Source organism: Eubalaena glacialis, chromosome 3 (genome assembly GCF_028564815.1).
Source record: "Eubalaena glacialis isolate mEubGla1 chromosome 3, mEubGla1.1.hap2.+ XY, whole genome shotgun sequence".
Taxonomy (NCBI): Eukaryota; Metazoa; Chordata; class Mammalia; order Artiodactyla; family Balaenidae; genus Eubalaena; species Eubalaena glacialis.
This window is the reverse complement of record NC_083718.1, coordinates 2,248,457-2,302,800: the sequence shown is the minus strand read 5'-3', so window position 1 is coordinate 2,302,800 and position 54,344 is coordinate 2,248,457. Positions and strand designations below refer to the sequence as shown.

General features: G+C 44.2%; 1 protein-coding gene across 5 annotated transcripts; it reads right to left on the bottom strand.

Annotated features, from left to right (window-relative positions):
- Nucleotides 1-16,703: 16,703 nt before the first annotated feature.
- Nucleotides 16,704-36,065, bottom strand: DDX59 (DEAD-box helicase 59). 5 transcript variants are annotated; one of them, XM_061185253.1, is made up of 8 exons: nt 35,936-36,065; nt 33,938-34,755; nt 32,691-32,858; nt 29,728-29,817; nt 22,472-22,723; nt 21,094-21,246; nt 20,449-20,577; nt 16,704-17,095 (listed from the first exon to the last, which is right to left on the bottom strand). In XM_061185253.1, the coding sequence occupies exons 2-8, from the start codon at nt 34,742-34,744 to the stop codon at nt 16,832-16,834; spliced, it is 1,863 nt and encodes a 620-aa protein (XP_061041236.1). In that variant the 5' UTR covers nt 34,745-34,755; nt 35,936-36,065; the 3' UTR covers nt 16,704-16,831. The 5 variants fall into 5 exon arrangements, with proteins under 5 accessions (XP_061041236.1, XP_061041239.1, XP_061041237.1 ...); XM_061185256.1 differs by lacking the exon at nt 35,936-36,065 and adding an exon at nt 35,480-35,601; XM_061185254.1 differs by lacking the exon at nt 35,936-36,065 and adding an exon at nt 34,996-35,053.
- Nucleotides 36,066-54,344: the final 18,279 nt, after the last annotated feature.

Here is a 54,344-nt window from a genome sequence, read left to right as displayed (position 1 = left end):
CATTTAAAACAGAACTGGGGGATCTAAAGAGCAGCTCTCATGCTTTATCCCTTGCCATGTTTTACAGACTCTACAGGAAGAAGCTACTTCACATCCCAGAGCAAAGAGGAAGAAAGGTTTCCTCGTCGCCTATAGCAACCGCCCAGCCAATGAGAAAATGCGCAGCTCAGCCACTAGGAGGCGATCACCACCCGGACTGTCGTTCCATTCCCTCCTTCTCTTCACACAGGCAGACCTGTCTTAGGCGCTTGGCTGCCCCATACAGATACTGCGCTTTTTACAAACTAAAGGTTTGTGGCAACCCTGCATTAGCAAGTCAGAGCCATTTTCCCAACTGCATCGGCTCACTTCATGTCTGCGTCACGTTTTGGTAATTCTCACAATATTTCAAACTTTTTCATTAGCCCCCTACTTGTGATGGTGATCTGTGATCAGCGGTCTTTGATGTTACTAATAGGACGCACTGAAGGCTCTGATGATGGTTAGCATTTTTACCATTAAAGTGTTTTAAACGAAGGTATATACATTGTTTTTTTAGACACAATACTATTGCACACTTCATAGGCTACAGTATAGCACAAATATAACTTTTATATGAAACAAAACATTCCTGTGACTCCATGGGTGGTCTCACGGAGCCCACACTACCTGGGAGGTGCCGGGACAGACAAGCCCCTCTCCTCTGCTCTGGGCTGGTCCACTCTTTCTGCTCCAGCGAGCTCGCCCTGAGCTGCAGTTCTCTGCTGCTGCCACATAGACTCTTCCTGCTAATCCAGCAACTGGCTGTTGTATTTTTAAAGTCGACCCCAGAGATTACGGCTCTGGAGGAACAAAATAACAGAGGTTCATTTTCAAGTAAGCCTTTGAAAGTTCTAAATCACTAACAATCATTACCGGAAACTTCGCCAGGACCTAAGCATCTCCCGTCACCTTTTAACTAAAAGCAGGGAATCTTCCTGTTACGGAAGCAAATACAAAGGCAAAAAGAGATTGCGGACCTTCAACCGCAGCTGAAAACCTGCTGCTACTTACACGGAGCGAGATGGCTCTTTGTTTTGCGGGGGGGAACGGGGGGGGGGGTCGCTGTGAGACCGGCGGGAAGAGGGGCCCAGACCCCGGGACCGGTTCTCAGCGGTCACGCCGGGACCGGGACAGCGACGCGCCCCGAAGGCGGCCCCGGAGGGGGCAGCGGCGCGGAGGGCGAGGCCCGGTCCCGCCCCTGTCCCTCCTGGGGAACCCCCGCCCCGTCCCCGTGGGGGACCCCTGCCCCGCCCCGCCCGGACTCCCAAGCCGCTCGGCACCCCCCTCTGCCGCCCGCACCGACACGCCGCCCCCAGGCCGCAACCCCTACCTCGCGGACCCCACCTCGCAGGCCCCAGGCCTTCCCGCGCCGCTCACGCCTCCGCCGCGGGCCAGCGGTTTGAACGCGCGCCCCGCCCTCTGATTGGCTGCCGGGCGCCGCGCAAGCACGTCCTCCCGGAAGTGCGCGCCCGTAGCGCGGATCCGAGCTCGCATCTCCTAGGCAACGGGCCCGCCCCCCGGGCTGCGCGCACGGAGCTGGGCGCGGCCATAGCCGCGCAGGAAACGCGGGCTTTGGGCGGCCGGGGCGCCCTCGGGTGGGCTTGGACTAGGAAGCGGGCAGCGGCGCGCTTGTCCAGCCTCGGTGCAAGGTGAGCACAGTCCGTCCGCCTCACAGCAGGACTTCTCGGTGCAGAAATGGCTGTTTGCCCCCAAGTGAACCAGAATCATTCACACTTTTCTAGGATTTCCTGTGCAAAGCCTGGTGATGGGAAGTGCGCTAAATGTCTTTCGTGGAATTTTTTCAGTTAATCCTGAATATCTTACGAGGTAAATATTAATATGATTCCCCAGTTTACAGATGAGGGACTGAGGTTTAGAGTTAAACTTGTGAGAAGTCAGACAACTAGCAGGCGATGTAACTAGAATTCCAAAGCCCACGTCGTAAGATATAACACTTTCTATAAATATTACAGTAAGATTTTGAAGCATGAAAAAACAATAAAAAAATATGCTGAAAAATAACCAGATCTGTGAGAGGGACTCTAGTCCAGCAAATATTATAAAGCAACTATATTTTTTAAACAGCAAAAAGTGCAGATAATGGAAATGTATTCAGTAGGATAGAGAAACCGAAATGGACTCCCAACTATATAGAAAAATTGAGTGGATGATGAAGTACTCATTCTAAAGCTCACTTTAAAAATCATGCTAAAATTTATTAAAATTAAGTTATAGAGCAACTATCAGAAAAAAAGAATATTGTATTTATCAGATATATGGGAAAATGATCAAGTCTAGAAGCAAAAGAAGATATGGCAAAGGAAGACTGACAACTACATAAAAATTTTAAACTTACGTATAGTTCAAAATAACAAACAATGTAGTAAACTAGGAAAATACATTAAGTGTGACAAGATGTAAAGATCTCTTTCAATGTTATAAGGCAGATAAGTTTATAAATAGAAGAAGAAAATAAATAAAATGTAAAAATGGGCAAAGGGACTTCACGCAATGAAGAATTCATATACACACAAAAATAATTCAGATAGAAATAGAATGTAAAACCCAGCCATTAAATGCAAGTGTAAAAAAAAAAGAGGTACAATGAAGAAAATGTTTTTTAATTTTGGTGCTAGTGATTTTGCATCAGAATTAAAAGTACATATTTCTAGTGACAGCAGCTGGTAAGCTTCTGGAGGGCAAGGACCACACCCATTCACAGTGTATCCCTACTGCTTAGTTTAAGGCCTAATATATAAAAGACGCTTAATAAATATTTGTTGAGTAAATATCAAACCCCTCTAGAAAGCAATATGATAATGTATTGAAAGAACCGTAAAGAGATTCATATTCTTTGACCTAGTTACTGCACTACAAAACTTTATTCTTAGAAAATATTTCAGTGGCATCCAAAAAGTTTGTAGGCCCCAAACTGGAAAAGCTCTCAATGGCCAACCATGAGAGAATGCTTTAAATGGTTAAAAATGAGGAAAAAAAATAATAAATTCTATTACAACAATTAAGTGTCGTTAAAGTTACAATTACGAATTAACTAGAAGCAGACAGTGTGTGACCTAAAGACCAGACACCGCCCCAGACTGTGAGCCCAAGATGGAGAGGGGACTCATCTATGTCACCCTGTCTCCCGAGTGCCTGGCACAGAGGACCTTCACAGATCGCTAGCCACACTTCCCTCTTCTTCTTGCTGTGTACGAAGCTCCTGATTCAATTCCATCCACAGGGATAGTACTCCACAGAATCAAGGGCCACCTGTGAGCCACCTCCAGGTTACACAAGAGGGATTTGGGTCTTTTATATATTACACTGACATGGTGCTTCTCTCTTCAGATCCTGCCCACAGCTGACCAGCAGGGAAAGTCACTTCTGGGGACCTCAGCTTCCTCATCTGGGAATTGCAGATGTTAATGCCACCTACCCTAAAGAGTTGTCATGAGGATTAAATTAGATAGTGCATGCAAAGTGCTTAGCATCGAGCCGGGCACAGGATTATGCTCCATAAATGTAAGCTACTAAATTGCATCACCTAAAACCACTCTCCAAAACGCTGCAGAGCCCTGGCCAGTGTTGACAAACCGCGATCGTGCATTTACAGGCTCTCTGTAATGACACATCTTACTTTATGAAGGCTGAGGATTATGATTTAATCCCTAGAAATAACCACAAGATGAAACAGCGAGTCCTTTTGTACTGGACTCACTGGAGTCTATTAAAAATCAGGAGAAAGCAGTGACAAATGATCTCCGAGGGAGAGCAGAACTAATCTCCATTTTGCTTTGATATGATTAAAATTTTTTAGAACTTCAGATCGTCTATGCTTTTTGATGGAAGACAAGAAAAAGGAATCTATACACCTGAAACTAACGTGATATTGTAAATCAACTACACTTCAATTTAAAAGAATAAAAATAAAATACTATTGAACTAAAAAAAAAGAAAAAGGAATGTAGAAAGTTCAGATTCAGTCACACAAGATTCCAGGGCGAGCATCCTGAAGGAATCTCATTTCGTCTCAAATGAAATGAAATGAAATGAAATCTCGGGGCCTCTAGTCCTGGCCTGCTGCCCGACTTTGAGGACGTGCAGCCCTTCCAGCACCCACACGACACTGGTGGTGTCAGAGCTCTGCCCTCCAGTTCAGGCGGAGGGAATGCTTCCTTACTGGTGACACAGCAGCTGTTTAAAATGCCCTATAGTTCAAACCTGTTTTCAGATTTGACTCATTAAAATAACGCCTCCTTTGGGAATCTAAAGTCATACAATCTGCTTGCCACTCAGATTACTTTACCTCTCTGACCCTTGGCTTCTTGACCTGTAAAATGAGGGGATATCATCAACAATAGCTAGAAAAATCAAACTAGATAATGCACGCGAAACCACCTGAAACATGTGACACATTATTGCATATAAATTTCAATTGATGTATGTTTTGACTGTATATAGTTAACTTACATATTTGTGAGAATTAAAATAGATAATGTGGGGAATTCCCTGGTGGTCCAGTGGTTAGGACCCGGCGCTTTCACTGCCATGGGCCCAGGTTCGATCCCTGGTCAGAGAACTAAGATCCCACAAGCCACAAGGCCAAAAAAAAAAAAAAAAAGATAATGTGTATGAAAATTGAAAATTGCACACACATTGCATGGACGAAAGGCCTCCATAAATGGGAACTAAGAACCAACTGTGGCTTTCATCATCTAAGGTAGCTCTACTGGTAATATTTTTGTCTTAGTTTGTGATCTCATTTGCCACCAGCTGCAAACTTTTCTTCATTTAAGCCCTTGTTTAGGTCTGGCCTCAGAGAAACAGGTGTCCTTCCTGCTCCTTAGGGCCAGTGCCACACCTGTATCCTGGATGCAGCTTCCACATCTCCCCAGGGACCTCCCTGCAGCACATCCCTGACTTCCCTCTGCCTTCAGCATCTCTCTCATATGAAAAAGAAATTTTTAAAAGATGCCCCCAGCCCTCCTCCTGGAGGCCTCTGGCTGCTGTTCTATCTCTTCACGTCTAGGTTACCTTACAGGGGGGTGAGTAGGTGTTGGGCAGGGGGGATCCGCACATTGGGTTCATGTGATGGAGGCCGCATTGGTCAGGGCTGCCACGAGCTTCAACACTGAACAGGGCTCTGCTCTGCAAAACAAGTGCAAACACATCATCACCAAGGTCACCAGCCTCACTGGCACCTCTAATAAAAGTCAACCTGCAGAGCACGTGCAACTTGAGCTCTGTGCAGCATTTAGATGACTGGTCACTGCTCCCCTTTAAATCACTCTTCTGCTGTTTTCTGAACTCTCTCTCCTCAGCTTCAGAGTCTCCTGCACCTCCCTCTCAGCCTCATTTCACTGCTCTTTCCTCTAGTGAAATGGGAAGCTAAAGAATAAAACAGAAGAACTGGTTTGGGGGTAGGAATCAGCATATTTTCTGGGAAAGTTGAGATTGAAGTGCCAATGTAGATGTCCAATTGGATAAATGCAAATGACGGCTGGAGCTCTGGCAGCTATTTTGGACCATGAGGACAAAGGCCACACCCTAGGGATGGAGTAGGACTTTTTGGAAGGAGCCTGGATCCCTGATGACAGGGAGCTCTATATCAAACCCTGGACTGCCTACTTCCTGACTTCTTTTACACAGACAGAAATAACCCTTTTGTTTTAAAAGCTACTTATTTGGGCTTCCTGTTTTTGCAGCCTCATCCTAACTAATGCAACTCCCATTACCTACAAAATAAAATTCAAACATAACTTTAAAAGCCCAATGATTTGGTCCCTTCTCAACCTTCTACTTCATCTCTTACCATCGCCCTTCACCCCTAATCCCTTGTACTTTATTCTCAGCCATTCAAACCACACGTCATTCTCTGAATACACCTCTGTGTCTTTGCATGGGCTTCTTAATGTCAGGGAGCAGGTGCCCTCCCTGAATCTGAGCCTCTGCAGAGATTCCCATCCAGGAAAGATAGTTTTCTAGAAGTTCCACAACATGAACCAGGCTGACAACAGACAAACTCTTAACTTGAGCAAAACCTGTTCCAAAAAATCCATGGTTATTCTGAAAATGAAAGGAAGTATTTTTTTTAATCCACCAGAGGGAGACAAACCAAAAGAAAACATGTAGAAAGTGTTCAGAAGTGAAGCAAGCACATCTGAAGCCTTCTATTATGTTAAGATTTAAAGAAAAATTATTAACTCATGCTAATTAATGGTCTCTTAGGATACAAATCTATTACAATTTACCCAATTTCATAATTTTTAAATTATTAAAATGAGGATTATTTTCTGGGTGTGTAGGTGTTTGTATCTGGCTGCATTTTGGGGTCCATAACCAAACAGGACTCTGGGGATTAATTTTAAAGCCCAGACCGGAAGTGGAGGAGAAGTGATCAGAGCTGAGCTCTGTCGAGGCTCAGTGGAGGGAACTGAGGCGGGGTCTACGTGTGCAGTTTCCTCACCTGTGAAACTCAATGACTGGACTAAATTATCCAATAAACCAGCAATTCCTGAGTCTCTTCTTTATGTAAGATGCGTACATTATCTCATTTAATTTCCATAACCCTGTAAGGCAGGTACTATTATTGTGATTATTGCTGTTTTACAGATGAGGTAAACTGAGTTTCCAAGTTGTTAAATAACTTGCCTGATCTTATTAGCCTATTAAGTCACAGAGCCAAGTTCAGAACTCAGGAAATGGGGCGCGCCATTGCTGGTGCCCTGCATCACTACCCTGACCTGTTGTTTTTACTAAGATTGTTTCTAATTCTCACATTTCTGTGGCACTGTGATAAGCACAAGAGTTAAACAAACATAAGGGTAGTTTTAAATCTGTCATATTTTCTATTTTCTTTCTAAATTCTAGTGCATGTTAAACCAACAGTCTTGGAAGCAGGCATATAGCAGGCTTGTATGTTTTGATGAGGCTGATGAAAAGCTTTATGATCAGTTTCATAAGCTAAATACATTTAGCAACACTGCCAGGAATTTTAAAAGAAACAATGACATTAAGTGAGTAATCCTTCTTTTTTTTAATACAAAAAGAACTCAGGGATTAGTCCAGCAGCTCTTGTCTCTTTGAATCCTGCTGGTTTCATTCCAGAGGAGATTAGTAAAATTTAGAACCATTGTCAACCCCAAAGTCTACCGGGTAACCTATTTCTGCATAAAGGGAGCTCTGGGGCTCACTTAGGAAGAACATTTTTTTAAAAAACAGGCCAAGTTTGACCTTCGATCAGGTGTCTTCTCCCCTCTGCGCTTTGCCAACATGGCCCAAGGTCATTTTTGACATCCTGTTAAAAATGGTGCTGACTCTTCCAAGTAGAATTGGAGCTATTTTTCCAAAGTGGAGAATGAAAGGTTTTGTGTCACTTAACTTTCAACAAGTTTAAAAAGATGGTCTCAGGAAGGATGTTGAATGTGTATAAATCACTCAGTGGTCCATCTTAAGCCCAAAATGGTTTAGAATCGCATAGCTGTTATTGTTAAATTGTAATGCTGGGAGTATCTAGAATTATCTAAACTGATACAAATTTAGCTGTTTTTATAACCCCTTTTCAGTGTGTGTTCATATAAATGAGTGTTCTCATTTAAAAAACAGCATAAAAAAAGTTGTGCCGAGTGACTGCTTCTCTTATCTGTGGTTTTCAAAGGGCAGCTGTCAAATAAGAGGCCACCTGGATGGCAAGAATTATACATCACGCCAGGCTTTTCAGTGGGAGAAAAGGCGACTCGTCAGTCTCACAGCTTCATGAATCATTCCACACCCGTCCACATGCCTTTACCCGTTTGCAGAAGGCTTCATTTCTTTTTTCTGTTTTTTTTTTTTTTTTTTTTGGTTTAAACCACAGTCTGTTCTCTGACTCACTCAGGAAAAAAAGAAATCCGCCATCAGAAAGAGTTCTGCATTTTTTTTCTTTCTGGATCTAATGGTCTGGGGCTCAACAGAGAGTGCAGAGCTCTGCTTGGATTAATGTTTCTCAGTTCCCTGCAGCACAGAGATGACTAATGATGGCATTTTCTGTCCTCTGTGATAACAGGGTTTCCCCCAAGCCATGGTGAAGGTTTGTGTGCACTTTATGGGTTTAATTCGTATGAAATGATATGAAATAATGCCCACAGAATTAGTCTTCTCCACTGTGTCCTTTATTTCTCCCAGCTGCATGTCTTCAATATTATTAATTAAATTTCTGTACCACAGCTGTTCATTGGCCCCAAACGTCCACTCCAGCTGACGACAATCAGGCCTGAGCAGTTTGAGATCATTTTCCTGAAAAAAGAAAGTGAAAAAGAACTTCTGGCTGATCAGTTTGCACCCAGTCTCCGGAATTTAACAAGGGGGAGTGCAAACTGCAGCCCTAGGAATCTGTTCCACTATTTGAAAGTCTAGAGGAGGGCTGTCCAATATGTCAGCCACGTGAGAACTTTAAATCCTGTAGTAGCCATATTAAGAAAAGGAAAGGAAAAGGTTAATTCATTTTAATAATATATTTTGTGTAACCCAACATATCAGAAATATCATTTCAATACATAATCAACATAAATTTATTAAACTGAGGTATAGTTGATTTACCATATTATATACATTTCAGGTGTACAACATAGTGATTCACAGTTTTTAAAGATCACTCTCCATTTATTGTTGCTATAAAATATTGGCTATATTCCCTGTGCTGTCCAATACATCCTTGTAGCTTATTTATTTTATACGTAGTAGTTTGACCTCTTAATCCCCTACCTCTGTCTTGCCCCTGCCCCTTCCCTCTCTCCACTGGTAACCACTCGTTTGTTCTCTGTATCTGTGGCGTCTGTTTCTTTTTTGTTATATTCACTAGTTTGTTGTATTTTTTAGATTCCACATATAAGTGATATTATACACTATTTGTCTTTCTCTGTCTGACTTAGCATAATGCCCTCCAAGTCCATCCATGTTGCTGCAAAGGGCAAAATTTCATTCTTTTTTATGGTTGAGTAATATTCCATTGTGTATGTATATGTATATGTACCACATCTTCCTTATCCATTCATCTGTCGATGGACAACATAAAAATTATTAATAAGAGATTTTATGTTCTTTATTCAGAACCCAAGTGTGTATCTTACACTTCCAGGACCAACCGCGTTTTAAGTGCCTAAGAGCCATAATATTGGACAGTGCAGGTGTAGGGCATCTCCCTCCCTCTCCCTCTCCCTCTCCCTCTCCCTCTCCCTCTCCCTCTCCCTCTCCCTCTCCCTCTCCCTCTCCCCCTCCCCCTCCCCCTCCCCCTCCCCCTCCCCCTCCCCCTCCCCCTCCCCCTCCCCCTCCCCCTCCCCCTCCCCCTCCCCCTCCCCCTCCCCCTCCCCCTCCCCCTCCCCCTCCCCCTCCCCCTCCCCCTCCCCCTCCCCCTCCCCCTCCCCCTCTCCCTCTCCCTCTCCCTCTCCCTCTCTCATTGCACATAGGAATAACAGAGCAGGGTCTTAGGATGTGGGTTCAAAATGCATTTCGTCAATCACAGGGTAATGGCATTCTAGCTGGACGAAGGGGACAGAGTTCCACAGCTCCGATCTCCGGCCGCACACTCCATGGTCTCTCACCTCATCTGTCTGGGCTTTTGTTGGTCCTGCTCCCCGCAGGTCTGTAGTTTGAGGCTGTTTCAGATTTCATGAATTTGTATCAATAGCTTGCTCACAGCTCATAGGTACCTGACTCTGCTCAATTAATGCTAATTTCAAAATCATTTCATTTCCTTTTTCTTGGTTCAAATCCCCAGCTCTCTCCCTGCAATTGATTTAGAAGCTCTGCTGCAAAAACACACAACAGAGAGAAGAACCAAGTCAGCAAAAGAGTGAGGACAAAATCATGAAAAGAATTGGGGGAACCCCTCTCAGAAACTCGCGACACCTGAGCTAAAGGGTAAAGGTTCTGTGCTCAGCTCGGGAAGAGGGTGAAAATGCAGGTTCCTGCGCTGCAGGCCAGCCTTCCCTCTCGTTTCTCCTGTTCCCCTTTTCACACAAGGCTCCGCCTTATGTGAAGCCCTTTTCTGAGTAGCTGCAAGCCCAGGGTTGCCCCCCAGATTCTAAATGAGGCGTGAGAGGTGCCTTTATGGAGAGCCCCCAGTGCCTTGGCTGCTCTGGAAGGAAATCCCGTCGGCAGCTAGACTCTGGATGATATGATTTTGCCCTCGGGCTCTTTCCTCATTATTTTCAGCAGTTCTCCCCGTTAAGGCTCCATTTAAATGTATTATGGATTCTGCTTGAATGGCTGACCTTCCAGCTTTGCGAGACTGAATTTCATTAGCCTCGTTTCTGCCCGTTTCCCTAAACTGTTTGAATCTTTAGTAATCTGGCCCATTCCTGGAATGTGGCAACTGATACTCCTTCCTCGCTGGCTCAGCTGTAAACTCACCTTCTTACCTGAGGACACCATGAACTCAATTCTCCCTTTGTGCGACAGGTACCCAGCACGGGTCATCAGGATGGCACAGGGGCCTGCCTTGCCAGGGTGGTGGGCGCCAGTCTGAGTGTGGGCGCCTGGTCTGGACCCTCCGGGCTGTGCTCCTTTCTCTCCCGGCCCTGCACCTTGGGGGTGGAAGGAGGAGAGATGGATTCCACATTCATAGACAGAGTTTTCTCTCAATGCCAGGCTCCCTGCCCTGCTGCCACCCTCAGCTCCAGCGAAAGTTTCATTTCTGCTTCCATTTCTAGGAGGGGAGAGGTTTTTCCTCGAGAAATAAACTAGGCAGTGGAGGGGGGTTCCCTTTCTCTGCACTGTCCCCCCCAGCTCCCTGCAGGTGCCTCCCTCTACCCCACCCCAGCTTTAACGATCCGTCAGCACAGATTTTGACCCAGTGGGGCTGCCTGCCGGTCTGGGGGCCCTGGGCTGATGCTCTGCCCTACTCAGTGCCCTGCACTCAACTTTCACCACCTGCCGTCCCGCCCAAACCTGTTCCGTGTTTAACCACAGCAGCCTGGTCTGCTACTTACAAACACACAAACTCCACACTTCCCCTCCACCCCCAAATCTGAAAGAATTAAAAGGAAATTTAGTAACCATTTACCACAAATAAATATGAAATCTGTGCATTATTTTATTTATTTTTTTGAACACTATTTTTTTTAATTCAAGTATAGTTAACTTACAACATTACATTATCAATAGTTTCAGGTGTACAACATAGTGATTTGATATTTTATAGATTATACTCCATATAAAGTTACTATAAAATATTGGCTATATTCCATTTGCTGTACATTACTTCCTTGTAACTTATTTTATATCTAGTAGTTTGTATTCTTTTTAAAAAAATTTTTATTGGAGTATAGTTGATTTACAATGTTGTGTTACTTTCTGCTGTACAGCAAAGTGAAGCAGTTATACATATACATATATGCACTCTTTTTCAGATTCTTTTCCCATATTGTGCTTTTTTTTTTTTTTAATTTTTTTTTTTTGGCTGCACAGCATGGCATGTGGGATCTTAGTTCCCCCACCAGGGATTGAACCCATGCCCCCTGCAGTGGAATTGTGGAGTCTTAACCACTGGACCGCCAAGGAAGCCCTGTGCATTATATTATATTGTGCAGCTCTCTCCTCATAGGCTACACATTTCCCTTCTTACTATTCTTCCAAAGGTACTTTCCGTGTGTGTGTGTGTGTGTGTGTGTGCGCGCGTGCATGCACACACACACATATGTAAGATGCTACTTTCAGTTACAAATTTTCTGCATCTTTTATATTTTTGCATTCATAAAAGTCATAAACTACTCTGTGCAAAACATCTCAAAAATCGTAACAATTGTTTACAAACGTCTTAATTTCCTCCCCACAAAGCACCACATTTAATTAAATGCACTCAGTTGCCTAACTCAAATCATAGCAGCTTTGTCAGTTCTAAAATGCTGCCCTGGTTTCAGAATTCACTTTCTTATTATTTCCTGATTCCAAGCATTTACAGTTGTCTGTAATCCCAATGAAAATATCACCAGCATTCAAGGGAAAAAATGCGAAGACATTCCCTCCCTAATTAAGTTGCCCTTCTGTTAGCAGATTCTTGGCTTTCCTTTGCTTGTGCTGGGAGACGGACAGCACCACCAGTGACACATCGGTTGCTGACGGCCGGCTGCTAATTGTAGCTACTGTGACGTGTCCCCGTTTCATCTCCAGGCTGTGATGTTCGGTGCTGTCCCAGTGCAGAGCACAGATGGTTCGGGCTGGGGAGCAGTGGGGAGAATGCTGGACCGTGCACTCAGGTGCACGAGCGATCCGGACTCCGGCCAGAAGGACTCAGGTTGGCTGTCGCTGTCAAAAGCGTGCCCAAGTTTTCTGAGCAAGGAGAAACATCAGAGAAGTAGTGAAATTATCCTCTAAAAATATTCTCCTGCTCTGGATTGGAGAGCTCCTGAGTGACAGGGGTCCTAGAATTAACAAGCCAGTTTGGAAGCAGCTAGTAGAATTTGAGTTGATGTGATGGAGTTCCAGGCTTCCGTAGCAGCGTAAGAATGTGGACATTTTGAACGAAAAACAGAAGGACCTGGTGACTAAGCTGATAACGGAGACTAGGGAGAGAAATGGGCTGATGATGACTCCCTGATCTTTCTTTTTAATTGAAGTATCATTGATTTACAATGTTGTGTTAATTTCTGTTGTACAGCAAAGTGACTCAGTTATATATATATATTCTTTTTCAATATAGTTTATCCCAGGATATTGAACATAGTTCCATATGCTCTACAGTAGGACCTGTTGTCTATCCATTCTATATATAATAGTTTGCATCTGCTAACACCAAACTCCCGGTCCATCCCTCCCCCACCCCTGCCCCCTTGGCAACCACAAGGCAACAGGGAAATTGGAAAGAGGGAAACTGGCTCTTTGCAAGGAAGGTGGTCAGTTTGGCTCTAGACGGGTCCAATTTGAGCCAAAGGCTCAGTGGAGAATTGAAGATCTATAACTAGCGCACAAATAAAAGGATAGGATTGCAGATTATATATATACATATATGTATGCTTTTCTTATGGAATATAGTATTTCAGACACATCAGACGTAGACCAAATAATAATGAATTTCCACGCCCCCAGCACTGGCTTCAATAATGATCAATTCCTGGCCAAACTAGTTTCCTCCAGACTCCTCCACCCTGTGAGATTCTGAAGCATATTCCAGACAGGGAGAGATTTAAAAGCAGGAAGCACAGAACATGCAGATTTGGGAAGACCTCAGAGAAGTTTAAAGCAATCCTTTTCTCATCTTACAGATGAGAAAAGCTAAAGATTAGAGATGGAATTAATTTCCTCTAATGAAAAAAATTTGCAAAAGGCTTTGCCAAGTTTTCATCTTTCTGAGATGAAGTGAGAAAAAGAAGGATATGCAAACTTTTTGGAAAGCTAAAATTCAGAATTTAAAATCACTGTTTGTAAACATTTTACAAGTGACTGTCAACGCACCCAAAAAGTAAACATTTGTCTTATACTGACTTTATTTGTAATTCTGTCCAATAGCACCACATGTGCCGTTATAAAATAGGTCCTCCCATCCACAGCAGAACAAGAGAAGTGTGTTTCCTTAATTATCATTGGTTGGTTTTCACACTGTGGCCCTAGTGCCTCTGGGGTCACTCTGAGTGCGCCTGGGAGACACCGAAAGAGTCCTATCTGTCTGGAGTCGGTTTACATGTGGCTGCCAGGAAAGTCACCTTGAATGACCTGTCACCTCTGGATACCTACCTAGTTTATGGAGCGAAATTTGTGTTGACTGTGTTAAGCGGAAAATATAACAAGGCAATAAGGGCTGTGCTGATATTAATTCCAAAGAAGGGCACAACCCGAATGATACTCAGCCTGCCAACGGAAAATAGTATTGTTTTATCAGAAAAGATGACAGTTCATGGAGCCAACTTAGATTTATTAAATTCATCAGTGTGAGTCACAGTTGAAGTATGTGGCAATGTTCTTAGTAAAGATGTTATGAAACCACACACACACACAAACTTGGGCTTCTGGAAAAAAAATTCTGATTTGAAAAATGTGCTTGGTATTAACAATATGAATAGAATGCCATTGAAAGTATCTTATAAAATGGCACTGCATACTGCAGAGTCTAAAAGCCGCTTATAATTTCAGTAAGGTGTTTGACGTACAAAAGATGTCTGCTTCCATCTGGCAATAAAGCAATTAAAAAGTGAATTCTGTACCTCTGTCATGTAACACAATTAGCAGGAGAGCAAAACAAATGTCTGAGAGCATACATGACTAGTTCTTTCAGCTAATTAAAATTTCAAACTGTATAGTAATTCGTCACAAACATCTATTACTTAAAATTTTATCATATGGCTCTCGGTGTAAGGTTGCCACCTCTCCCTTCTTGGGAAGAAGTGGCTCTCATTCAGAGTATGTCCTTCCTTCTTGTTCTAGATCTCACGTTCTTTCATTCATGAAATGAGAGACGGTACCTTTTAAAAAAAATAACATCTTTAATTGGGAAAAAAATATTAGCAACACTGGGACCAATGAAAACAAGTTTTAATTTCTGGTCTGTAAATTATTGATACGTTAAGGGAGGAAACCACTGCCTTGCAGCCACCCAACAGGAGGGGAGATGGGAGAGGTGGAAGGTTTGCCAAGATCTCAAGGAGTGAGAGGCTGAGATATGGAGAAGCAGGAAGGACCAGAAAGAGGGGTGGGGGGTGGCGGGGGAGGAGGAAGAAGAGCAGGGCGCAGGTGCCTTCCCTCTTCCCTCTACCTGCCGTGCTCTGCACAGCGCTGATGTCTGGTCCGCATCACAAGCCTGTGAGTCAGGGCTCCCTCCCCACCGCTGTCTCCTCCACCTGCTGCCTTGAGAAGTGAGTCTCCAAGAGCGTGGTCCACATGCCCCACGCAAAGCAAAACCTGGAACTGAGAGCACGCGGCCCACGTGGCTGGAAGAAGGTGAACACAGACGCAGGGTCGTGTGACCAGCGGTGGGAGCAGAAACCAGGGTGCCCGCGCGTTAAGCTGGCCAGGGAGGTGATGTTACAGCCCGACAGTATTTGTTTTGGCTTAAATATGGTCCCCTGCAAATGCTGATTTGCAAAGCTTTCTTGCTTTTCTGGTCATACCGCTTTTATCTATAAACAAGTCTGAGTCTTGTGAAAAGCTGCCCTTTCCTTGGTGAGTATTACCAACACGCTGACAGCGCCTGGTACACGCACGGCCTTGCGCTCACTGCACCTCTGACAGCGCCCTGGGCCTGAAGGGTGCCGCAGCCTGGTCCCTTGAAATACCGCTCAACAGTTGGCAGACAGAAATGGGGCGAGAGGGAGTCCTGAGGGTTCGCGCACTCTGGGGAGACCCTGACCCCACTGTTCCCATTGGGTGGAGACCACAAACACCAGGGTTTAGTTACCCACGTTGGTCCCTCACCCCCGGGGAGGATGCTGAGGATATAATGCTTGTTTAAGTGTCAACATTTACGTCACATACCATCTAACTAAACCAGATAAACCAATACTAAAGGTTTTTAAAGAAATGAAAGTATTGCCATATCAAAGCAAAATGCCCATCCTTCCTCCCGGCGTTTAAAATCATCAGCTGAGAGGTTTGGAAGCCTGAGCCCAGACGGGCCAGCACCTGCCTGTGTTTCTCAGGCCGACCCTGGAGGCCACGTGTTTAAGCCGGTGCCACCAAGAGATGGAAGAACTCAGACCCAGAGGAGAGCTGCCAGTCCTGCCGTAAGTGAGAAATACATCTTGGTTTTGTTAAATTACCCAGACTTTAAAGGTGGTTTATTATGCAGTCTGTATGCTCTGAGGGCAGGCACAAGGTCCACTTGTGTCCTGAGCACTGAACAAATGTCAACATAGTGTGAGCTCAGGAAAGATGTGTGGAGCACACTAATACATTTTTTTTCAAATTTATTTATTTATTTATTTATTTATTTATTTATGGCTGTGTTGGGTCTTCGTTTCTGTGCGAGGGCTTTCTCCAGTTGCGGCAAGCGGGGGCCACTCTTCATCGCGGTGCGCGGGCCTCTCACTGTCGCGGCCTCTCTTGTTGGGAGCACAGGCTCCAGACGCGCAGGCTCAGTAGTTGTGGCTCACGGGCCTAGTTGCTCCGCGGCATGTGGGATCTTCCCAGACCAGGGCTCGAACCCGTGTCCCCTGCATTGGCAGGCGGATTCTCAACCACTGCGCCACCAGGGAAGCCCTAATACATTTTTTAAATTTATTTTTTAAATAAATCAACTGAATTAGCAAAGTGGCGTTAGCATAAAACTATGTATTGCAATGCAACATTCACATAACTCGACATTATTTGATGAGCAGCCCACATCAGATGTAAAATAAATTTACGTTTATCCAGCCGAAAGGAAGACGGAGAGAGAAAATAGATATTTAACATTTCTTTCAAAAGGAGCACTGACCATTTCTTCCATTTTTTATCATTTACTTTTCTCCTAATATTCATTGATTCAACAATAATCCAGGTGCCAACGTGCATGCAGCACAGTGGATATAAAACAGAAGAATCACCATCTGAGTCAGGCTGGGTGGGTTTCTGGTTCTGATGATAGCTATGAGGAATATTTATTGAAAAAAAAAAAAAGGACTTTTTCCAGAGAGAAGAAATTTTTATTTCATTTAGTAATTCACTTTCTGTTTTTAATTTATGAAAATTAAAAAGGAAAATAAATACAATATTGCTGTATAAATTTGATAGTCTATTAAAACTTTTTACATCATGTTAACTTTTTGTTTCATGTGCATGTCACATTCATCAAGTCATACAGGAATAATGTACAGAAATTTCACTGACAATATGCAATAAAAATTATTCAACGTGGTGTAACAAATCATTTTTGAGAATTACTTTTATCATGTTTTCTAATAATGTCCATGAGATTAGCCCCCGTAACCAGATCATTCTGCGTCTGTCTATCCTTCTGCTGTTCCTTTCTCTTCTGGTCGTGAAGGTAAGGGGAATTTAACAACTGCGGGGGGAGAAGGGACCCTGTGGGTTTCACTCGTTTTGCAATATCCCAGAAGAGTCTTTTCGAGTTGTTATTGATGAAAGTAATCGCTGTTCCATTTTGACCTAATCTCCCCACTCTTCCAACCTGAAATGAAATGCAAAGGACGTTTTCAAAATGTTCACATAGAATCTTAATGTCTCTTGAAAGAAAATGAAGACTAGTATTCACAGAAGCTTCACTAAGGTGAACATTTGTTCAGAGAGCATTTTTTGAGTTCGCCTCAATATACTTGTGAAATCAATTTAGTGGGCTGCCACTAGCATAGTGTTAAGGAAACAACCCAAACAGAAAATAAGAAAATAAAAGTAATAAAAGTGAGTATTGTTTGTGAAACTTGTTTCAGTTATGCACGTGTGTGCGTGTGTGCGTATGTGTGCGTGTGGGGGCATGTTTGTATGTATGTGTAGGGGGTAATGAGACAAAGATATTTCTTATTGTGGGTGGGTTAAGGTAGAAACTTTTTGAAAGCTATTGCATTAACAGCAAAAGGACTGTATCTCCTTTATAGTACTTACGTGCCTTGAAATGTGAGACTGAAGCAAGTCCATTTTTGCATAAAGTTATTTCTCATTTTGACAGTTAAACAGACACAAATTTGTGGAGACCCGTGAGAAGGAACAAAACGTGTCTCCAAATATACTGAGAAACTCTTCAGAAGGGAGGGAAATACACAACCATTGTCAATTTCTGCTCCTTAATTGAAATGTAGAACTTAAAGTATACTCAGATTATCTAAATGAATAGATAGTTCCCGCCAATATACAGAACATTTTTAACGTTGTAAAAGAAGAAACCTCTAAAAAAGCTGAAAGGGGTGGCCTGCAGAGAATGAGACTGGGGAAAAATAAGGGGGAGATGCTGTTCTTCAGTATCAGTTTTTGTTTTTACCTGATTTACCTTACTGAGTTGTTTCAATAAAACTAAAAATTAATAGCTGCAACTCACAGAATGGGAGAAAATATCTGCAAATCATGTTTCTGATAAGGGTCTCTAGAACATATTAAGAACTTTACAACTCAAAAGGACAACCCAATTTAAAAGCAAAGGATGTAAGCAGACATTCCTCCAAAGGTATACAAATGGCCAATGAGTACATGAAATGATGTGCAACATCATTAGTCATTAGGGAAAGGTAAATCAAAAACACTTCATATCCATGAACCTGGCTATAATAAAAAAAAAAGATAATGTAAATGTTGATGAGGATGTGGAGAAAATGGAACCCTTATACTTTACTGGTGGGAATGTAAACTATGAAGCTACACGGAAAAACAGTCTGGTGGTTCCCCAAGATGTTCAACACGGACCCAGCAATTCCATTCCTACGTGTATGTCCAACAGAAATGAAAACATATATCCACACAAAAACATGGCCCTGGGTGTTCACAGCATTATTCATAGTAGTCAGAAAGTGGAAACAACCTAAATGTCTAGCAACCAATGAATGGATGGACAAATATGGTGTATCCTTACAATGGGATATTATTTGTCAATAAGATACTACAACAACGTGTGGACCTTGAAAACATTACACTAAGTGAAAGAAGCAAGTCACAAAAGACCACATACTGTATGATTCCATTTACATGAAATGTCCAGAAGACATAAATCTACTGAGAGTACAGTTGTGGTTGCCTGAGAATGAGGGTGTGTGCACGTGTGATGAGGAACTGGGGTGACTGCTGAGGGGCAATGAAAATTTTCTAAAATCAATTATACAGATGGCTGCACCACCCTATGAATATACTAAAAAACCAATGAATTGTACACTTTAAATTGGCAAATTGTACAGCATGTGGATTACATCTGAGATGTAATTTATACTAGATATGTTATATTGAGATAAAAAGCAGTTAAAAATTAACTGCAACGGTCTCCAAATTCTAAAAGATAGCTAGGAAGTTCCCTGGTGGTTCAGTGGTTAGGACTTGGCGCTTTCACTGCTGTGGGCCTGGGTTCAATCCCTGGTTGGGGAACTAAGATCCCACAAGCCACGCAGCCCGGCCAAAGATAGCTAAAGTTAACAATACAAAATTATTTCTCCAGAAGCTTACCACCCCTGAAATTAAAAATCAGACACGTGGGAATACTGACTATAATTTTAAATACCCATATCATTTAACCCAGCAGTTCTCCCACTGGGAATTTCTCTTACAGATGTACTTGCAGGAGAGGCCCAGGGAGCTGTGTATACAGGTGTTCACTGCAGCATTATTTAATAACAAAACACTGGAAACATCTGATTGTCCAGCAGTGAAGGACTTGTTAAATAAATTACAGGACATCCATATAATACATTCCCATGCAGCCACGAAAATAGAACAAGCCAGATTCAACAAGTAAAAACATTTAAAGAGCTTAGAAAGGAAAAGAGAGAGAGCGAGAAGGAGGGAGAGAGAGAGCAGACTGCTAGATTATTAAGTCTTATGAAAAATAAAGCAACAACTCAGTAAGGGCGCTACATGCATTTCAGTGGGCGACCCCAGTAAATGTGACATTCAGAGGTGATTCTAAGAACATCAGAGAAAGGCTTTACTTGAAGAGTCCGTAAGTGATGCCAGAGAAGGAAGACAGGTAGCGGTCAGTGAGATAACGTGGCGCTCAGAGAGGCTTTATTTCTGCGAGAAAGAAGAGCTGCTGTTATCTCTGGCAGCAAAGGAAAGGAACCAAACTCTGAAAGGTGAAAGTCTAGAGCGAATAAGGGTATGAAGAGGAGATGAAGACATGATTCCTAAAAAAACAAACACTTCAGCGGATCGATTTTATTTTGGCCAGATGCAGCAACTTAAAACAACCTTTTTAAACAAAGCCCTCTTTTTCTGCTTATAAAAGCCATTTAATATGCTCACTGAAGAAAACAAAAAATATAAAGAAAATTAAACTACACCAAAAGCTAATCACTTAAATTTTTTTAATAAACATTTTAGTGTTTTTTTTTTTTTTAAAGGAATTCCTTTATTTTTATTTATTTTTATTCATTTTTATTTTTGGCTGTGTTGGGTCTTCGCTGCTGTGCGAGGGCTTTCTCCAGTTGTGGCGAGCGGGGGCCACTCTTCATCGCGGCGCGCGGGCCTCTCACTATCGCGGCCTCTCTTGTTGCGGAGCACAGGCTCCAGACGCGCAGGCTCAGTAGTTGTGGCTCACGGGCCTAGTTGCTCCGTGGCATGTGGGATCCTCCCAGACCAGGGCTCGAACCCGTGTCCCCTGCATTGGCAGGCAGATTCTCAACCACTGCGCCACCAGGGAAGCCCCATTTTAGTTTTTTATTTCCAACTAATTTTTAATGCATTCTAGGCATCCATATAGTTTTGAAAAACGTAATTTAGTTTATATACACATGCAGTTTTACGTCGTGCTTTAACTTACCATTATAACGACAATGCCTTGCATAAGACAATTCATGAGCAAAACGGTGGTAACACGTAAAATCTCTTTACCTGATGCACGTACTCATCCATGCTGGAAGGCATGTCGAAGTTGACAACCAGCTTGACGCTGACCAGGTCCAGGCCTCTTCCTAGGACCCCCGTGCTCACGACAACTTCATAGTCTCCTTCAAGTAAACCCTTTCCGAAACAGCAACAAAATTCATTATTGAGGATTTATCTTGAGTGGTTTTCTGTCATTCAGATTATCCTTTCTTTTCTCAACGCTTTCTTCAACACTGTTGTTGCAATACCTTCGCAGTAAGTAGAGGTCTTAGTACACCTGAGAGACATAAGTAGCTTAAAGGCCTTCCGACCCCAATGCAGAATTTTTTCTATTAATTTATTCAGGCAAACCTTTTCCAAAGGTGAACTACTCTATGCCTCAGTCCAAAGTGACCTGATTTCAGAAATGGCAGATTCTGAGTGATTAATCTGTTCAGTAGACACTCCCTAGGGGACAGGCTTATTGCTCCCAAAACACGGAAGCCTGGGCAAGAGGAACAATTAACTTCACACCGCTGCTTGCCTGAAGTTCTCAGGGTCATTAAAAAAAAAAAGGTCTGCTTTAAAAAGCAGCAGGTAATATGGTACCTCTTGAAAATGAGGCAAAACAGATTTACAGGAAAGAGAAGAAAACAGAACGCTGGGTGTCACCTTCAGTATGTTTTTCCTTTCCGGCTGTGACTTTTCCGAGTGCACAGAGGTGCTTTTCAGACCTGTGATTTTCTGAACGGCTTCGCTCAACAGATCTGCTCCTAGTTTGCAGTCCACAAATACTAACACTGGAGGCTTAAAGAGTTTCTTATCCTGAAACATTAAAAACACATATTTAAAATTATTCCTATAACATAATTTACAATGGGACGTTTTTCTGAGGGCATTAGTATAAGCTAGTTATCAATGGGTTTACCAACACTGCTGAGAAGGAAAAAAGGCACATTCTGTTAAAATGAGTGTTTTCTTTAAAATCTGCACAAACATAAGGCAAACAGTGTACGTCCTTCACACTTCTGCATCACCTCATTAAAACTGCAGAAATGATTTTAAGTGCAATTTAAAATTTCCAAAATTGTTCATAAGTCAAAATAAACCATATTTAACTTAATACTGTATTTTTAACAACTACGCTTGTACCTACCACCCACTTAACAGATTTCTGCTTAAACCAGTTACTGTTAAAAAAATTCTATTTCTCAAGGACAGAACAGTCAAGAAAGAACTTGTCTTTACCTTACATATAAAACTACTAAAACTTTTTGCAACAAAAAAAATATTCTTTGGGAATAACCTTGATATTTAAATATCTTTCTATAATAATGGGAAAAACACCAACCTTGCGTCTATACTGCATGTTTTCACAAATAAAAATTTATTTGAACCCTACAGAATTCTGAAGTAAACAAAGCAATTTATTATTAAACATCTACAGCAGGTTCCCCTGAAGCTGCATCTAAAAAGCACTCTCTCAAGAACTGTGGAGATGGCTTCTCTGGTGGCCCAGTGGTTAAGAATCCGCCTGCCAAGGCAGGGGACACGGGTTCGAGCCCTGGTCCGGGAAGATCCCACATGCCGCGGAGCAACTAAGCCCATGCGCCACAACTACTGAGCCTGTGCTCTAGAGCCTGCGAGCCACAACTACTGAGCCCGCGTACCACAACTACTGAAGCCCGCACACCTAGAGCCCGTGCTCCAACAAGAGAAGCCACCGCAATGAGAAGCTCGCGGACCGCAACAAACAGTAGCCCCACTTGCTGCAACTAGAGAAAGCCTGCGCACAGCAATGACGACCCAATGCAGCCAAAAATAAATAAATAAAATAATAAATAAATTTATTAAAAAAAAAAACTGTGGAGACTTCCCTGGCGGTCCAGTGGTTAGGACTCTGCGCTTTCACTGCGGAAGGCCCGGGCTCAATCCCTGGTCGGGGAACTAAGATCCCACAAGCCGTGTGGCCGAAAAAAACAAAGAAACAAAAAACTGTGAAAAATGCAAGTGCAATCTACAAAGCAGGGCTGACGGCTTTACCACTCACATTCAAGATTTCAAACAGTTTCTTCTTTTTGGCTGGTTCTTCCACCCACAACACAATCTGGCGCACGTTGGAGCAGGGCAGGTTCTTCTCCCCGGCGATGATTCTCACGGGGTCGCGAAGAAGCTGGCTTGCGAGCTGCTCTATGCTGGCTGGAATCGTGGCCGAAGCCAAAAGGGTCTGACAGTCATGAGGCACGTTTTCCAAAACGTCAAGCACTTGCTGTTGAAAGCCCATCTTTAACATGGTATCAGCCTGAACAAAATCATTGTAAAGTTAGTCCTACGTGAAAACCCAGGGCCACCCTAGAAAAAAAACGGATACAATTAAGAACGTAAAAAATTTAAAACTCTTTACACAGAAAAATACACCACAATGTCAAAAGCCAAAGGATTAACTGGGGAAAAAATATATGTATATAAAACTACATATTGCCTAACTACGTTTATAATGATATACAAAGATTTTTATTATGGCATTAGTAATAGTGGCCAAAAAACCCCACCATATACAGCCTAAATATCCAACAGGAGGAGACTTGGTAAGTACATTATGGTAGATCCATACCATACAACACGGTGCTAGCATGAAAAATGACCAGAAAGCTCTTTATCCCTGCTAGGAGGAAAGAAGCAAAATAGAGAACACTATGTATAACATGAGACCATTTGTGTATATACTCAGGAAAGTTAATTGCTAACTCTGGGGAGAAGACTTGTGAGCTGGGGGGGAACAATTTTATTCTTCATTTTATAGCGTTTTGCAAAGTTTGATTTTTTTTTTTTTTTTTTTTTTGGCCACACCGTGCAGCACGTGGGATCCCAGTTCCCCAACCAGGGATTGAACCTGTGCCCCCTGCATTTGAAGCGCACAGTCTTAACCACTGGACCACCAGGGAAGTTCTTGAATTTTTTTTTTTTTACCATGAACATATATTTATAATAAAATATGATTTCAAATAAACAAAAAAAATTTAATTTGGGGGTTTTCACTTCTGCATATACCTCTGCATTGCTGGTTTTTAAAAACAATGAGGGACTTCCCTGGTGGTCCAGTGGTTAAGAATCCGCCTTCCAATGCAGGGAACGAGGGTTCAATCCCTGCTCTGGGAACTAAGATCCCAAATGCCGCGGGGGCCCGTATGCCACAACTACTGAGTCCGTGAACCACAACTACAGAGCCCACACGCTCTGGAGCCTGTGTGCCACAACTAGAGAGAAGCCTGTGCGCTACAACGAAAGATCCTGCGTGCCGCAACTAAGACCCAACGCAGCCAAAAATAAATAAACGTTAAAAAAAATAAAAACAATGAATGTATTGCTGAAAAAAATAGAAAAAAATTTTTTAAGTTTTTAATTTTAAAATAAAGAAAAGTTCAGGCTATCTTGATTTTCAAATATAATCTGGGTGTCTATAATTTTGGAAAATAAGACATTGAATTGTTTTAGTGTCCACTAACGTGCTGTCAGTTAGACTGAAGCTTGATCACTTGTTTTAATATTATTCACTCTATGACATTTAAAAAATATGAAATTATCATGATGGTCTGGGTTTGATCCTGGCTCTACCTAAGACCTCAAGCAAGTTAATGAAGAGCTTTAAGCCTTAGTTTTTCCCTTTATAAATGGAAATAATAGTTAACTACCTCCTGGGGCTGTGATGAGGATTAATGAGATAAAGTATATAAAGTACCAGCATGGCCCTTCTCAGTGTTTCAATTAACTAGCAGACAGAGAGAACAAACACCCACAGTGTGTCTGCAAACATCCCCACCTTCCTCAGTAATCCCACTAAGCCCCATTCATCTCAGTAGATGGCCTTGCTTCTCCAGGTTCAGAAAAAATAAGACCATGAGAAATAAATTCCTTCAGTTTCTCTTCTCACCCAAACTTCCTGGAACAGTCCTCCAGCCCTGCGGTCTCCCTCCTCCGCCTCCCCGCCCTCCCCCCACTGTCCGGTCCAGGGCTCACCTCCGTCCCCCTCACCGGCTCCTTCAGTTCATCAATCACTCCCCAGGTGCCACATTCAACCGCCATTTTTAAGTCTTTGTCTAACTCTTTTAAGATGCAATTATTACTATTATTTTTAAATACTAGAAGTAATAACATGTTCACTGTAGAAAACTTGGTAAACAAAACAAAGTAGAGAAAACTAAACTCACCCATCATCCCACTACCCAGACACCACCACTGCTTCACTTACTTTCCATTTCCTAACTATGTCTGGAAACCCTCCTCCCCCTCCCTACAGCCACTACCCTGGCTCAAGCCCTCCCCCGCCTCCTGGGAACCAGCCTTCTTGCTTAAAGGCTATTCTCCACGTGGAGAATATGAGTCTGATTACAATACCCTCAGGCTTAAAATCCTTTAAAGTTTCCCAGTGCCTACAGAATAATGTCTGAATTCTCGAGGCCAGGAAAAAATGAAAAAGAAATACAATGACTATGGTTATTTCAATGGGAATATGGGTGTTTTTCCTCCTGTTTCTAACTTCTCTTTAATGTACATGGATTACTCATAGAATACAGTTGTTATTCAAACTGCAGAATGGGCCATGAATAGCATTTTTTAAAACCACAAAATAGGATAGAATAAAACATATGGGAATAGAGAAATCACATGTCACAAGGGTTAAGTATTGTTTCATTTACACACACACACACCCATACACGCACACACACGCCCTTACCTAAACAGTATTCATGACTGGTTCCCATCTAAACTGTATTTTTTGAAAGCCATTATCAATCAGACCTTGGGAAAATCTTACTCTGTCTACACCTCAGTTTCCACTTATAAATCTATTTCCTACCTACCTTAGAGGGATGTTAACAGACTAAAATGTGGGAGAACATGTACTTTAAAACACCTCTTAGAATTAAAAGCACTACTTAAATTTAAGGTGATTCAAATAGTAGAGCCACTCACAATGAACACAAGGCTACTCTGAAAATCTCAGAGTCCCCGGGGGGAGACAGCACTTGGATACAGAGTAAGCATTAATAAGGTAAGAGGTGAACGTAGGTGTCCCCTAATTAAACAGCAAACTTGGCCTAATTTTCTGGGAAATGTTCTTGGTGTTGCCTGCATTTCTTCATTGCTCGTGATGCCCTTAATCCCGGACAATCCGACTTCCATCTCTGCCACCAAAACTTCACTCCTGAGGGTCCCCAGGCTAAACATTCACTCCCCTCAGCAAACCTTAACTCGTAGCCAACGGTGGCTGACAGTCCCCATTCGATGGGCATTTACTGGGTGCTGGGCACCTTTCAAGGGAGCATGGTGGGAGGTGGGCACCCTCGTGACCCCGCTTTACAGATGTGGAAACTGAGGCACATGACACAGTGCCCTACGATGTGGTGGAGCTGGGGTGTGGACCGGGGACCACTGGCTCCAAACCTACGTCATGAACACCAAGCTCAATGCTGTGTGCTCGACGGTGAGGACACGGGAGGAGACCCTACCTTTCCAGAATTGATGGTCCAGAAGGGATACTTACTATATTCACATCCTTGAAACACGATACAGTTAAATGACAGCACGGCACATCCTGACCAGCCCTCCCTCAAACCCTGGTCTTCCTTCCCTCCCTGGCTCTCCCTTTTCAGACAACTTCTGTACGTCAATGAGCCCGTGGGCTGCGTCCCAGGCTCCCTCCATCTCAACCCACGCTCTCTCTCCAGGAAGCTCAACAAGTTCCAGGGCTCTGAGCACCACGGACACATCAAAGATGCCCCAAACCTCATTCAGGGCCGTAACCGCCTTCCTGGACTCAAGTGGTGGAGACTCACTGCCCACTCCGTGGCCCCAGCTGGACCTCAAGGCCCCTGGAATTTAACATGTTCAAAACAGACCGTCTCTCCCACCGCCAGACCCAGTCCTACTCCAGCATGCATCTCGGAGACGGCACCGTCAGGCACCTCTGTTTCGTCTCTCATCATCACCACCCCACCTCCGATCCATCAACAGCCCCGCAGACTCCGCTGACGTCTGTGCGGACCCCTGACTCCCGCCTCGGCCGACCAGAACCCGCTCACCTCAGGCAATCAGACAGATGCCCGAGAACGCATCACAGGTGCTGCTCCTCGGCCCAAGGCCTCCCGAGCCCTCCCATCACACCAGGATGGCGCCCATCACGCTCAGGATGGCGCCTGGCCCGGCCCGGCCCAGCCTCCGGCCCCCCCCTCGCCCCTCCTGCAACCCCGTCTCCCTCCCCGGGACCTGCCCACTCGCCACTTGTCCTCACCTGTCCTCCTGTGGCCGGCGGCCCTTCTCCCGCTTAGAGCCCTTCCTCCAGATGGATCTCTGCGTGGCAGCTCCTGCTCCTCAGCGCTCAGCCTAGAGGGCACCCCAGAGGGTCCCCTCCCACCTGAGGGGCCCCCCTCTCCTCGGGCGCCTCTGTCCTGTCACCTTGTGTGCACGCCTGTGTCACAGCTCACCTCACTTTCCATCACATCCTCACAACCAAGAACAAAGGCTAGCACGACAAAAGCCCTAAAATGGATTTGATAGATAGATAAGCATTCATTATTCTCAACACGGAATAAGCACTGACTGTACATCAGGCAGTTAGGATGGTCCGTATGCCCCAAGCCTCCCTAAAGATAAGCAGTGCAAATATTCCCGGACTCCACCCCAGACCCACGGAACCAGAACATCCAAGCACGAGGTCTGGTTCTCCATCTCAGCCACTGGGGACATGGCAAACAGTGCGCCTGGTCACCGGGGTGGAGCAGGGGATGCACCGCAGGAGAAGGACGGTCTGCACACGGGTCCCCGGAGCAGAGGCGAGGGGGCCTGACGTCTGCAGGGCGGCTCCAGAGGGAAGGTTCTGAGTCACGGACATGGAACAAAGAAGAGCAGGCGGATGGGGTGGGAGAGAGTCCTCGGGACACGGGTGACGCGGAGGGTGACAGCAGATTTTCCTAATCCTAAAGGATTGTCTTAGACTTCCGGCCTGACCATTCCTGTGTCCGGCCCCCTCCCCCCGCCCCCCAACACTGGCCTCTCTCCCCAGGGACGTCGTTTGTTCCCAGTTCCCTCTGGGCTCTCGACCACCTCCCTGTTCACTGACTTGTCTTCAGCTGCACGAGACAGAGCCTCAACCCACTGCTCGTCTCTCTCAACTTCCTGCTTAGAGAAGCCAGCACATCCCGTGGACTCTCACGCATGGTCTGGTACCTGCCCCTTCATCCAGCACCCACATGGAATGCAACACCTCCAAAGCCAACTCGAGTGTGACCACCAGGCCCCAGCCCGTCCCCGTGGGCCCTAAATCAAGGCGCACCCCACCCACCTTCGTCCTCCCGCGTGTCCAGTCATCACACGACCCGTAAGTGATTCACTGTGACCCTCAGGCGAACCCCGACGCCTGCCTCCACCCCGTCCCCGACCCTCCCCCCTCGTCTGGGCTGCTGGCTGGCTTTCTTCTTCCTCCTCTAATTCCCCCGCATGGAACAGCAGACCCCGTAAACCACCACTGCCCACGTGGCACACCCGCCCAGTGATCTAAGCCTCACCGCCCCCAGGTCACAGCCAAACTCCCCTGCGTCCTCCCTTCCGGATCCTCTGCAACCCGCCCCGCCAGCTTCACCTCCTGTTACTTCTCACGCAGGACCCTCAGGCCGGCCGGTCTCTCCCGCCGGCCCCGCACACGTGCACTGCCCGACCGAGGCTGCTCGTCTTAGTCTCTTCACCTGGGACACTGGATGCATCCTCTAATCTTCTAAATCCTTTTCCCTCTTCCAAGGCTCAGGTCAAGTCCCATGACCTCTGAGAAGCCAACGTACTGACCCTCTCATTTCTCCTCCTGAACCCTGAGCACATCACACAGTCCTACTGACAGCCTGCATCGGGGGAGGGCAAACCTCGGCTCTCGGGGCAAATTCAGACCTTCGCCTGCTTTTGTGAACAGGGCACCTTGTAGGCTTGGAGGGTGTTTAAAGCTTCTTTGTGACGCCACCCATCTCACCCAGGGCTCGTCCCCTGCACCCAAAGAGCACCTCTGTGCTGACTTCAGTTTCGGTATGTGACCGATTAGGCTGTTGCCCAGCTCCTCTCCCCTGACCACACAGGAGCCACGTCCCCAGACACCGAGGAGCTGGGCATCGGGGCACTTCTGCCGGACAAGACCCCTCCTGCACCATCACCTGGAGCGCAGCCCTGGGGTGCCCCAGAAACCTTGTTAACATAAGAAAACGAAAACGCTCTGAAGAGAAGGGGGCATGAATAAATTCTCTACAAGGACCATCCTCAGGCTCATAAGACGGGGAGGGGAAACCTAAGGACATGGGCTTATCCACAGGGGAAACCCAGCCACACGTTCAGGGTGGCAGTAAGGATGCCAATCCAACGCAACAGATCAGGTCCCCCAAAGGCCGGGCCAGGACTAAACGCTGACTTAGCAGCACTTTCTAAAGGACTGGATATTATTTTACATTTATACAGGACTTTTCAGTGGGAGACGTTTTCACAACCACTACTCTTCCTTGCCACGACTCTGGAAAATGAAATGACTTGTCCAAGGTCTCACAGCAGGCGCAGTAAAGGCTCAAACCCCCGTCTTCTGGGTCTTGGCTGTGTTGCAGCCACACCCTCTGCTGTCCCGAGGCTACTCCCTGGCGCCACAGACGCAGGCCAGGTTGCTGTCACTGGTCAGCACTGATCACTGCTGGCTAACCCCAAGCCTCTGCCCCGTCACAGCCAGCGGGACGAGCATGCAGGCAGGACGGCCGTGCCCCGTCCGGCTGGCACGTGATGGATCATCATCAAATAATAACACATTTACTTCTTATTAAGCAAGCCCGAAGTATAAAAATGCCTATTTGCTCTATGCAACAGAAAATCACAACCACAGACACCTGTGTCCACATAGAAGAAAATAAAGAAGCTCCTCCAACTAAGCATCATTAGCTACTTCCAAACTTCCCGCTAAGAGTTATTTGCCACTGATTTCTTTCTTTCTTTTTTTTGTAGACAAATGACACCCAGCATGTTTAAAAAAACTTAAATCTTGAGAATACAGTATACCTGTTAAGTTTACATTTTCAATCAATTAGGACAAGACAGTGGTGGTTTAATTTTAGTTTAGCTGCAGTGCTACACAGGAACCAGCTTAAGAACCACTACTGCCAATTAAACAAAAATCCCTGATTGTTTTCCTTTAGGAGAGAAAATGCCTGAATACACAATGCAATTATATAACTATAATGCGCTTTTCACAGATTATATAAAACTCTGTTTTTAAACACCACTACTTACTTCATCCACTACTACAATTTTTATACCGCCAAGTTCTACAGTGCTCTGCTTTATTATATCCAGAAGTCGCCCAGGAGTTGCTATGATAACCTGAACAAAAGAGAAAAGGCAAATTAGAAAGTTCGATCACGTTCATTCACTCACGTATTCCTTCATTCTACACTTACTGAGTGGCCAATGCATGCCAGACTCTGGTATAAGTGCTCGAACTCGATGATGAGTAAGTCAGACTTGGTCTCTGCTCTCGTGAAAGTCATGACACTAAGGAAGAAACGGAGCAAACACGTGCTCACGAGGATCAGGACAGGACGTGATAAATGGAGGGACGTACTCAGTGCTGCTAAAACACAAGCCAACACCCACAGGAGTAGTGGGAGTGAGCAAGACGGGCAGGTCCAGGGAGAGGGAAGGGCATCGTGACCGCTGAGGCTCGGAGGCAGGGAGGCTGACGTGGGTGGAGGGGGGAGAAGGCGGCTGAGGCCTGAGAACCTGGCAGGGGCCACACCGGGAGGGCCTTATGAGCACGCCCACCGCTATTTGGCTCCGTGAACAAGTGCAAACCCCTTGCCCTCTCTGGGCCTGCTATTTCACTTAAATTACGAGGCTGGGTACAATGAACTCTAAGGTCACTCAAGGGTCTCAACAGTTTTATAATATATTAGCTGAAGTTGTGGTTAAAAGTAGGGGCTCTTTAGTCAAACTTCAGCAGGAATCGTGGCTCCAGCATTTAATAACGGTGTGAGTCTCTGTTCTCCTGTCGTAAGATGGAAACGCTAAAAACTATCGTGAGAATTAAATGAGACAGTGCCGGGATAACTCTGGTGGAGTTACAAATGACCTCCTATGTTCAGTTGTACCCACTTTTCCAGTCCACACCCGCACAGTGGTAACATCGCCACGGATGATAAAAGGTCTGTATCCCCAGAACACAGGGTTTGGCGTGGGTACTTCAGACATCCACAAATATCAAATCAATTTTAATTACGTTGACTTGAGTTCACTCCTTCTCTTCCATTTTCCACTCTGACGGTTTGGAAGTTATCAACTTTTTTGTCATTCTTTGAGTGCTTCGCCTTGAATGTCAACAAATTTATAACTTAATATAAAGTGAATCGACACTTTTAGCTTGTTCTTGAAAGATCCACGGCGATGCTTTACCGCGATCGCATCTCGCCTGCCCTTACACGCTGTGGGATGGTATTCACCCCATTTTTTTGAAACCACGGCTTGTTCCTGGTCACTGTTCGCTCGGGCTGTGTTTGTTTAGCTTCGCCCACACACGTACTGCCGACTTTGCACCAGCTTCCTTCCACCCCCCCACCTTCCTCTCTGGAATCTTCTTTATCTGCAGAAAGGCTTCCTCCAGAAGTTCCTTTAGATGGTCCACTGGCAATACACTCGCTCGGTTTTGTTTATCTGAGTAGGTCTTCGTCTTGTCCTTACTCTTGAAAGACAGCTCTGCCGAGCACACAGACGCTTCGGTTGCTTTTCCTCCCAGAGGGTAGGTGTCTGTGAGGCCCGGCCCGGGCGGCAGCCGGGCGAGGAGGGGTGAGGCCGTGCAGGGCAGAGTCCAGGGAGGAAGGCATCGCTGTGAGGGAGGGACACTGGTGACATGCCGGGGGATGGGGCAGATAAATAACTACACAAAGGATAAGGGATGGCAGGTTTCTCATCGTCAGAGTTACCAACATGGAAACAGAAAACATAAATGGAACCTTGTGATGAATGCGAACTCAAGTATCAACATGAACTCATGGTGTCGGATAGGCTGAGGTCCCAGAAACAATGACAGTTCAACAGCAAGGAGCCCCGGTAGAGCCCAGGTCTCGGTTTCTGAATACTAGTCTCCACACCAAAGGAGCCAGGGCTCCGTGGAGAGAGTTCCAGGGCTGAGGCCAGGAAAGAACGAGATAAGTACGGAACATCTTCTTTAGAAGGAAAGTAAGAAAGTAGTCAAAGAATGACAAGGATATGATAAAAGGACACAGAAACCGACTGGAAGGTGCTTCCACTGGTCAAACAGATTACAACCCTGTAAAAAAAACAGGGAACCATGAGTCCGTACTGATACAGAAAAGTAAATAAGTGGAAAGTTTGGTGAAGCTCAATAAATTTACAACCTGAGAGTACTCCCCTTAAAATACTTATTCAACACAAAGGGTACAAACAAACTCTACAGTTTTAACTTGACAGATAAAAGCACCAGTAAAAGGACAAATTGAAACTGTGTGCCAGCTAAAAGGATATAATGAAAAGAAAAGCATCTCTTCTGTGATGTTCTGTTAAAGAACTAAATTCAAGACACGTAACTTGAATCTAATCAGTTGAGGGCTGTTCTTCCAAGTAAGCGGCTTATAATCCTTAAAAAGTGCCAAGATCTTGAGAAAAAAGGAAAGATCGGTTCCAAACTGAAGACACTGAGAGAGACATGACAGCTACAAGCAACGAAAGACTCTGAACTTGATGAAAAAAAGCTGATGGGACAACTAGTAAAACCTGAGTGGGGTCGGAGGCCATGACACCAACGTTAGTGCATCCCAGCGGACCAGCGTGAATTTCCTGAGTCTATAACTGGATTGTAATGATGAAGGACAACGTCCCTGCTTGCAGGAATCACACTCTAAAGTGTATCAGCCACGATCCTGAGATAAGGCCCACCTTTCGGAGATTCATCTTCTCAACCGTGAAAGAGGGGCTACGCCACCCCACCTCCCAGAGCAAACGCAATGATTAAAGGCGGTCATGGCTGTGAGAACATCCGACAGCGTTGGGAAAACAAAAGGCACCTCCCTAACCTGTGCTCCTGTCCTTCCCCACAGAAAACGAACTTTAAAATTAAGGCTCACGTGGCAAGACTTTAAAGGCCACCTAAAATCACACTCTGAAGTTCCTAAGGGGGCGACAACCCTTAGTTCCTGCATTGCTTAGGTCCTCTGCAAAGGCGTTCGGTCCAGGGAGCCCACCTGAACGCGCTGGCGCAAGCGATGGAGCTGCGGGGGGGCGGGCAGGCCCCCCACCAGGAGCGCGGTCCTCATGCGGGGCAGGCCGCTCATCAGTTCCTTGGCCTGGCGCTCTATCTGGATGGCCAGCTCCCGCGTGGGCGTGAGGACGAGCGCGGCTGGCATCTTGCTCTGCAAAGATGTGAAACACGGCAGCAATGAGCTCTGCTGCTGCGGACGCGAGCCTCGAGGCAGCCCCAGGCGCACTTTCCTCTGCAAGTGGTCCCATCAGCCCACCGGCTTTCTGCTCAGCTGCAGAATTCCCCTGCAAAAGCAGCACAAATTGCACCCATTTCTCAGATAACACAGACAATGAGAGACCACAGTCAGGACCAGGGAGAGGCGTCTGCCTCAATCAAGGCGGGAAAACTGAAGCTTGGCTTCCCATCGACTGGACCGTGCGACCTCCAGCCAGCCTCCTCGAAGAGAAACCTGCTGGTTGCCCTGAAGATCCGGGTGAAGCCTGGCATCCTACCCTCGACTTCCCCGCAGCGCTCTTGTAGATTCACTTCTTTCTCTGTCCAGAGACCTTACTGGTATACTGGTATACAAACATTCTATTTTGGTCTTCCGCTGAGTTTCGTCTATATTTTGAAAGTCTAGTCTTTTACTTTTTTTCTCACATTATCTTCTACTACGCTTTAGCGTTCCAAAATTTCCTCTATCTCTTCTCCCTTCGCCTACATTTCTCACTCCTTCCCCCCTTGCCATCCTCCAAACCTCAAAAACTCTCTAGTACTTGGCAAATAATCACTCAAAACGTCTGTTAAACTAATTACGTGCACGAGTGTTTATAAACCAACGAGTAAGGCAAGGTGGTATCATTTTCAGATGAAACGCAGATCACGCTTAGTGGTATATTCTGAAACTCTACAATAGTGTTCTGACTTTGGTATCAGGTTTTTCAAAACACAAAATCAAAGTAGACTAGATTGACACAAAAATCACAGCTCACCTGGTCAGCAGGATTTTCGCCCCAAACCCAAAGCCTGTTCCTTGAATAGAAAATTTGTTAAAAAGACAACACTTTGTAAGGAAAGCAATTTTTTAGACCTTCAATGAAGAGACTGGTTCAATATAATAAAATTTAGTCCCAGTGACTAAAGGTCTAAGTACTTGGTTTCAGTTTGCAATTTTTAACGTAGTTGAGGATGACACTTGGTAAACACCTTGACTGTTCTTGAGGCTCCTACAGGTGAGCTCTACCTTACCTGAAAGAGAGATCGCATGATGACGGGAAGCAGGAAGGCGGCCGTCTTCCCAGAGCCGGTGTCCGCGCTGGCCAGCACGTCTCGGCCCAGAAGCCCCACGGGGACCATCTGCATCTGGATGGGGGTGGGGACCTCGTAGCCCGAGGTCTTCAGGTTGAGGTTTAAGGCCTCAGGGAAGCCGCAGTGCTCAAAGTCAATGATGGGCCTGGGGACGCCTGGCCCTTGAACCACGATTCCCAGCTGCCGTCTGAGGTTTTCAATCTGGTCCTCCCGAAGGTTCGAGATGAAGGCGTGCTCGGTGTAGACGTACGAAGCAGGACGTGGAGCCAGTGGCTCAGAACCCGCTTTCTGTGGACCGCCCGGCGCTAACTGCCCCTCCGCTCCCCTAACCTGCAGAAGGTGTTTCGCTTTACACTCCAGGCTACACACGTCTTCATCCGTCTCATTGCAGATGTACTCTCCGTACCGCCCGCATACCACGCACACCGGCTCCCCGGGCTCGGCCTGGCGCTGGGTTTTGGAGAAGGACTTCACCGGCTCTTCGAGGAGATCCCTGTCCTGTGCCTGCTGCTCGGGTCCAGCCAGACCCCCCTCAGGCACCTGGCTGGCAGGCCCGGGGAGAGGGCATGGCTGGGCGCCGTGGTGCACCGCTACTGCAGCTTCTTTGGTACCCGAGGCATCGGCTGGACCATCCCCGCCTGCACCCAGCTGGGGGTCTTCTGTTTCTGGTTTGACTTTCTTGGCTGCACAACTTCTACCATCATCGTTAGCATTCCGCTTGACTTTCAGGGATCTTGGAACGAACATCCTTCAATATTCTGTGGAAGAAATTATACACTGAAATTTATTTTACCCTCAATAAAGTCACAGATAAAGAACTCTAAGTTCATCGTGTCCCCGGGTTTTGCCTCAAAAGAACAAAGAAGGCAGAGCTCCCATCAAGCTTCCCTTCCGCCCCCGCCCAAGTCCGCCGGGTGAAGACAGTTCTGTCTGCATACACCGCACACGGCTCCACACCACTGACCTCTGTCTGTGGACTGACTTGCACTTTGACATACCAGACATCACAGAAATTCTGGGATAAAACCCTTCTGTTACACGTTCACAAACGAAAACACAAAAAGAAAAAGGTCTACTTCACAACTGGAGTCTTTAAAACAAAGCCACAAGCATCACTAGTAACACGTGTGCAGTAGTTACTAGGTTCCAAGGTCAGAGCTGAGCGCGAAGTACACACGCGTGTTCTGTTACGTTGTATCCTGCGTGCGTTCAGTTCTCACGGGGGACTCAGCACCTGGAGGCTGAGGGACTTGAAGCTCACACCTCAGCGTGTGTAACCCTCCAACCACAGCGCTTCCCATTTACAACAAAACAGGTTTTTGCAAAATGACAGCGTTTGGTAAACAGGCTTTTAACCTAATTTGCTGCCAAATATGCTAAGAAACATTTTTCTCAAAACAAAAATTCTTAGGATACATTGCCAGATTCCATTTTTCCAGAAAAATTCCAACGAAATTGCAAGTGAAGGTCTAGAGTTACAACCTGAAGTCTCCGAAAAGGTCAAGGGGGTGGGGGAGGGACGGCTGCACTCGAGAGGGAGGAGCTCGGGACGCAGGTCCTCGCGACGGAACAGAGGCGGAGCGGGCGGGGCTGCAGACGCGCCGCTCCCGTTCGGCCCAACGCCCCTCCCCTCCCCCCGGGCGTCGCCCCTCTCCCCCCGCGACGTCAGCCCCCAGGCGTCGTCCCTCCCCCCGACGGCAACTCCCTCGTGCGTCGCCCCCCCACCGCGGCTCCGCACGCAGAGGCGCGTGACGTCACGGCGCTGCCATGGCCCGGGCGGGGCGCGCTGCGCACGAGGCCGGAAGCGGGGGGGGGTGACAGCGAGGGGGAGGGGACTGCGCAAGGCCCGTCCCGCCGCCGCGGCTCGGCGCCCGCGTCCCGCACGAGAGGAGTAGGACGGGAGGCAGGCCCGAGCCGTGGGGCCGGGGGCACGCTCACCCGCGCGGACTGCGGCCGCGTCCGCTCCCTCTCGGGGCGGCTCCCCCTTGAGGCGCTGGGCCGGGCTTCCGGCCGATGAGCCCGGGCCACGCGGCCCCCCTGCAGCTGGGGGACCGTGCGGAGCGCAGGATCCACTTCTCCGGCTTTTGGGAAGCGCCGCGGCGCGCGGGGAAGGCGGGGCCGCCGCGGGAGGCGGGGCCCGATGGAGAGGCCGGAAGGGAGGGGGCGGTTCCGGGCGGTTCCGCGCGTTTTCCATGCCCCCTTCCCGGCTTCCGGCCGGTTGTAAATCCCGGAGACTGGCTGGAGCGGGCGGGTTCCGTGGGGAGGGGCAGGCGTGGGGATCCTCTTGGAAAAATTCGCGTAATCGAGTGGGCGGGGCTGGAGGAAAAGAGTCAAGGCGCCGGGAAAGGGGCGGGGACGGGGGTGGGAGTTGGGGGGTCGGCAAGCTTGGAGGCGGGGGTAGGGGGGTTGTTGCGGGGAGCGGGTGAGGCCCCGTGGGCCTCGAACCCTGATCTGCTTCTAGCCGGCGAATAACTGGAATTAACGGAGGTTTAGTGTGCACGTGAGATACTCTGGACCATTCCACCCGCCCCACCCGACGGCGGGGACAGTCAGACAGTCACGTGCCGAGTGGGTCCCGGGGGGGTCGCTCTTCGCTGGAGCTGGTCCCTGAGCCGCTGGCAGTGAAGTGATGGGGAAAGCGCGGGACCGGAAGGAGGGACGCGGGGCTCCAGGACTTAAGCACTTTCAGGCTAATATTGGATGCACACGAAATCACATGTTGGGCAAATATGTAAGTTTTAAAGCACACTGAGAAAACGGAAGTCTGTGACTCCACATTATCCTCGTGGAGCATATATACGGGCGCTTCCCGGGTTCTACCCCTTGCTTCTTCCCTCGACCACCACTGTCCTGAACTTTGTCTCTCCTTGACATTCTTAGTCGTTTTATTATAGGTGGAGGCATTCCCAAAGGATATATTGTTTGACTTTTCTCTTTTTGAGCTTTATACAAATGATACACAGTCTTGTGGGATTTGCTTTTATCGTTGAACGTTTCTTTGATTCACCCAAGTTGTTAAGTGTAAGCAAGCTGTAGAACATTTATTTTCACTGCTGTAACATTGCGTTTCTGTGAAGTCGTTTATGTCCAGTTGTTTATCCATTTTTCTGTGGACACTTGTCTCCAGTATTTTGTTATTATTGGAGGCAAACTGACCATGAAGCTAATGAAATTGGAGTTTCAGGGCCCCTCCCATGGGTCTCTCCCATCGACCCGAAAGAGGAGCCTTGGCAGTGTGTTCCCATGGTCATATGTTTTTGTAAAATCTACAGAAGGAAGACATTTAAACCACGATGGAAGGGGACCACTTTCTCTTTACATTCCCGCACCCCGCTCCTTCAGCCCTTTTCCGCTTGGGTGATGCATGGCTGCAGGCATTTGGGGTTGAGCCAAGGTGGGTTGCATCAGGGATGCGTTTGAGTTCAGTGGAGAGTATGTGTGAGGTTTGCAGTCTTTAATGTTAGGCTCTTGCTTTTCGCCCCAGGGTAGGAAGGTGCATGAACAGATGGTCATATCAGAATAGGAATGTCTCACAGCATCCAGCACCTGACGGATGTGTGTGTTGGGGCAGAAACCTAGTCTGAAATGTAGGGAGCTGGAAGCTAATCTGAAAAAACTCAGATGTGTAAAATTGTAAGTGGAGGATCCAGTTCTGACCTGGAAGTTCTCTCCTGTCAGGATTGTAGTCATGCTTATATGTTTATAAATGCGCTTTACATGTTTTCTTTAATGATGAGAATCACACAAAATAAAATTTGTCAGATTCCCTGAGTTTGTAGGTCACAACCCTATAACAGAGCTACAGTGAGTCTGTCTGGATGTGAAGACACATGTTTTCTACATCCCAAATATTAATAATAAAAAATATTCAGTAAACTATGTTAGAAGAAGGGCAATCTTCTCATTTTCTCTATGGAAAATGATATTATGGAAATCATTGTCATATAAAGAGGGGATTAAGCATATGCAGCCAAAAGAATGAAGGAAAAGGGTATAGAGGTGTGTGAGACAGTTAATTTAAAAACTAATATGGTACTTTCCTGGGTTTTGTCACATTTGCAATTTGTTGTGATTTATCTCCAATTACATAAGCTCATGCCGGACAAAACCTGAGCCTGCCCCGGTGATACAAGGCTGGCAAGGGCCTTCCTGTGCGCACCTCTTGAACTTGTCCCATTTGAACCTAGGAGTAGCAGGACTGGGTCAGAGGGATGGGGTATGCAGCTTTACACGATGATGCCAAAATGTTTTCAAAGTGCTGGTACCAATCTATACTGCCACCAGCACGGATCAGCCCTTTCCTGTTATTCCACATTCTTTCCAATCATTGTTTTGGTCAAACTTCTTAACTTTTGCTAGTCTACTGAGAGTAAATTGGTACAAGATTATGGTCTTAATTTGCATTCTCTAATTACTGATAATGTCGAACATTTTTTCATGTGCTGATTGTTCATGTTTCTTTTCCTCTTCTAAGCGTTTTTATTTTAAAAAATATTCTGGATACCAATCTTCTGTCAATTGTATGTGTTGCAAATATTTTCTCCCTGTTTATAGCATGTGTTTTCAAATATTTTTTTAAATTTTGACTTCTTATTTTGAAAAAAAAATATCAAACTTACAGAAAAGTTTCAGGACTAATATAATGAACTCCTGTATACCCTTCACATAGATTCACAGTCTGCTATATTTGTGTGTAAGAGAGACAATATATAAATTATTTTTGCTGAACCATTTGAGAGTAAGTTGCAGCGTGCACCTCTGAAAACAATGATGTTTCCTTATGTTGGCACAGAACAATTTTCAAATGTAGGTAGTTCAGCACTGATATGATACTAATGTCTAATATACAGTCCACATTGAAATTTCATCAGTTGTTCCAATAATGTCATTTAGACCAGGGGTCCCCAACCCCCGGGCCACACAGCAGGAGGTGAGCAGCGGGTGAGCTTGCGAAGTGGCATCTGCAGCTCCCCATGGCTGGAGTTACTGCCTGAACCATATCTCCCCACTCCCCCCCCACAACCCCCGTCCATGGAAAAATTGTCTTCCACGAAACCGGTCCCGGGTGCCAAAAAGGTTGGGCACCGCTGATTTAGAGCAATCCCCCGCACCCCCAGGCCAGGGTCCAGTCCAAGATCTTTTCACTTTCTTTGTTTCTATACTGTCTTCAGATAAATATTAAGTTTAGCGTAGTTAAATATGTCTATCCTTTCCTTTGTAATTAGCAAACTTTGATGTCTTAAAAAAGTCCTGGTCTTGCCAGGGGTTGAGGGGAGGGAGGGATGAATGGGCAAAGCGCAGGGAATACTTAGGGCAGTGAAACTATTCTGTGTGACACTGTCATGGGGTACACATGTCATTATACCTTTGTCCAAACCCGTGGAATGTACAACAACTGGAGTGAACCCTAATGTGAACCATGGACTCTGGGTGATGATGATGCATGTCTGTAGGTTCGTTGAAGCAAACATGCCATCTGGTGGGGGGGGGGGCGTTGATAACGGGGGGCCTGGGCCTGTGTAGGGGCAGCAGGTAGATGGGGCATCTCTGTACCTTCTCAGTTTTGCTGTGAACCTAAAGCTGCTCTAGAAAATAAAGTCTATCAAAGAGGGAAAAAAAATCCTTGTCTACCCTGCTATCTGAAAGGTATTTCTTAGAATTTTGGGGGAAAGTTTTAAAGTTTTGCCTTCTACATTTAAATCATTAATCCATATGGAATTGGGTTTTGTCTGGTGTGAAGTAGGGATCCATTTCCTTTCCTTTCGTGTTTTCCAGATAGCCAGTCAATTGTCCAAACACCATACATTGACTAGAATCCTTTCTCCAGTGACCCGCGGTACTATCTCTGGTCATATATCAAGGCTCCAAAGTGTGAACGTCTGTTTCTGGACTCACTATTCTCTTCCTAGTTTTCTGTCCCTGTGCCAGTACCCTTCTGCCTTAATTACTATAGCTTTATACATTTTGCCGTCTGGTTGAGCTGGTTTGCTTCAGGATTGTCTTGGCTATTCTTGGCCCTTTTTTCTTGCATATACATTTTAGGATCAACTTGTCAATTTCCACACAAAAGTCCTGATGTGATTATGATTGGAAATGCATTAATTCTGTAGGTCAATTTGGGGGGAGAATTGAAATTCCTATAGTAATATTTTGCTATATATCTCTAGTTATTTAGGTTTTCTTTAATGGTTTCTATAGAATTTCTAATTTTCTCTAGAGATACTTGCTCATCTTTGGTCAGATTTATTCTAGATTCATTACAGTTTATGTTATTATCATAAATGGTTTCTTAAACTTATGTTTTTGTTTTTTTTTAATAAGAGTGTTTGGTGACTTTTTATTTATTTGTTTATTTATTTTTTTTTTTGGCTGCATTGGGTCTTTGTTGCTGCGTGCAGGCTTTCTCTAGTTGTGACGAGTGGAGGCTACTCTTAGTTCTCATTGCGGTGGCTTCTCGTTGCAGAGCATGGGCTCTAGGCGTGTGGGCTTCAGTAGTTGTGGCACATGGACTCAGTAGTTGTGGCACGCGGGCCCTAGAGCGTAGGCTCAGTAGTTGTGGCGCACAGGCTTAGTTGCTCTGCGGTATGTGGGATCTTCCCGGACCAGGGCTCGAACCCGTGTCCCCTGCATTGGCAGGCAGAATCTCAACCACTGCGCCACCAGGGAAGCCCCTCCTTTCCTTTTCTTTCTCTTACCTTATCATGCTGGCTACCATCTCCAGCACAGGATTGAATACATGTGATGATAGCAGACATTCTTGTCTAGTTCCTGGTTTTAAAATACTTTAATTCACACGTTTCCTCATTAGGAATGACGTGTGTTGCAGGTTTTTCAAATACCCTTCATCGAGTTAAGGAAGTTCTGTTTCATTCTGAATTTGCTAAAAGTTTCACCATGAAAGAGTATTGGATTTTATCAAATGCTTTTTTCCTCTCTTTTTTAATCTGTTGAGATCAGCAAAAGTATTTCCCCCTTATCTAGCAATATAAAGAATTTTATTTATAATTTAAAGGTTTTGCAAATGTTAAACACCTTTGCATTCCTGAAATAAGCCTAATTTGGCCATAATATATTTTATATATCTGATATTTTATGTTAACATTTTGTTTAGGATTTTTAAGTTTATGTTTATAAGTAAAATTGATCTGTAATTTTCCTTTCTCACACTATCCATGGTTTTACAGGCATCAAAGAATGAATTGGGGAATATTTCTTTTTTTTCCTCCATTATTCTCTGGAATAAATTATATAATATTGAAATGACCTGTCTGCTGAAAGTTTGGCAGAACTCCCTATAAATTATCTGGGTGTCAAGTTTTTTTGTGTGGGTAGAAAGATTTTTACCTTTAGATTTATTGTTTTTCACAGACATAGAACTATTCAGCCTTTCTTAAGGAATTCTTGGGTCAGTGTTGCTAAGTTATATGTTTTAATGTTCTTTTCAACTGTTGCATATTTACTTTCAGAAAGTTCTTCATTTTATCTTTTTAAAGTATGTTTTATATATAATATTATCTCTCTTTTTCATTAATACTGACTTGATCTTTCTCTCATTATTTTTCTTAATCCATCTCACCAGAAAGTTTGTCTCATTGTACATTTTCCAAGAATCAACTTTTGACCTTGTTGATCCTCTTTACTGCAAGTTTGTTTTCCGTTTCACTGATTTATGTTTTTTCTCTCTCTACTACTGTCTTCAGATTATTCTATTTTTCAGTTAATGAGTTTAGCATATTCATCTTTAGTCTTTCTATTTTTCTAATGTAAACATCTAAGGCTATAAGTTTTCCTCAAATTACTGCTTTTTCTGCATCCCACAAGTTTTGATACATAGTATTTTTATTCAGTTCTGGTATTTTAAAATGTCCATTATTATTTCTTCTTTAAACCATGAGTTATTTAAGGACTTTTTAATTCAAAATATATTTATGTTTTGTACGTATATATTTGTTGCATTGTGGCCAGAGAATCAAAGATCCTTGAGGCTTGCTGTATGAGCTGGTCCATGGTCAATTTTTAGAAATAGTCTAAACCAAAGAAGAATGTTGATTTCACCAGCAGGTAGATAGGTGCAGGGATATGTATCAAATAAATCAAGCTTGGTAGTTCAGACTTTTTACATCTTTACTAACGCTCATGTTCAGATTTGCCTATCAGTGTGCCTATCTATCACCCATTAATAGATAAAATAGGTCAGTCAATCTCTTATTAAAATGGTGGATCTGTCCATTTTTCCCTGTAGTTCCAGCAATTTTAGTTTTGTGTATTTGCGGGCCATTTTATTTTAGAATCAGCATGTACAAAGAAATTGAAGCATCAGTATGTCTTAGAATCTTAGATTTGAATGCATTCACCAGAGTCCAATTATAGTCCCTGCCACTCTCCGTACCCAGACAGGAGGAATTGTTTCACCGCACATGACCAATTGACTTATTAAGTACTTTTAGAGGCAGTGGACTTCTTACCTTACAGGGAAGCCCAGTTCTTCATTGGAGATCTCTGCTTGATTATAATTACCATTTCATTAGCCAGCATTGTGCAAAGCATTTTACAAACATTATCATGTTTGATTCTCAGTACAGTCTTATAGAGTAGGTATTTTATCCGAATTGCCCTAATGAAGAAACAGGTAATTAAGCAAGTTGCCCGAGGTCACACAGGTAGTAGTGGAAGAGCAGGAACTGAAGCTCAGGTCTGTCTCCTAAATCCATTAGACTCCATTCACAAGTTCTTTTTACGTTGGGCCTAAAACCATGTCCCCTTAACTTTCAGTCAAGGGACCTGGTTCTAACCATCCTTTCTAGCATTCCCAGCACTTTCTAATCCTTTGGAAACCTCAGAAATAGTTCAAGCTAATACGTGTCGCATAACCCTGCCCTGCCTGACTCTCATCAGTTTTCTCATAGAAGATTTGGACCCTTGCTGTATACATGCCTATTCTTACTATGACTTTCAGAAAACTAGTCAGTCTTTTTCTTCTGTTTTTTCTTTTTCAAAAACTAGGCAATTTTTACATGTGGGATGCTTCATTCTTAACGTATAGCCTAGTGAGTTAAACTCATTTCTGCACGTGAGTTAGGCATGCTACACGAAGCCTACTATTAAACATCCAGCCCTTCATCTTTTGGGGTTAATAAGTCAACCTCAGAACCACTCAGGCCTCACATGTGGCTCTACCCCGCCGTATGCTCTTTAGTAAAGAGCTCAGAGTCAGATTTCCTCTTAGGTCTCACCAGAGCACAGTCTAATTAACCTAAGCTGCGACTCCTGCTTTCTGCACAAAAAGTCTTCACCGACATGGTTTTCAGATGGTCTTTTAATTGTGGGACCACGGAAAGCCTTACCTGTGGTAGTTTACATGGGAATCACAGATGGCATGATGACTGCATTGTTCTTGTGCATTATGCTTTATGGCAGGGAGGGACAGGAAACTATCCAGGGTGACTCAGTTAGACAAGAGTTGTGGAATGCGTACATCCTGCATAACCATGCTAAGAGTTTGCCTTAGGCTGTGTCTTAGAACTGGAAATGCTGCAAGAATGTGAGCTGACCTGTATGTTATCCTCATGCGCTGTTCAGACATGTACAGAAATAATAATGCCTATCGTTCTTTGATTCCGGGGACCTTCAGTCTCACACCTATTTGTTTATAGCTGCTCCTTTTTTTTTTTTAATTGGGGTATAGTTGATTTACAATGTTGTGTTAGTTTCAGGTGTACAGCAAAGTGATTCAGTTATAAATATATATATTACTCCTTATTCTTTTAGTATGGGAGGCTTGGAAACCCATATAACTTACATCGAGGGGAAGACAGGAAAGCACAGGTTGATAGCATTTGGCTGCCATGGATATTTTTTTCACTTGTATCATCACAATGAATCCGACCACAACTTGGACTCAACTACTTTCTGCCTTCGGTGACTTTTCCTGATAAACACTATGACAAAATCTTCATCTAAAAATTGATTTACTCCTTCAAGGGATTTCTGGCATCTACCACATGGCAAGCGTAGGAATACAATGATGAACAAGAAAGACATAGTCTCTGTCTTACAGTAGAGGTGGGGCGATAATTACACAGTAAGTGCTGTGACAGGGGACGTACAGAATGTCAGCGGAGTGTGTAGGATGGGAACACAAACCAGACATGGGGAAAAAGAGAAGGCCTTCCAGAGGAAATGACATCTAAGCTGAGATCTGAAAGGCCAAAGATGAATCGGGACAATTGAAACAGGAAAAAGAGGAGGAGGGAAAGGCCCCAGGTGAGAGTATGGCACGTCCAAGGAACTGAAGGACGTTAGGTATCATCTGCTTAGGCCAAGCTATGCTGCAGTAACAAGTGACCCCAAGTTTCAGTGGCACACAACAACAACAATGGTTTATTTCCCACTCATGCTGCAATGTGGAGAAAAGGTTGTTGGGGGTAAAACTGAGGGAGGAAGCTGAGGTAGTAATTCAGGCAGGAGCAGACGGTGGCCCGAACTCAGGTAGAGGCCATGGGGATACAGAGGAGAGGACGGAATCAAGAGATGCATAAGAAGTAGAGTTACTAGCTCTGCCTGGTTGACTGGATGTGGAGGGTGAAAAAGGAACCATGGTTGACACTTGAGTTGCTTTATTCTAACCACAGAGCAGAGCAGGAAGATTAAAGCTTTTATAGAGATGAATTTAATACACACAATAGCATGATAAATATTTTATTGTTAGTAATTTTAGAAACGTCTTCCTACTAATCTTGAACACATCATAGAGTTAATGATCTTGGTAATCATATTATTCCTTCTGCCCAAACTCCTGGCACAGATGTATTCACAGAACTACATAAATTCTTGGCGGTGAGGCTTCTGGGATGCCAAATTAGGAGGTGTCTAGTTAACACTAGGTGTGTGTTACAAATCTAAAACTTCATCCTAAAACTTGAACTCATGGGACTTCCCTGCTGGTCCAGTGGTTAAGACTTTGCCTTCCAATGCAGGGGGTGCAGGTTCGATCCCTGGTCAGGGAGCTAAGATCCCACATGCCCAGCAGCCAAAAAACCAAAACATAAAACAGAAGCAGTATTGTAACAAATTCAATAAAGACTTTAAAAATGGTCCACATCAAAAAAAAAAAAAAAATCTTAAAAAAAAAAAACTTGAACTTACAAAGTCATTGGATGGTTAGAAAAAATAGACTGGTACTGAGCGATTGTCAGGGAGGAAGAAATTTCCCTCTACCCTTCTAGGTTCTTCTGGCTGGTCTAAGAATTAAATTGACATGAAACATTAACAGGAGAAAATCACGCAAAATTTCATAACATGTCTTCATGGGAGAGACCCACAAAAACTGAGTAACTCCCCCAAACGGCCAAAACCCTCACCTTAAATACCGTCTTCAACTAAAGACAAAAGAGGAAGTTGGGGGTAGTGGTTTGGGACCTCAAAGGGGTGGAAGGCAATTTACATGGAGATGGAAAAGCAAATGCTTGGTGAGCGAGTGTTTGCTGAGCCGGCAGACACAATGGGACAGAGTGGACTCTGGCCTCCAGGCCCTGCCGACCCTCCCACCACACCCGGCCCGTGTTCTTTGCAGAGATCTCTGGCGATAGCTCTAATTTGGGAACAGGCCCTCTATCGAAATTCTTTTAGGCAGCTGGGGGAAGGCCAGAGTTTCTCCCTGCGTCTTTTGGCCTTGATTGTTTTCAGCTCAAAATAATCCATATCCCAAAGAGACATTTTGGGGTGGAAATTTTGCTCCCCTACACTATAAAGTCTGCATATGTAGACCTTAGTGAAGGGAGGTACATACAGTTTTCATTAGATTAAACACTGCAAAGCTGGTATACTCTGAAGACGTCATACAAGAGCCATGCCCGTTGGAACACTTAGAAACCGCTGCCAGTGTGCGTCCATTTTCCAGAGGGAAAGATGCTGCGTGGACTGTCCCTTTCAAGATTAGGCCTGTTTCTGGGACATTGTATTCTCAAGAGATCTTTTTTTTTGCTTTTTTAAATATTTATTTATTTTTTGCCTGTGTTGAGTCTTCATTGCTGCGCATGGGCTTTCTCTAGTTGCAGCGAGCAGGAGCTACTCTTCGTCACAGTGCGCGGGCTTCTCATTGTGGCTTCTCTTGTTGCGGAGCATGGGCTCTAGGCGCGCGAGCTTCCGTAGTTGCAGCACACAGGCTCAGTAGTTGTGGCACACGGGCTCCAGGGCGCACGGACTTCAGTACTTGCGGCATGTGGGCTCAGTAGTTGTGGCGCACAGGCTTGGTGGCTCCGCAGCATGTCGGATCTTCCCGGACCAGAGATCGAACCCGCATCCCCTGCATTGGCAGGCAGGTTCTTAACCACTGGACCACCAGCTAAGTCCCCTCAAGAGATCTTAAGTTTTTCCAAGGCAACTCTAAATTTCTCAGCAGTGGACAAATTGCGAGCAGCAATTCAGGTATTCTTTTATCTGGCAATAATCTTCCTTCCTCCCAGCTTTCCCTGCCATACTTTTCCTGCCGTGATCATTTTTCAACCACACTGGGACCACTAGTCTATTAATTTCTCTATTTTCTCCCAACATATGTGCCATCTTCTGTCTTCCTTTCCCATCGTATCCAACTTAGATTTTGTACTGTGGGGTTAACTTCAGCACACCTGCCACAAACCTTGGTGGTTTCGTTCAGTTGCTTCATTTGAAACGTTCACTTTCAGTGACAGTTTACCTAGTGCAGCAGAACAAATCAGTACTTCATATAGGAGAAGAAAATAACATTAAACTGAGATTTTTAAGACATGGGGAAGAGTTGGTTACATGACTTTAAGTCAAGCTATCAAAAACTATTAGTTTTGAGATGTCCCTCTTTGTGTAAGTCTATGATAAAATGTGAATTCAGAATTAGTCAAGATTTCACAACAGTAACCTCCGTCTATACTGAGGGACGCTTAAGCTCTTGTATGTATCAAGGATTGAAAAATATTCTTACATAGCAATTCCCACTCTAGGTTTTTTCCTTATAAACTAATTACTGATACACATAAGCTATATTTTGGGCGTATTTTTTTATTACATCATTTGATGATAATGTTGTTGTGGGAACAGCCTAAATATTCACCAAAAGGGAATTAAATTAATATTGTATATATCTGTACAATGGAATAAAAGGCAGCCATTAAAAGTTATGTTGAATATTTAATGACATGAGGGGATGTTAGTGATTTCTTTAAAAAAAAAAAGGTTAAAAACTGTATTTAGTATGATCCAATTATTTTGAAAAATATTAATAAATACCCAGAAAAAAAGAGGGAGGAGTCGTGGCAAATATTAATAGTAGACATTTAGATCAGTGGAATAAAATTGAAAGTCCAGAAATAAATCCTTACATTTATGGTCAACTGTTTTTCAATAAGGGTGCCAAGAAAATTCAATAGGGGAAAGAATAGTCTTTTCAGCAAATGGTTGTGAAAAGATATCCACATGCAAAAAATGAAAGTGGGTCCCTGCCTCACACCATACACAAAAATTCACTCAAAATGGATAGACTCAAATGTAAGAGCTAAGATTTTAAAACTCCTAGAAGAAAACATAGGAGTCATCTTCATGACCTTGGGTTAGGCAAAACCTTCTTAGATGTGACACCAAAAGCACAAGGGACAAAAGAAAAATAATAGATCAGTTTAAAACTTTTGTGCTAGAAATGATTTCAAGGAAGTGAAAAGACAGCTCACAGATTGGGAGAAATGATTTGTAATTCATATATCTGCTAAGAGCCTTATATCCAGAGTATATAAAGAAGTCTGACAACCCAACAATAAAAAGAAAAGTAACCCAATTTTTAAAAGGGCAAACAGTTTGAATAGACATTTCTCCATAGAAGATATACAAATAGCCAATAAACATAAGAAATAAATGCTCAATACCATTATTTATTAGGGAAATACAAATCAAAACCACAAGGAGATACCACTTCACACCAACTAGGATTGCTATTTAAAAGAGAAAAAAGACAGACAATAAAAAGTGTTATATGGAGAAACTGGAACCTTCTTACATTGCTGATGGGAGTGTAAGGTGGTACACAGCCATTCTGGAAAACAGTCTGGCAGTTGCTCAAAATGTTAAGCATAGAGTCACCATGTAACCCAGAAATTCTCCTCCTACACTCCAAGAGACTCAAAAACAGGTGTTCAAACAAAAACTTGTATGGGAAAATTCATAGCAGCATTATTCCCGACAATCAGAACGTGGAAACAATCCAATGTGAGTCATAAATGGATTTTTTAGAAGTCGCATATCCATACATTGGAATATTATTCGGCAATAAAAAAGTAAGTACTGACACATGCTACAATCTGGATGAATCCTGGAGACATTAAGCCAAGTGAAAGAGGTCAGTCACAAAAGACCACATATTGTGATTCCACTTAAATGAAAGGTCCAGAATAAGCAAATTTACAGAGACAGGAAGCAGATCAGTGGTTGTCTAGGGCTGAGTAGGGGGGGGCTGTGTGGTAGGGAAAAATGGGAAGTGATGGCTAATGGGTTTCTTTTTGGGGTAATGGAATGTTCTAAAATTATATTGTGGTGATGGTTGTACAACCCAGTACATATATTTTAAAATATTTAATTATACACTTAAAATGGGTGAATTGTACGGTATGTGAATCTGAAGAAAGCTTTCTAAAGTGTTAATAGTAGTTCTTCCTGGAGGGTGAGCTTATGTTGGTTTTTATCTTTTTGTTCATCTGTATCCCCTGCAGTGAACAAGCATTTCTAGTCGTAAGAAAAAAGAAAGTTGAAAAAAGAAAGTTATTCGTTTAAATGGTTTGTCTCAGCGAGGTAACTTCTTAGGATTAAGTACAGAAGTTCTTGGGTTTAAGACCATTCTTGAGTTAAATAACTGTCTTCAGAAGAAAACTGCTCCATTCTCCCAAGCCATTCCTACATCTTCTAATTGTCCTCTACTGTAAAATAGAGGAACATTTTTTTTTTTCCATCAAATAATGAAATCTGGTGGGTGTTTCTACTTTTCTCATCTTGTGTGGTGATTCATTCCAGGCTGAATGCCTTTCCATTTTTGACTTTTCATTGTTTGCTACATCCCAGGAACCTCTGCACTTTAAAAATCTTAATTTGCAATGGTAATACATTCAGTGTGGTTTCACAAATTGGGTTTAATACTTTAATCCACTTTAGCACATCCTTCCCTTACCCCATGACCAGTTAGCATTTGGTGGTAATCCCTTCACAGTGATAAATACAAGCAACAGTGTTTTGCAAAAAAAAAAAAAAAAAAAATCTTAAATTTCAATTTGACAGTATAATAATATACTGTGGGTATTAAAATGACTGTGTTAAAACAGATTATAAATAGTCTGAAAGATTATATAAAAGTATTTTAAAGAATTGGAGATTTGCTCTTTATTATAGCATATGTTAATATGTTGATTAATTCTTTTTTGCAGGTGGGTGGATCAATCAGTATCAGATGATGACTGGGCTTAAGGAAAATAACTTTCAAGTCATACTTGCTTAAAAGAGATCTACTTAGGGCTTCCCTGGTGGCGCAGTGGTTGAGAATCTGCCTGCCAATGCAGGGGACACGGGTTCGAGCCCTGGTCCGGGAAGATCCCACATGCCACGGAGCAACTAAGCCCGTGCGCCACAATTGCTGAGCCTGCGCGTCTGGACCCTGTGCTCCGCAACTAGAGAGGCCGCGATAGTGAGAGGCCCGCACACCGCGATGAAGAGTGGCCCCCGCTTGCTGCAACTAGAGAAAGCCCTCGCACAGAAACGAAGACCCAACACAGCCATAAATAAATAAATAAATAAAATTTAAAAAAAAAAAAAAAGAGATCTACTTAGTCAAAAGGCTACATTGCTTAAACAGTGAGAAAAATCCATGAATAGGTAATAATATCAAATTTTCTTCTCGGACATAGGCCATGAAATTAGAAATAACTACATTAAAAAGGCAGGGGGGGACCAGACCACAAAATCTGCTATAATTCATAGAAAAACACTTGCGAAAGTTAAAAGCAATATAAAATAGAAATTATTATTATTATTATTATGTGAAGCAAGAAGATATATGTTCTTAAAGAGCATGAACATAAGCCTTTGCAAGAAATTTCAAGTTTAAGGTTTTTGCTTATGTTTGAATTTTTATCCTTGAAGTCAGTGTTCTGAAAAACAGCCTGAGTTCTGCAGACGCGCCTGGAAATTGGGAATGTGGGTAGCAGCCTTCAGTTCTCTACCAAGGGGTGATTTCATTTAAATACTGGGTCTGGAGCTTAAAAAAAAATGGAAAAAAGCTTGGAAACCAACGCTGGTTTTCAGTGACCACTTACGTAAACGTTTGCATCTTTGCAGTTGTGACCTGCCCCTGAATTCTAAGGTGGAAAAGGGAAAGCCCTTATATGGCGATGCAGGCAGACCCACAGCTGGGGTAGAACCCGCTGTCAGAAGTGTTTGTTACATAACAGCCCAGATTTGTGTCAAGAGCCGAGGATGCAGTTGTGTGTGTACCCCTTGGAGACTTTGCTTAAGCAAAAGACCAGCGGGTGGGGCGTCGGAGAAATGCTGTCAAATACAAGATACACGTTTCCACTCAGGATTATTATGTAATACTTATTTTGGAGGAAAAAGAATCACACTGAGGCTTTATCAGAGCCCTTTGCTAAGATTGCCTGCCTGTCTCCTGTCTGCCTCACCTGCTGTAATTCCTTGAGGGTAGAGACCCTGAATTGTCCCCTTTTTGTCACCAACACCTTTGTAGGCCTTGGCACATCAAAAATATTTGAATGATTTACAAGGATGTAATAATCTACCAAGTTACCAACTAAACGATAAGAATTTATTTTCCAGTTTAAGGTAATTGGTGGCTCTCAGAGTAGAGAGAGCTGCTAACAGGAGCTGTTTGCAGATTCTCATTGGGTAAAATAACAACCAAAGGGAGTTCCTGGCCCCTAATATTCTCCACCTTAAACATTCTTGTTCCTACACCTAGAGTATCTCCTTTTTATTTATTTATTAAATTTTATTTATTTATTTATTTTTGGCTGCGTTGGGTCTTCATTGCTGCATACGGGCTTTCTCTAGTTGCGGCGAGCGGAGGCTACTCTTCGTTGCCTCATTGGGGCTTCTCACTGTGGTGGCTTCTCTTGTTGCGGAGCACGGGCTCTAGTCATGTGGGCTTCAGTACTTGTGGCACGAGGGCTCAGTAGTTGTGGCTCGTGGGCTCTAGAGCGCAGGCTCAGTAGTTGTGGCACACGGGCTTAGTTGCTCCGTGGCATGTGGGACCTTCCCGGACCAGGGATTGAACCCGTGTCCCTGCATTGGCAGGCGGATTCTTATCCACTGCACCACCAGGGAAGTCCCAGTATCTCCTTTTTATAAGAGTGGGTCGTACAAAAGCTTGCACCACGAGCTTGGTTAGCTTGTTTCTCTGAAAGGTAATAGATTTAGATAAGTGTGCCATTTGGATTATTCCTAAAAAGCATTACAAATATTTCTGGATTAGGATTCAACTTTGAGAAACGTGAAGATGCTACATTTCCTAAGTCAAATAAAATTTCACTATGAATATGGCTGCTGCAACTTTACCTCACTTGCTTTCTATAAATAGCCGAGTATCAATTTGTATGTCTATAATTATAATTTTCATCTTGTGAGTAAAAAAATCAGTATTTAGTTTACCTTTCAATTACTTTAAAAAAAACCATATGCTATAATCTGAATGTTTGTGTCCTCCCAAAATTCATCTGTTGAAATCTTAACTCCCAACATGATAGTCTTAGGAGGTGAGACTTTGGGGAGATGCTTAGGTCATAAGGGTGGAGTCCTCATGAATGGGATTAGTGTTCTCATAAAAGAGACCCCACAGAGCTTCCTCGCCCCTTCCATCGTGTGAGGACACGGTGAGAAGGCACCGTCTATGAATGAGGAACTGGACCCTCGCCAGACACCGAATTGCTGGCACGGTGTTGATCTTGGACTTCCCAGCCTCCAGAATTATGAGAAATAAATTTCTTTTGTTTACAGAACAACAGTCTATGGTATTTTGTTAGAGCATCTGGAACAGATTAAGACACCATAGTAGCTTAAATATGTTATACAGTAGGATGTGGAATTGATTTCCTTTTACAATGTAAAAAATTGGAAAATGAATGTAATAAATCATTTTACTTAGCCTTTCTTATGTTTATCTTTTATGTAGATAGATTTCATAATGATAAAAAAAAGAAGAAGAAGAAAAGAAAAGAAGGAATCATGAGTCACCCGCGGAGGATGCCAGGGAACTGTGACATAATAAGAAATATGTATTTGGTGTCTACACTGGCTTCCTGGCACAGAGCTCCTGAAACACTTGGAATTTCTTGAGTGATCGGGTAAAATGAGGCCTCTTGGCTTATTTATAACTAGCCTCTTTCAACCACACCTGAGTTTATGTTAATGAGGTGACTTAGAAAAGACCCTAAGGATGGGACTGAGGGGAGGCTGGGGTGATTAGAGGGTCAGACCTTTCAGCCCCGCCCACTGACCTCGGGGGAGGGGCGAGTGGCTGGGGGTGGACTTAATCACCAATGGCCAATGATTTAATCGATCGCGCCTAAGAAATGAAGCCTCCGTAAAAACCCTAAACAACAGGTTTTGGAGAGCATCTGGGCTGGTGAACACGTCAAAGTGCTGGGAGTGGTGGGCATGGATGCTCCACCCCTCCCCCCACGCCTGTGCATCTTGTCCCTTTGGCTGTTCCTGAGTTGTATCCTTTATAATAAATGGGTGATAGTAAGTGCTTTCCTAACTTCTGTGAGCAAATGATCAAGCTGAGGAGAGGGTTGTGGGGATCTCCGATTTATAGCTGGTTGGTCAGAAGTACAGGTACCCGGGATATACAACTAACATCTCAAGTTGGGGATGGTCTTGTGGGACTGTGCCCCTAACCCGTCTGCACTAACTTTGGGTAGTTAGTGTCAGAATTGCTTAATGGGACAGAAAATCCCACACATCTGGCCTCAGAAGTTTTGTGAGTAGAAGAAATAGTCATATTTTTCTTTTAGGAACCAACCTATCATTCTAACAACTTATAAATAAAAAGAAAGAATCAAATACTTGTCTGGCCTTCCTGTACAAACTGTACCTGAGGGTAACCATTAGTTGATGAAATGGTTTCCCTTTGTAGAGAGACTCCAGCTAAGAAGCGAAGCAGGCCTCATAGATCCAGAATATCACAGGGCTGCGGCCTCCAATGAAATAGCGGGTGTAAGCAAAGATCACCAACGGCTGCTAAAAGCATTAGGTGAAAAATGGACAGAACTTTATAGTGTTATGAGTCAGCCTGGCAGGGCCTGAGGCCTGTGAACAATCCCAGCGTCACGGAAACAGACAGATATTCCGTGCTTCCCGATGGAAGTACGCAAAACCACTTACACAGTATTCACGCCAAAAAAATTGAACCTAAATCTGATTGAGCCTCTAGATGTATGAATTTACAGAAAATATAAGAGACAGAGGAGGCTTTTAAACAACATCAGTGGCATGCAATTAGCAAGATTCAGACTGTGGAAAAACTTACAGGAAAAAATGACAAATACATTTCAAGGAAAAGAAAGAAAGTGAGCCTGACTGAAACGGAGGAGGAACCCACGGCTTAGAAGAGACGTACAAACTCAATGTAACGCGTGACCCTTATTTGGCTCTTAACTTAAACAAACTGGTCGTTAAAAAAAAAAAAAATTCAAGAGCTGCCAGGAAGGCTTTCTCTACTAAAGGCGAAGACAGGATCACAAACCCCACCCACTGGCTTTGACTTTTTTTGGCGTAATCCTGTAATTAAAGAGGTGTACCTTTTAGTTCAAGCTTCTTGTCCAGAGCTCACACCCTTTACAAGTCAGCACATTAAACCTCATCAGTCACAGATTCTCAGGCTTTGCTGAGTTCATGAGCTTGTTTCCCAAGGGCGGGCGTCAGTGAAACATCTACAGCTTGAAGGTGATGATTTTTCTAAAAGTCCCTGGAAACGGGGCGATCGTAAAAAAGGGAAAAAAAAAAAAAAAAGGGAAAACTCAGAAATCAAATATCACCGACTTCATGAGTGTACTGAGCTCCCTGGTCCTTACACATTTGATTCTTCAGAGTCGATTGCAAGTGATACGCTGGTCAAGGGGGATGCAACAGGCCTGGCGAAGATGGTGATCTTCTGATTTCTTGTTTGTTTTGTCTTTGGAATTTTTTTTTCTGTATGTCTTAATAGGAATGAACGAGTGTTTAGAAGACCAAATATTTCAAACCAACCAATGAAGCCCTTTGGTGCGGTTTTGACTCCAAAGCAGCCAGACTGTCTCCTGGTCTCCCAGGGCCATATGCCACGGGGTCA

Excerpts from the sequence above, each read along its gene's own strand:
- DDX59 (XM_061185253.1), bottom strand. The coding sequence starts at position 34,744 with ATGTTCGTTCCAAGATCCCTGAAAGTCAAGCGGAATGCTAACGATGAT. Across the intron at positions 32,859-33,937 it reads TCATGCGATCTCTCTTTCAG|AGCAAGATGCCAGCCGCGCT; the intron begins GTAAGGTAGAGC and ends ACATCTTTGCAG. Across the intron at positions 20,578-21,093 it reads AAAGGAAAAACATACTGAAG|GGTTTACTTGAAGGAGACTA; the intron begins GTGACACCCAGC and ends TGTTTCGGAAAG.